This window comes from Rattus norvegicus, chromosome 2 (genome assembly GCF_036323735.1).
Source record: "Rattus norvegicus strain BN/NHsdMcwi chromosome 2, GRCr8, whole genome shotgun sequence".
Taxonomy (NCBI): Eukaryota; Metazoa; Chordata; class Mammalia; order Rodentia; family Muridae; genus Rattus; species Rattus norvegicus.
In genome coordinates, this window is record NC_086020.1 from 25907602 (window position 1) to 25971628 (window position 64027).

The 64027-nt window shown below is 44.1% G+C and overlaps 2 long non-coding RNA genes across 3 annotated transcripts; one reads left to right on the forward strand and one right to left on the reverse strand.

The window, feature by feature from the left end:
• Window positions 1-1463: 1463 nt before the first annotated feature.
• Window positions 1464-41762, reverse strand: LOC108349921 (uncharacterized). 2 transcript variants are annotated; one of them, XR_001836535.3, is made up of 5 exons: window positions 41470-41762; window positions 33520-36879; window positions 32266-32347; window positions 13249-13321; window positions 1464-12912 (listed from the first exon to the last, which is right to left on the reverse strand). It is a non-coding gene; the product is annotated as an uncharacterized LOC108349921 (long non-coding RNA). The 2 variants fall into 2 exon arrangements; XR_005500505.2 differs by having other exon boundaries at window positions 1464-13321.
• LOC134485816 (uncharacterized) lies at window positions 19504-23289 on the forward strand. The gene is made up of 3 exons (XR_010064035.1): window positions 19504-19563; window positions 20829-20945; window positions 23108-23289. It is a non-coding gene; the product is annotated as an uncharacterized LOC134485816 (long non-coding RNA).
• Window positions 41763-64027: the final 22265 nt, after the last annotated feature.

Here is a 64027-nt window from a genome sequence, read left to right on the forward strand (position 1 = left end):
CCCATAAGAGCAATGGTTTGTCTCTGGACTCTCGACGTCATCTCATTGCCTGTACACCTGCCCAGATGTATCTGGATGGAGTGTGTCCTAATGATCACTTTTACTTTGTAGGAATATTTGGTATTAGAAATTCTACAATCTCTAATTTTGGTTATGGTTTTTTGTTTGTTTTTTGTTTTGAGAATGTTTTCTTACTCTGGGTTGTATTTCTTTATAAATTTAGGAATCAGCTGGTCAACCTTTGGGGGAAAAAGATTATCTGAAACGTTTACATTAATTGTGTTGAATCTGTTGACCTTCCCCCTCCCCCCCATTTATTAAAAATCCCCAAAGAGCGTTGCTTGGGAGTCCTTTCTTTCCTTCCAATGCGGGTTTCACGATCCTTTAGTCATCTTCATTGCCAAGAATTTTATTATTTTTGGTGCAACTGACTTATAAAGCAGTTGGTTTGTTAACTTTGGTTTTGTTGTGTTCAGTGCCAGTGCACAGAAATACTATTCATTTTTATATACTGATCTTTTTTCTGATTTATTATTTCTAAACATTTGTGTGTGTGTGTGTGTGTGTGTGTGTGTGTGTGTGTGTGTGTGTGTGTGTGTGTGTGTGTGTGTGTGTGTTGTTTAGGATTTTCTTTGTAGAAATACAAATCTTGTCGTCTGGAAATAGGAAACTATTTTTTTCTTAGCTTATAATAGGCACACACAGACACAGACACACACACACAGACACATACACACACAGACACATACACACACACAGACACATACACACACACAGACACATACACACACAGATACATACACACACACAGACACACACACAGACACATACACACACAGACACATACACACACAGACACATACACACACAGACACACACACAGACACACCTACAGACACATACACACACACAGACACATACACACACATCTACACACACACACACACACACACACACACACACACACTCACACACAAATCCTGTTGGTTTTGTTTCTTTGAAGCACCATCCTACCAGACCAAATTTTGGCTGCTCGAATGGCACGGTATTTGCATATGACCAGTGCATACTCATCCATATACTTGACCTCATCCCTTGACAGCTTACGCCTCCTAACGCAGCACAATGCTATGGAAACGATGCTTTGGAAACGGCTATAATGGGAGAATCTTTGGGGAATGATGGCGAAAGTAAGTGTCTGTGTGTGCTCAGCGTGGACGAAGGTTGTTTTCCCCCTGAATGTTTTTGATCCACGGTTGACTGAATGACAGAGGAAAAGGTCACAGACACGGAAGGCCAGCTGCGCTCGTAATCTACCATAAAAAGGCACAGTAGGATTTTGAGGTTAACCTCAACTACCTCTTTTTATGAGGCTATGGTAAAGTTGTTGGGTGTGTGGTTAGGGGCAGACGGATTGCTCCATTTCGGGCTTCAGCAACTGTTGCCACTCCTGAGCCCTTGCCTTGTTTGTTTTTTTTTTTGTTTTTTTTGTTTTTTTTTTTTTTGGTTCTTTTTTTCGGAGCTGGGGACCGAACCCAGGGCCTTGCGCTTCCTAGGTAAGCGCTCTACCACTGAGCTAAATCCCCAGCCCCGAGCCCTTGCCTTGTGATTAGGGGTTTGCACCATGCTAAGGCGTTGCAACAGTAGATTTTTAAAAGTTTCTCTTGATATTTATTTATTTTCGTTTTATATGTATGTGTGAGTGCCTGAAAGTATGTGTGAGTGTCACTTGTGTGCTTTGTGCCTGAGGAGGCAAAAAAGTAGGGGTCAGATCCCCTGGGTCAGAATTCCAAGTAACCACATGGGCACTGGGATCCAACCATGGCTCTCAGGAAGTCAGTCTCTCCGGCCTCTCAACAGTAGATTTTTATATCACGTTCCTTACCATCATTAAAGCACATGCTCTCTCCTGTGTTTGGACTTTCTAAGGGTTCAGATTTATACTTTTAAAAGTCAATCTGAAATCAGCTCTTGTTCTGCCTGTGAAGCTAGAGGTCTGTATTTATGTGAAGATGTCCACTGTGAGAATCAAAGTCTCATCAGTCTTTCTCATGAGTGAAACAGCTGCCAATATTTGCCAGGTATCTGTCCCGGTTTTCCTTTCTGTGCATCCACACACAGAAACACAGTCACAGACATGCACAAAGTTAAGATGAGGAGATGTAAATGTACAATATAGCTTGTCACGCTTTTTTGTTAACCAATATGATACATCCACAAATCACAGGGAGCTATGTCTGAAGACGTCTCGTTTTGTTTTGTGAGAAGGGGCCTTCTTACATAACTCAGTCTGGCAGGCTCCAACTTGTATTTCTCCCGCCTCTATTTCCTTGATGCTAGGGTTACAGACACATGCTTTACACTCAGCTGCTGTCTTAACTCTTAATGGTTACACATCATTATGTATGAGGAGAATGAATCACTCTGTTTGACAACTATTAGTAGATACTGTATCTAGACTCATGTGTATCAAAACCTTACCCTACCACTGTCTTACACATTCCTAGAGGTGTGATTACTGAGCCAAAACAAAATCCATGTAATACTTTGATGCAGAACGCCAAGTCGGCATGAGAAAGGTACCAGTTCACACTCTGAACAGTGTTGATAGAAGAGCTGGCCTCCCTAGCACTGGCTATTGTTAAACTTCCTGATTTCCGGTGATTTAGGCCAAGAATGGTATCTTATTATTAAGTGCACTTGCGGGGGTGGGGAGGTTAGAAATTCTGAACACATCTTTCAGTGTATATTGGCCATGTGTTAGTTACTTTAATTTTGTCTATCATTGTGTTCAATTACCTTTCCAAAAAAGTGTTAGTCTCATGAAAGTCTCTTTCTATATAACACACAGAGGCCTTGTTTAGCTGCGGTTTCATGCACTTTGTCTAGAAATTCTTTTTTTTTTTTTTTTTTTTCTCTCTTCTCACCAGATCTGTGCATTTCTAGGCCACACTATTCAGGCTGCCTCATGATGTTTCTCCTTTGGCCTTTTGCTGTGGGAGGAAGTGTGCTCAGAACGACAAGGAGCAACTTCCGGTTTCATTACCATCTGAAAAGCTTTCGCGCCTCACCACAAGTGAGTGTGACGTCAGGACCCACCCTGCGTGGAGCTCTGCCATCCAATGGCTTTTGCATTTATCAAATGCACCTGCTCGCTCTTTCTAGTCTTACGCCTGGACTTTGCAAATTTCAGATTGTTCGGAAGTCCATGAAGGCCCAGACTCGGAAAGAACAGCTCACCCGGAGACCTGCCTCCCACCTGCCCCCGGTGCCCACCTCATACGATTCTTCTAGTTCTTTTGTCGTGGGCTAACTTCCCATGTTCTCCATGTTCATCCCGCTTTACCAGTGAAAATAGCCATCTTACTCCTTCTCTGAGTAATACTTCCTCAGAATTAGAACTTTAAAAACCCCGGCCCTGTCTGTGCAGACAAATTTAAGAAATTGCCAGAAAGGTTTTTTTTTTTTTTTTTAAATTACTATCCAGAAACACAAAAGTTGAAAGAAAAAGACTCCGTTGTAATTTCACTTCTTAGAGATAATTACTGCTGCTGAGATTTTCAGACCTTTTTATACCTGCATTCCTAGATACCTACACACATGGCACAAATACCTAGGTTTTCCTGAATGAAATGGGTCACACTGCAGTACTGTGCAGTGCGAACTGTCCATATTTGAATGTGAGGCTGAGGAGAGTAGTGTACCCAAGTATCCCTGAGTCATACCCTCAGCCTCGGGCACGCCTGTGTTTTGTTCCGCTGTCGCCTGTAAATAAATGTCCCTGTGGAGAATTTGGGGGCCATCCTGGTCTTTCTTTCTTTTGGGTGACTTTTTTTTTTCTGCACAGATGTTTAAAGAATCCTTCCATGTTAAGTAACTTAATGTCAGTATCTGTTGCTCTGTGTGTGTGTTTTTCGAGATACAGACACAGCCCTTCGGTGGCCACGTGTCTTTCACTTACAGCACGTTTTCTGCACCCTTTTTGACAGTCTTCATCCTGTCCTTCGCTTCCGGTCCATTGGGTCGTCTAGTTCGCCAGAACCGATTTCCTGTGCAGTGTTCCCTACTGTTCGGATCAGTAAATGCACCTGTTCCTGAATTGGTGGCTGTTACTTAGAAGCCTCAGAGTTTTCCTGATGCAGACTTTTACTCAGTATTGATCAGAGTGGCGCTGGGGTGTCATTTACTCAATATTGATCACATTGGTGCTGGGTGCTACCCTAGAGGTACTGAAAGACTGCGCTTGAACTTTCTGCAGTTTCTCTGTTAATACGGACCTCCATTTCTTGTCTGATTAATGATGGATGATTTGAAGGGGAATCTTTCTCCATTTTTTATGATAATTTAAAAAAACCATTTGAAGATACCAAGAAAATAGATTTTTTTTATTTCTCATTTGGTTTCTCTTAACCACCTTAACATAGATGGCATTTCATCATTTGGGATGGATGTACAATTATTTTACTTACAAATACCTTGCTGATGGACATATAAATAATTTCTTTATAATTACATAAAATAGCTGTGCAGACCTCATCCAGGCTTGGTGATTTGTCTCTGTGACCCCAGCCCTCGGGAGGGATGAGGTTCTAAGGTCAAATCGGACTGCACAGTGAGGGATTTTATTTCAAAAAGAAATATATACACATTGAAGGATACCAAGGGAAATGTTTAAATGGAAAAATATGTCATCTCTATAGATTTCAGGGAATGGTTACTTAACATGTCTATTATCCAAAGTTGACCCATAGAATATGGACACCCTGTGTTAGCAGGGTTTTTTTTTTTTGTTTGTTTGTTTGTTTTTTTTTTTTTTGTAGAAATTACCAAGATGCATATGTAAACAGGAATGGTGTGAAATAGCTAAAAATTATTCTGAAGAAGAACGAGCTTACACAGGGCATGGATGGGGTTTCAAGGCTTGCTTCAGAGTGGGTGCTGGGATATGCTGTGCTATTGGCAGAGAGTGGGTGTAGAGATCAGCAACACAGAAGAAAGCTCTTCGAATGTTGGTCAGCTTACTTTAAACCTTCTCTTGGACAAGTGTAAGCAAAGCCTGCCTTTTTAGTGCATAGTCCTGTGGGTTTCGACAAACATCCAGTGGCAGAAATATGGCTGTAATCTGTGGCTATAAAGCTCATATGGAGAGCACCGTCCTTCTCCGGAGGAGAGCCACATTCCTGTCAGCCACACTTCCCTGATGCTTGCTCGCTCTCTCTGGGCACCATTTCTTCTGGTTTGGGCTCTACTGGCAGTGAGTTCTCTCCGTTTTCCCCATTGTTTCTCTGGAGAATCCCCTCGTCAGTCTTCCCAAATTTTTCTTTTGAAAAATTATCATTGTCTCTTCTCTGAGCTGCTTTTAGGGGTTTTATCTTGGATTTTCTATGGTTTTGCTAGGATGTATCCAAGCATGGTTTCTTTATATTTGTTTTGGTCTTTGAAATGTATTTTATTTATTATTATTAATGTGTTCGTGGAAACGTGAAAACGTGTGTGTGTGTGTGTGTGTGTGTGTGTGCACGCACGCAGACACACTGATGTCTTTTCACTGCCGCTTTCCCCTGGTTGTCAAAAAGTTCCATTAAATTTGCTATAAATGCAGGTTTGGCCAGTGGTCCTTTGGAGTCTGAAGGGGCCATGGCATTTTTTCGTGTTCCAACTGGATGTAGTAAAGAGATGATATACACATGATGTCTTAGTGTTTAACTGCTGCAAACAGACACCATGTCCAAGGCAACTCTTATAAGGACAACTGTAGGTTGATGTCATTATGCAGGTAAAGGCAGGTACAGGATAGAATGAGACCTCTCATTGGACGAGAAGGAAGGATGGGCAGGAGAAAAGTTTTGGAGAGGAGAGGAGGCCCGAGCAGAGGAGAGAGCAGCCGAGAGAACATGGAGGCAGATGTTAAGATTCCTCTCTGTACATCTACAGGTTGTTATGACTATTCTTAAGGGACGGATGTGCACAGGATTTTGTGGGTCAAGATGTGTGTCTAGGTGGGCAGTTTATATCCTTATCAATTGGTTGTAAGTTAATTGTGTGGATGTATTGTACATTGAGTAATTAACATATAAATCTGGTTGTTGGGTTACAATTTGTTGAGTCATGATTTCACTGGGTTGTTGGGAGTGTGAGCACAGTCTGTGACAGGAAGACAGGCTAGGCTATAGAATGCTTTAGACTAGCATGGCGTGGGGCCATGATAGCACGGCTCGTGGAATGCAATGTATGTGTCAGGCATGTTAACAACCTGACAGAGAGACAGCGTGTGAAAGCAGCTGACAGAAGAACAACTAGAGTGCAGTGGTCCACAGTGTGGAAACTCACAGGAACCGGTTGTGTGCTTTTTTTTTTTTTTTTTTTTTTTTTTTTTGGTTCTTTTTTTTTTTTTTTCCGGAGCTGGGGACCGAACCCAGGGCCTTGCGCTTCCTAGGTAAGCGCTCTACCACTGAGCTAAATCCCCAGCCCCTGGTTGTGTGCTTTTTTAATTATATCACAACAGACATTTAACTGGGGCTGGCTCACAGTTTCAGAGGTTCAGTCCAGTATCATCAAGGTGGGAGCATGGCAGCATCCAGGCAGGCATGGTGCAGGAGGAGCTGAGAGTTCAACATCTTCATCTGAAGGCTGCTAGCAGAATGCTGACTTCCAGGCAGCTAGGGTGAGGCTCTTAAAGCCCAGGCCCACAGTGACACACCTACTCCAACAAAATCAAACCTACTCCAACAAGGCACTACACCTAATAGTGCCACTCCCTGGGCCAAACATAGACAAACCATGACACATGAGAAAGAACTCAGGGTCAGACATTCAAACACTTCAAAAGGGACTTGAGAGACAGAGGCCAACTTCTCTCCCCGTCTCACAGCTTATTAAAACAATAAAGCGTGTTAAGTGTTATCAGCCTGAGCCCTGCAAGTTGGGGCAAAGCCAAGCTGCTGATGTCCAGTGACTGGATTCCTCCTGGCTCTTTGTATACTGCCTTATTCAGAGTAGCTAGAAATAGCAATGACTGCCGCGGGCCCCAGCCTGAGGGTGGGATAGTTTGCCGACTTTCCAACGGCATTAGCCACAGTGTCTCCAACCTCATTGGTAACAGGGACAGATCTCAGCCAGACAGTGGTAAACATCAGGCTGTGGGCCTCAGTTTGGGGTACTGGAAGTTTCCTGACCTCTGGGCTATGCCTCTCACCTTTTTTCATCCAAACCAGTAGTGATGATAGTTTCCTGATTTTCCAGAACCGCAATTTACTTGTTTCTGAAATGGTTCTGTGTAGCACATAACCATAAATTTTAGCAGCAAACATATGTGTAAGTGTTTATTACTTGTCTGTCTGAGGTTGACTAAGTGATTCTAGCCTGCAGGCTGGCTGATCACCGCTATCTAAGCTGTTTTTCACTGTGGCAACTGGACTCTGTCCTCCTCCCAGGTGGCCATAAGCCTGTGAGAGGGAATGGGTGGAATCTGAGGGGCCTCGTAAGCCTGGCTTCAGCATAAGCTCATCGCTTCTGTCCCTTAAGTCGAGTAGAGTGGGGACATGTATTCATTGCACTCTCAGTGGAAGTAGTTCTAAGTCACAGGCCATGGGCTCTGAATAATAGCAGGCATAAGGCTGGGCACTGGGAGTGCTCTGGGCCTGCTCCACCAGGCCACGCCCCTCCCTGGTGGGTCCACCACCCCTTCCTGCAGTGCTCACACCAGTCTCATGCATTAAAGCTTTGTTTGAAGTATTCAGAGCGATCTCTCTTTTCCTGACTGGACATTATCTCGTCAGTTACATCTTGTACTTTCTGATTGGATGTCGTCTGAGTCAGTTACATCTTATATGTATTGCTGTGTTTCTTTGTCACCAGAAATCACCAAACTTTAGTAGTTTGAAAAAAAATCAGATTTATCTTACTCTTGTCTAGGTCAAGACTCTGATGGGATGGGCTGGCTTCTCTGGCAGATCTCCTAAGACTAAAGTCAAGGCCGTGTTTACACCTGCAGGCTCTGGGAAGTATGTGTCCTGACCATGCTGGTTATTGGCACAGAACTCCCTGGGTTGAAAGGACCAAGGCCTCTTGCTGCCATTCTTAGCTTCTGCATGTTGCTCATGTCCCTTGGCCATGGCTTCCTTCCTCTGTCTTCTAAGCTACCAACAATGGGGTCAGGTCCCTCTCATGATTCACATCTTCCCTGTCCTCTCCTCTACTTTCCTCGTCACCATGAGGTGCTGTTGACTTAGTTCTTCTCCTAATAACAGGGTCGGGTCACCACATCAGTGACACATCCACATGTTTGGGGATTAGGGTGTGATTCTTTCTTATTAACATGTATTATAGCATGGTTCATAATCTCACCTCTTGCTAGAAAAAAATGAGTCCCATGAAGGAGGAGATCCATGCTGAATTTGTGGAGACATCTCAGGCACCTAGAGCAGCACCAAACATAGACAGTGAGAAGCACCAAATACAGAAACAAAGCTTTTGAGTTAAGTTGCTGGCATTTGTTTTACCATTAATACACTTCTTCTTGTTTCTTCATATAAAAAATATAGTTGAGCACTTTTTCTGGAGCTTTTATATTGTTGAGGGTTACATTAGATAATTCATATGAAGAATATGAACAAAAAACATGGTTTTCTCTCTCTCTCTCTCTCTCACACACACACACACACACACACACACACATACACACACACACACACACACACACACACACACACACACCATTCAGCCAGAGATAACAATCTTTTCTATTCTTGTTCATTACAAATGATGGCCAATATCCTGGCAGTTATAGAATGCTTTTATATTCAAAGTGTGGCTTGGGACAGAAGAACAGAGCCTTTAGACTAAACATTGTTAAGAAGGAAAAAACTTCAAAATACTTTTCAGGAGCATGGCCCCAAGGACAGGGCCACAGTGTCTTTCCTGGATAGAGGGGCTCCCTTCCCACAATCATGACTGCACTGTGTGCCTTAGAACTTTGGGGGAGAAAGAGAAGATGCAGGTCATGGGAGACAAGAAAATGAAGTAAAAAGTTTATTCTTCCACTGTGAAGTGAATAGTTATAGTGGAGAGAGAGGCTGGAAGATGGAGGGGAAAAGGGGGAAGGGAGGAAGAAGGGGAAGGAAGAGGAGTCAAAGCAGGGTGGGAGTGAGGGTGGGGGACAAAGCTGGGGAAGTGAGACTGGGGTGAGTAGGAGCCTGATAACATGTTGCCCTGGGCATAGTTTGGTTGAAGCTGCCATGTTTCTAAAACACTGTCCTATAGAAATCTCATATGAATCATACGCATAACTAATTTTTCAACAGCTACATTTTAAAAGTTAAATAAAACAAATCATGCTTAGCTGTAATAGAGAATAGAGACTGTATATTTTAGCTTTGATGGCTTCTAAATGGAGCCGAGAAACCCGGAGGAAGTTAGGAAGGAACCAAACCTTAGATTAGCCATGTGCAGAGAGATCCGCCACTCCTTTACTAGGGAACCCAACTGTGACCAGACCTTGTTTTGCTTCCTCTTGTGGCCTTTATGTGTATTAGATTAGTCGACCTCAAAACTCCAGGATGCAGGCATATCCTAAGGGCACTTCCCTAATGAGGGTTAATTATAAGTCTACATAGGGAAATAGACAGGGAGCTGTCTCCAACCACATGGCCCGCCTCTGTGGAAGCTAGGGCATGGTCCAGGATGCAGCTGTGTCCCCACTGTCCTGCGGGGCTGTGTGTCTGGGATGATTGCTGTGGTTCCCAAGTACTGTTGGGAGTCCACGCTTTCCCCAGGGCATCTACACACCAGGAAGGGGAAGGTAGAGCCCTGGGTGGGGGTAGAGGAGACCTGGGTTGATTCTGGGTGACTGCTGAGAGTACAGAGGGGCTGGAGGAGAGAAGGCCTTCTCCAGGAGATTTTAGACACTGATCTTTACGATGAAGGACACCACCGCCCATCCCTTGCCCCACTCCGTCCTTGATGAAGAGACGGTCTTTGTTCTATCTTCTTCATTTGATGGCAGAAATGAATGCATACACCGTATTCAACGTGAACCTGGGATTAAACACCTTTTGCAGGAAGGGATGCCCGGGAAGGGACACTCACTGGCTGAACAACCAAGCTTAGCTATATACCTACCTCATTAGCATAGACAACTGCAGAGTTTTATGCTGCATGACTGATTGCCAGGGTCCTCTCACTGGGGTGTTGCGGTTACATGTTCCAGAACAGGTAGAGTTAGGCAGGGAGTGGTCCTACTCCTATAGTTCTCAATTCTGAGATTCACAGAGTCTGAGCTCTCTCCACCTTACCAGTTCTTCTGGCTGGTGGTCCACTTGCCCCACACTATCCCAGTCACTGATCTTGGTTACACTCAGGCAGGCATTGTAACAGAGATGGGCTCCAGGGAGAATTGCTGAAAATGGCTGGTCTATGATGTGGTTCTGGACCATCTGCTGAGCTGGGTCATGTTTGTATCTGCAATTGTTTTATTCTTTGTGGTTGTTCATCTTTCTATCTCTCTCCCTTTGTCCAAGACAATAGTTCTATTCATCCCTTTGACTACCCAGAATAACAAAACATCAAGACATGTAAGCAAAGAAAACCACTACCAACAAAATCCTAGTACAGGCTACAATAAACAAGCAAACAACAACAACAACAACAAAAAGACCCCAATTTCAGTAACGCTTTTTATTTAAAACCCAATACATCCCGGACTATTTCCTCACACAATCTATTGAAAACAAGGCATGTCATTCTTTTGCCTCGGCCCTGGAAACCTGATGTGTACTCGATTGCACAGCTCGATTGAAAATAAGTTCTTTTCTGGTTCACGATGAGGACCAGAAAGACAGCATGGAGGGTGGGGGTGCTTGCTGCACAAGCCTTAAAACCTGAGTTCAATCCTTACTAGCCACATAAAGGTAGAGAGACAAAGTTGTCCTCGGGTCTCACAGGTGCCCTAGTATCACACACCCATGACCACACTACTGATAACAACGATAAGTTCTACTATATAGGGAAACTTCTAGAATTTCTGCATGGCACATGCGGACTGTGTTCTGGATGATGCAACTGCAATAAAGGCTTCCCATGTGAATTCCATCTAAAATGGAAAGACAGCACTCTTCCCATGACGTGGGTATAGTATGTAGGGGTTCTAGAAGTTCCCCTGTGTTTAAGTAAGGAGGCAGAAGAAAGGTTTGCCGATTGAGTCTTAGAGTCAGGCTTGACAAACCCTGTGCCCATGGGCACCACTACTGATAATATGTATCAAGGACCATAGAACCCAGGGGCAGATCTCCCTACATCATCACAAAAGGCCTGACACCTCAATGGTTGCCTGTCTAAGAGCTAACCCAGAGCATTCACAGTGTGCCCAAAGCCAAAAGAATACAAATGCACTCTTGGACTCATATTCCCCTTATCTCTTCCTATACCCAGCTGTGTGTGTGGAAGGTGAACCCAAATAGGCAGAACCCAGACTACAGACCCTAAGGTGTAGATCTGGCTGTGAGGCCCACCCTGTGGAGAATGAAGCAGGAGGAAACCTGCACAGGCCCTGGAAGTGGGCAGGAGAAAGCAAGGGAAACTGCTCCAATGCTTTGGATAGCTGAAGTGAGGCACAGAAGTGAAGGTTTAGAATTCAGTGGGCAAATCTCCCAGCTCCCTGGACTTTTGGTCCTTTGGAGTGATTGTGGCTAGGACAGAGGATGCTACCTCAGGGCATGGTCCACTCTTGCTCAAGTCTCCAAGGATTTGAGTCCTCTATTCTGTCACTGCATAGAGGCTCTTGTTCTAACCCCAAATAAATGAACCAGAGGTAAAGGGGGAGGAGGGTTACTGCCAGTGTGCTCCAAACAGCCAGAGTCATAAGGGAATGTGTTTATTAAAAATGGCTCCGTATTGTAAGTTACCAAGCTCAGGTTCCATTCGTTTTTTTGTTTGTTTGTTTGTTTGTTTTTCCTCACACAATTCAATGGCTGAGAGCAAAAGTGGAGATTGTTAGATAAATAAAACCGATTGTATGGGCAACATTTTCTTTGCATATTTGAGTGTACTGTTTAAATCTGGTATGAGTTGTACTGCATATGTATAATGCCATAAGAACTCAAACTTAGGTAATAAGTCCATGGCATAGTGGGGAGCAAGTAGAGGCGACCATAGCCACGCGATCCCAACCCAACCCAAGTAGAATTCCCATAGACTCTGAAGTTTCTGGTCACCGTTCCAACAACCCTTCACCTGCCTCAGATGTTACCTCACAAGTGCCAGGAAGCCCCTTCCCTTGCACTTTCTTATAAACTGGATAATTTAGAAGTTCGTCCTAGGGCTGGAGAGATGGCTCAGCGGTTAAGAGCACTGACTGCTCTTCCAGAGGTCCTGAGTTCAAATCCCAGCAGCCACATGATGGCTCACCACCTTCTGTCACAGGGATGGATCCGATGTCCTCTTCTGGTGTTTCTGAAGACAGCTACAGTGTGCTCATATATAATAAATAAATAAATTTTTAAAAAAAGAAGTTCGTCCTACCTCCTCAGGCTCAGCAATCCCTTAGATGGCTCTGAAAACTCAAAGAACACAAACCAAGACCAACGGGGCATGGTCCGGAAGGGTTGCACACACAGGCAGAGTCTTTGTCCACCAGGCAACCATTAATGAGGAAGCCAAATCCAGTCTTCGGGTTGTTTAAATTCCACAGCACAATTGATTGATACGCTGTGTAATGTCATTAGACCCCAGATCCCAGAGGTTGGCCTACACCACACGCCCAAAGTGACAAACTTTGAATGGAGTGATTAATCTTTCTGCCATAGCCAACCTCCATCCTGAATCATCTCATCAGCATTCAGGCACAGTCCAAGGTGCCCACGATGAATGATACCCTCTTGTTCAGGAACCAGTGAGTGTGAGGCTATCTCTCAGGACCTACAGACAGAAGCCAACCATATTCATCACCCCACAATAGTGATGGTAGGAAAGATGACATCGATATCAATATTAGTGTATCTCTCTCCTCCCACTTCAGAGATACACTGCTTTGACCAGTTAAATGCCCATCTTTGAGAGAACACCTAAGATGTGGTTGTTATAGGCCATGCTCATGTATAGATCTGCCCGTAGATCCAGTTTTAGGAGAGAGAATGCTCAAGCCCCCGCCTCCCCCGCATGAACCAACCTGGTTGCTTGATTCTCCCCCCGTAAACATGCTGAAATCTCCTCAAACTCTTCATGTATGTTCCTGTAAATGCTTCTGTTGCTTACCAGTCCCTGGGCGTTTTTCCAGTAGAAAATGGAGTTGTTGGCTTTCCCTGGTTCCTGTTCACCATCCAATAGGCTAGAAGAGGAATAAATAATTACCATGGCCCATACTAGTGGAATACAGGAGAATTGAGAACAAGAGAATATAAAACTCATCAAAAGTCACTGAGATCAGCGAGGGGAGAGATGCAAAGACTGAAGTAGGAAGTCCCGGGCATCTAAACAGGAGCCGCCTTAATGAGAATGTGTCGCCCTGCAGCCAACCGCAAAGTCTGCAGATGGGATGCACCTGCCTCCTGAGAACCTCACAAAGTGAAATCAAGCACCAGAGCCCAGAATGGAAGCAGGAAAACCCAATCAGACTCCTCAGAGACACTTCAGTAAATGAACTCTCGGCTTGCAAAACAACAGGTGCGTCTCCAAAGAGACGAGGCCCCTGCCCCCACCCCCTACCACTGCATCCTGAGATTGCAGCGCTGCTCTGGGCTCTCTGATTAAGCCTCCTCCTTTGGTCACTCTTAAAGTGGTTGGTTTCCAGCACGACCCCTCACTCATCCACTGAAATTAAATCTGCTAGCTTTGGCTGATGTTTAAACAGCTTAAATCTCTGGGGTCTTTTTGGGGGAGAGGATAATTTTAACTCAGGTGATAAATCCACCAGAATTTGGGGGCGAGAGGAGATACCCGATGGAGCCTTTATCCAGCTGTTGAAGACGGGACCTGGGAACTCTCCGAACAAAACAATTAGGAGAGGAACTAGTTGGCATTTCACAACCAACAGATGAACCCAACTCAGCCCTCCGTACACAATGCAAATAGTTACTGAGATCTGCGATCTGAGGAGGCAACTGCCCTGTCAGCCTCAGAACCCCAGCTCCTCTCCCAGCATGTTAACCATCTCATTGTACAGAAGAACGATTTTGCAAGCTTCCATCCATAGGTGATGACCACACTCTTCATTTCCCCTGTAATAGAATTACCGACCCCAAGAATATGCACAGACATCATCAGGAAGATTATTCCAGAAATTTCCCACTTCTTTTTCCAGATGGTAGCGTTCCAGGGACCGGTTTCAGCTTTCTGCTCATCAGAACAGAAGCCAACAATGACTTAAGGAAAAAGGAAGCTGGAACACAGGGGTAAGCTATGACCCAACCCAGAGTGAAGCATGACAGCCGCGTTCCCACCCAGGACACACTAGGGGCCTCTGCTAAGATCTGTTATGGAGCGAAGGTTTGGCTCCCCCCACCTCTCTTCTGTCTCCACATCCTTCATCCTGCAAAGACGATGTACCACACTCACTCCCTGGGATCTTGTTGGTCCTCTGAGAGGCTTCAGAAACACTGCTAGGAGAAGCATGCTGTTCCTTGCCTGTTCACACTGCTGCTTAGTCACAAATATCCAGGCTGTGAGGTAACAAAAACCGAGCGGAGGTGGAAGGCGGGAGGCAGGCCTCAGACTGCTTATATCCCTGAGGGATTCTCAAAAGCAAGTGTGAAAAGGATGATAAGTCTTTTTTGTCTGTTTGTTTGGTTGGTTGTTTTTTTGTTTTGTTTTGTTTTGTTTTGTTTTTGTCCCCCAACCTCCATCTTTAAAAGCACCTGAAGGAGGGTCTCAGACCCAGGCTGAATCAACCCCTGAAAAGTGGAGGAAGGACACCAGACATCTACAGCTATAGCTCCCTTCTCTCTCCCCACCCATCCCTCCTCTCCCCATGCTCATTCTTTCTCTCATTTCCCCAGAATTATGCCACTGGGGAATTGTGTGAATGTCAGTGATTGATGTATTTCCCAAGCCCAGAAGTACCTAGAGCCACTCTTTTAACAACAGCAACACAACAACAACAACAACAGGCTTCCATTCTGTGCATTTGCAGTGCCCCCTGATCATCATGACAGATTCGGGGAAAGCTGTGGGATGAGAGACTACTTAGCTATTTGTTCATTCAAAAACTAGTTATCAACTACACATTACGCTCTGGACAATGATAGAGACAAGATGGAGGTCCCCATGTCTTGACTTGAGGTCAGACAACATCAATGAAGAGGCCATTTTCTCCCTCAGTTCCCTCTAGGGCAACAGTCACCACAGTGAACACACACTCCTTTACAAAGTCAACAGATCCTGTTCCTACTGAGGAAATTACTAAGGCTTTGAGAAACATTTTAATGTTCTTGGGCCAAATGCTATTACAAAGGTCCCTGTTCTGGTTGAGGATGACTATATATGAATCATTCACAGTTAGCTCAGATTGATGCGTTTGGATTGCTCATGCTCAGATGTCTTATGTGCACCTGTAGCCTTGTGGTGAATGTCAAACTCACTAGCTTCCTTAAAAACTGAGTCTCCTGTAGATACTCCACCTCAGTGAACAGCCTCACTCCTGCCTGGTAGGCAGAGCCAGCATCCTGGATATTGGTCCTGAATAGTTCTTGCTCTCTATGTTGGTTGTTTCCTTGATGTGATAAAATACTTGGCAAGAAGGAATCAAGGTTTTGTCCTGGCTAACAGTTCAAGGAATGTGTTCCACCACAGCAGGGAAGGCCTGGTACCCAGTAAAGTCAGACTCTAAAACTTCAAATCCTGCCTCTACTGGCCCACTGTCTCCACCTCCTGAAGGTTCCATGACCTTCCAAACAGTACCACAAACTAGGGATGACCAAGTTGTCCCCCTGAGCCTTTGGTGGCATTCCACATACAAATCACAATTCACATTTTCAGGCCAATCACCAAGTCTTGACTTTCCTGTAACATAGAAAAGCACACAGCTTTGCCACTTGTTCGGTTCAGAGTCAATCAAATGCTTTAATTCCAAGCATTTTGCAAGGGAAAAAGACTAGAATAAGCTGTCAGATGCTGTCTAATATAAAGTTCTGAGTGGTGGATTACTTAATGCAATTATAGCGTTCACCTACAATCTACACAGGTAAATCTGCTTTCCATACCAAACACGTTTATGATTTAAGTAAACAGCCTCTTCAGAGAACACGTTTTCTATCCTCTGGGATTACTAAAGGCCTTTAAAGCTCATGTTTTGAAAGATTAAATTACAGCTTTGCAAACAGTCGTATATGTTCACGAACCTTTTGTTCTTTCTCATTGTATTGTAACCGCAGAGAAAGAACCATAATTCATCATTCAGAACATGTACATTTTAATCTTACTTGACACCTTTGCCCCTGTCTGAATTAATTTTTCATTATATTCCTGTAGTAACTAGAATGCAAATATTCCATAAATTTTTGTTCCTCTGTTCTGCTGAGAAGGGTGATAAATAACACATTTAATTTCTTAAAGTGTTCATGTCAAGGGTATGATCTATTTTTCATAGAGATTCCCATAAAACATCACGGTGAATTGTGTTCGATTTTAACTGAGGTTAAAAGGCACTTGAGACTTGCAATTTTTATATTATTTTAATAACAATGGTTTTATACATTCCTTGAGAATTATATACAATTCATTCTGATTCCTCCCCCAACTCCTTCCAGATCTATCTACCCCCTTAATTCCAACCCCTGTCTAACTTGGTATCTTCTATTTATCTATTATATTCAACTAAATCAATACTCCTGTGGGAACATCAGTGCAGTGAGATCAACCTACCAGGGCCACACCCCTAATGAAAATCATAATCTTCTCATCACTCTTCAGTTAGAGGTAGTCTCATGGCTCATTCTGTATCCTTAAAGTTCCCTACTATACATTCTCCTCTAACATCTACACTGCCCTGGTATGGTTTGCCCAGAATACTGACCAACAGACTCCCTGACAGGTTCACCCTTCCAACCAAAGCTTTTGTTGCTCTTTCTCTTCCTCGTCTTCCTCCTCTTCTCTTCCCCTCCCTCCTCCTCCTCCTCCTTCTCCTCCACCTCCTTCCTCACTTTATTTTGCTCATAGATGACACAGACACATTTCAGAGTGGCATTAGAGCTGTGCCTCAAAGATCTGTCCTTTATACAGATGGAGACATAAAATGCCAACTATCTTTGACATGCTTAAATCTATGCGAAAAGACAAATGTTTCCTGCCATCTGCCTTGTCACTAAACTGGAACCTAAATAGAGTATCATCTTCCCCACCCCCACCCCCGTGTCCACTCTCTCCTAACAATAGCAATGTGTTGTTGTCAGAAGAGGGCATTGTGAACTGTTGTGTGTGGGTGCTGGGAACTGAACTGTGGTCTTCTGCAAGAGTAGCAAATGCTATAAATCAACAGGCTACTTACTCAGTCCTTGGTGAACTATCGCAACATCTTTGTAACTCTATGTCTCAGACTTAGTAAGTAACTAATTAGGAAAGACGTGTGGACAAGTGGAAAAGGATGAACCATGAACCTATCTCTGTGCCTAGAGGAACCCACCTGAAATCATTTTTTTGGCATTGGAACACGTTTGAAGACATTCAGGTTCCCTGGAATGGATGGTGACTCAGAGCTCTTAGCACGGACACCACCCCTATCTGTGAGATCCCTGTCAGGTAACACATTCCACAGTAGCCTACATGCAGCTGTGGGAACCCAAATAGGTGATAAAGACCCTGTTCTCCAAACACCAAAGCCTCTGTTCTGACTGTTGATTGTGATTCTGACTGTACATACACACACTCACTAACCTCCATTGACACTTTGAAAGGCTGATTCTTCTCATTAAAGCAGCTTTCAGGAGACTTAAAGGAATCATATCTTTCCCTGTGCCTTGCTGTGTGCCCCACCCCACCACAACTCTGTCTGTCTGTCTGTCTGTCTGTCTCTCCTCTCCGTCTCTCCCTTTCCCCTCCCTTCCCCCTCCCCTCTCTCAGTCTTCTTTCAGAAGCCAGAAACATCAGGACTTAGCAGCCATTCAGAAGCAATCCTATTTGTAAATGAATTTAGAAAGTCACCATGCATTCCAGGGAAGGGCTTGCTCAGGAAGGACTGGGGTAGACTCTAGGTTTGTATTTCAGTCTAATCCTGGATATCCGGCACTGATTTGAAGGAGGAGGAGGAGGAAGAGGAGGAAATTGGGAAAGACTGAAAAACAGAACTCTAGAGTTATAATATTGTAAGATTCAAAAGTCCCATTTTCAACCACAAAAATCATAAGACATAGAAACCAGAAATGATATCTTACTTAAGAAAAAACTCAACAGAAACTGTCTCTGAGAAAGACCAGATGGTGAATTTACTAGGCAAAACTTTTAAACAATTGTTGCAAACTATCCAAAGGACTAAAATAAGACAGAGTAAAAGTTTTTTTAGTGTGTAAACAAACAGAAATATCAACAAAATATGGAAAATAGAAACAGAAATGAAAAAAAAAACCTAGGGATAAAAATACACAAAATGAAATTAAAAAAAATCACTAGGGGGTTGAAAAGCAGATCTGAACAAACAGATGTGGGTCATGGAGTTTAAAGATGGCTCAACTGACTTGTCTTCTAATGAACATTAGTAGGAAGAATTATGGGGTCTGGCTGTCTTGGGAAGCATGTTGTGTATTTACCTAACTGTTTCCTATACTGCGCTTTTGTCTATTCCCTTAGTGTGCCCTATAAGTTGGAAGTTAAGTTTGATAGCTCAAATAGATTCAGGTCATAGTTTGGGACAATAAAACCTCATTGTTGATATCATAGATTATTACTGTCTCAGGGGAATAAAACTTGTCTCCAACTCATTTTTACAGTTTTTGTTTTGATGTAATTATAAACATACTCACTTTATAATTGTAAAAATTGTAACAATTATACAACTCTATACAATTATAAAATTGTAAGAATGATAGCAAGAACCTCTTAAATTCTTTACCTAGTTTCCCAGCAGATGCCTAATGTTACCATAATACAAAATCAAAACTAGGAAATTGGCTTTTGTATAATGCTGCCGATTGAACTACATACAGACTTTAATTTTTGCTGTGGTTACATGTGTGCATGTGTGTGAATACAAGCATGTGATCCTATTTCTATGCAATTTGATCATGTTTGAACTCACTTTTAATTCATAATGGAATCCCAGAGAGATCCCCTGGCAAGACAACTGCCTGGCCTTGTACTGAGTGAATGCAGTCTGAGCACATGAGGATTGTGCACATCCCTCGAGGGAAACTAGAAGAATTCAAATTTAGAAGAAAGCTGCTTTGGGTGAGGGGTTCACTGAACAGAACCTTCCCAGGAGCCCTTTGATTGTCTCAAGCCATAGAATAGAATAGAATAGAATAGAATAGAATAGAATAGAATAGAATAGAATAGAATAGAATAGAATAGAATAGAGGGGAGAAGGCAAGAAGGAGAAAGTGCATCCGTCGAGTTCTAATGGAGTTCTGAGATGGAGTCTTTGGGGTAAGTATGCCACTCAGAACTCATTATCCTCTAACAAGGAGCTTCCTCCTTATTTCTGAGAAAATCAGAATCAGGAGTCTGAACCCAGAGACTCGTGAGATGTTCCAAACAATGTCTGCTGGGAGAGGTTGTTTGGTAGCGAGAGACCATTTGAAGACTCTCTGTGAGGTGGAGAGCTGCTGTTTCCTAGAAGAACGATTTGGTATTGTGTTTTAAGTTGACCGTGTTTACCACTCTTCTGCTGCTTACCACTCTTCTGCTGCTTCCAAACTCCATTGGTATTTGTTACCACCATCACTACTTGGGGTTTGCTCTGCCTGGAGGAGTTAAGGAAGCCGTGTAGAGAGTCAATTTGGAGAAAATGCTGGAAGGCAGTAAGTGTGGTTCAAAGTCTGGACACCAATTAAAACGGGAAGCAGTAGGACTGCACCATGTTCAACCCTTTAACAGGAATAGGTTAAAATGAGAAAGGCAGTCCCCCAAATCCAGTACTCCATACGACGTCACCATTAAGTTGAAAGCTTTGAGGTGCTGTCTGAAGTAGGGAGACGGACTAGATGCTACCCCATATCTCTGTCAACTTTAGTCATTTAAGGGGCTTCTTCTGGCGCAATAACCCACAAGCTAAACTGCCAAACTCAAGTAGACACTTGAGTTTCTTATATTGCTCTCTTGACAGTACTTAATTCAATCAATAATTCCTTTAAAATTCTGTACGAGTCAAGACTAAATAAGAAAAAGAGAAACCACTTGATATTTTAAGCAAAAGGGACTTAGTCTTAGGAACCAAATGCTTATCAAAATGCTGGGAGGTGCTGAAATGCAGCTGAAACTCCAAGAATATCCATCGTAAGTGGACTTCAAGGGGCAGAACATCTCTATCCAAAGCAAGAAGATCTGGGAAGGACTCGGAGCAGCAGCAGTGTACTGTATGGCTACAGTCTCAGCATTAACAAACTGCCACTGTCACCATGACAACCAGCAGCCATGACGCTAGCTAGAAAACTGCGGTTGAAAAGTTCCACACCTTCACATTGTGCTTGCCTAGAGAAAACGCCCCCCCCCCCGCCCCGGCAGCAGGACTACACCTTGCCTCAGTCCCACCTTCTAAATGTTGAGTGGTACTTATTGGTGCAATGCCGTTTGCACCCTGCCCTGTGACTGTGTTGTTGTGAGCTATCCAGGAATTAAAATAGAAAGGGTAGAAGGTAGGAAAGTGCTCACCAACTGTCCCCAACTCAGCACTCTCTTGCCTTCTGTTACAGCGCAACATCCCCTCTCTACTTCCAACCCTGTACTATACGATCTGCCCTGGGTGCGCCATACATGTCCTTCCTCTGGACCATGCCTTACTGTAGTCTCTTTCTGGGAAATTGCATTCAGTAAGTATGCAACGTTTTCAAAATTACCATCTCCAGCCAGGCCTGTTTCCCCAGTTATATTCTCACCTATGGAATCTCTGTACCCAGAATGAACATGTCGTAAACCAGATGAATCAGTTCCCATCCCCAAAGGCATCTATCTAGACTTCTGATTTCCCTATGGTAATGGCAAGTGGTTAGATATAATCGATCTGATGTTCTACGCAGGAAACCTAGGAATCATCCCTAACTCTTCTTCTGCCTCACTGACCACATCTAATCAGTTGTAGTCATAGAAATTATATGCATCAAGTCTCATCTCCCTACCAGACTTCTGGAGGGGGCATCAAAGCTGGCTGCCTAACCTCCTGCCTGAACTTCCTTCATAAACTCTCAGTAAACCTTGGTAGAAGCACAGCTCAGACCTCCGAAGTCCCAGGGGCTCCATATCCCTTTAGGATGGAGTTCAGAACCACGAATATGACTTTCAAGGATAACATCCAACTTTGTGCTTCTCTGGACTATGTTGTTCAAACACTGGAATTCTTCCATACTTTGAAACTACCTTCCTACCTCCTATCAACTGAAGGATTAATACTGAGTCTTTTCTGATTAGCCAAAGCTTGTGCCAGTCAGATCCTTTAAAGTGTGGATGGCTGTACACTGCCATTGTTTTTATTATGAGAGAATTATCTCATGTCTGTGCCCTGTGTCTTGGAACTCTGCTCCTCTCCGCCCCTGGAGTATACTGCTTAGGATTATTACAGTGTTCGTCACTAATCAGACCAGCTCAAATACTCCAGCCATGTCCCCAATGAGGTCTCCTAAGGACAGTGCTCTTAAACTTCATGGTAAGGGGTAATTGTATTCTAGATAGAGGTGATGGTACCTACGGTTGTGATCAGCTATTCTAGGTCAGGGCTCTCTCAGTGTTTGCCTCGCCTGGCCACATGTGAACACTGGGGTTCTGTTGGACTGGTTCCTAGCGTGTACAGCAAACAGTGAGATGGTAGATGGACATGCTATGCTTGCTTTGTGCAGGAGCTGGTCGGGGGTACTTCAAGAGCAATCTGCACCCATAGAGGTGCCTGGGAGACCAGTGTAAAAGCCATCTCTATTAAATTTGTCAGTTCTTGCAAGGCTTGGCCAAAACCTACCTAGTGCTCATTTGGCCTGGGCATCCACAATATTAATTTAATTCCTGAAAGTGAGAGTTAATGGGCAGGGAGTACCAGCTAGTAATATACGTGAATTCAGTTGAGGACTATAGATATAAAGATCTCCATCTTCTAAATGAGAAAGCTGGGAGTGCATAGAGGTTAAGCTAAGTGGCTGAGCCAAAATTCCAAGCTCCCAGCTCAGCACTTAACTGCTAGCTAGAAACCCTCATCCAACCAAGGCGTTGTATTACCATATTCTAATGTGAAAATTTCATGATTTAGTCAATATAGCGATATTGAATAGATAAAAATCTAAGACAGTATTATAAGGGCTATGAAATTTTGCTAACACAATTGTTAGTTCAGCCAATGCTGAGAGACCGGCATCTCGAAAAGCACCGTTGAAGTCAGGTGAATTCTCTTCCTCCTGAGATGGCCTGTTATTTGATGCCTAGCAATTTAGTGGGAAAATCGTTGGGGCAGATTTATCAGAACTCAAGGGCATTGCTTATCTAGCTAGCTGCAGGTACATAATTGAGTGAAAATAGTCGAATCTAAGAAAAGTTTGTATGGTCCTGCAGCTCTCATAGGAAGAGGCTGAGTAATATCTATAATCGAGCCAGTTTAGAGGGTGAGATGGCATACACTTTAAAGTTTGGAGTTTATGTGTTTATGAACTCGTACTCATGTCTCAGCTGTTAAATTATTTTTTTTTTATTTTGTCTCTGTCTATCTCTGAAAATTTTTCTCACCGTTTTCCCATCCATTCTGTGTTCTAACAATTCTGGACTCTTCAGCCCTTAAAGGTCTCGGAGCCTCCAGATCCTGTTGTCTTGGAGCATCCTTGTCTCTGCCCCTCACAGTTTTAGCTTAGGAATCACTGCATTAGCTTACAAACAACTTCCTCCAGGAGATGATCCCTAAGCCCTGACTGTACACTAGCACAACCTCCTGGATGTCCCAAAGCAAAATCTTTGTGAGTCATTTTGGTGGTCACCGTTTGGGGCCTGTTCTTCTTTCCAGACCATGTGCCCCATAGTGGAGAGGTGGCCTCGGTACATATCCTGCTGAATCTGCAGGGCCCAGCAGAGAACCTTGAACATGTGGGCAGCTTCATAGCTCTCAGAGAAATGAACCAGAATCTACACGTAGCTCTTCAAATTACTTCACATTTGCTGTTAATAAAGTATGTCTGTATTTAAAATTGATCATTGACATTTTCCAGAAATTCAAGTGAAATGATTGTTTAAATGGATTAAAATTGGGATTTGCAAGCAAAGTTCATGTCTTCCAGGATTTTGCTTTATTGTTTTTTGAGACGGGGTCTTATTATCCCAGGCTGGCCCTGAACACCTTATTATTTTGAAGTTGACCTTGAACCTCTATTCTTCCAACCTCTACTTCCTGATGGCTGAGTATTAGCTTGCCGTTCTGTTTGGTTTGGGCTTCTTGGTTTTTGTTTTTGTTCTTTTGTTCTTTTTCTTCTCTAACATGCACATGTAGTGTTTGATTGATCTCTGGTTCAACATGTCTTGAAGTTTTCATTCCTCAGCTTGCTTAGTGATTTCACAATGTTTCCAACAGACTGTGTGTCATTCACAACCTAATGTTTCCAACAGACTGTGTGTCATTCACAACCTAAGGACTGCTAGGGAACCCAGCTTTCAAACGTGGTGCCCAGTGATTTCAGCCTGAAAGGTGATATGTCTGTTTTTCTAGAATCTCCTAGTCTCTGGAATGTGCCCTGGCAAGACTTCCAGTCCAGACTTCTTAGGATCTGACTCACTTGCCTCTGAGACGCAGTCAGAGACACTAAAATGGTAACAAGCCTCTTGGCTCCTTGACTTCAGACGCCTAGATGACTGCTCTGGAGACGAGCACGTATATTAGCCTAGCTAAGCAGACATCTGTCCAGAAGAAGAGGATTGTCCATGTGACACAGGCACCAAGCTCTGGAAAGCCCCTGAAGAACACTGCTCAAGCCCTAAGCAGTGTGACTGTTGGCCAATGGAGCTCAACACTTGTTCATCCATTCAGCATTCCGCTCAGGGAGCACAGGCTAGCTCCCGTGATGACCAAGGACCAGTGACCATGTCAACCAGTAAAGATGGCCGTCTTGTGTACACAAGTACACATGTCCTTGTAGACAAGTAGACATGGGAGTGTGCTTTGTAAAGAGGAAGCAGCAATCAGCCTTACTCTGAGAGCCAGGGAGGGCTTTTTAGAGGAGGGTCAGTTTGAATTGGCTTTGACTAAGGAAGGGTGGGAAGAGAAACTAAAAGCACAAGATACCAAAATCCCACAGAGAAAGGAGACTCTGTGTTCCCAGCACCCCAAGAAATATAATGTGAGTTTGATGGCTTCCTCTGGAGAGCTATGGAGAACTTTTCTGTAGGATCATGGTAACTTGTTTTTCATAGGTTGATCCTGATGACCAGTACAGCTAATATCCGTGACTCCTAGGGCCCTTGTTAATTCTTGTTAATTGTTGCCCCAGACACCATGGGGGGATGGGTTCCATTCAAAGACTCCAGGCTGTGTAAAGATCTACTGGCTTTCAGTATCCAAAAATACTCCCTCAAATAATCCCCCACAGGGTCCTTGTTTCTCTCTCGGTATCTGCAGTGCTCTGGCAATCCTACAGGAACCACACAGATAAAGAATGGATCTGAAAGACACCATTGAAATCCTGATAGGGCGGCCATACCCACCTAATGCCCCAACCTAATAGCCCCAATCCAACTTCACTTATCTTCACCCAACACCCACCAGCTCCACATTGCTTCCTTGTAACTCCTGTTCTCTCTGATGACCTCCCTTCGTGTTAATGCTATTCTTTTCTTTGTTTTAAAAATAAAACCAAAAAAATCAATTTATTAATGTGCAGTGAGAGCTCTGCTTGCCAAGGGGCTCGTGGCAACCAGAGCTGGATGTTCCCTGCAAACAGTCACAAGGGATCTGGCTCTAGGCTGCTAGTTAGAAGGATCTAGAAGCTGCACAGCATCAGAGAACCCACAGTGCTCATTTCCACACAAGCATGCCGTATTCTTGGTCCAGCCTGGAGTCTGACTAGGCTTCTAGTCAGGAGTTGGTCCTACCAACATGAGACAGTAGAATCTTCTTCCACCACCATAACGGCAAAAATTATTAGGGGAAGGAAAACTAAATCTTGTAGGGAAAATAAAATTAAAAAAAAATATTCTACAAACAACTTCCTTAGGCCCAGAATCCTTTGGAGTTATGTCCTGAAATGCCATGCTTCCTATCAAAAATGGTTTGGAACTTTTAAAGGAAGGGCTTTGAAGGTTGGACATTTCTTCCTCCTGGAGGAAGAGGAGAATGTGAAAGTCTGCTCTGAGTCCCTGCCCCTTCCTGCTGTGGTTTGCTCTGGAGTTATCTGCACTTTGATGCTAATTCCACTGCTCCAAGGACAGCTGCCTAGTCACTACTCAGGAATCAGGTGACGTCACCGGAAACAGGGCAGGTACAGGATAGAAAGAGGCCTGTCATTGGAGGAGAAGGAAGGATGGGCGGGAGAGAAGTTTGAAGGAAGAGGAGGAGACTGGAACAGAAAGGAAGAGACAGGCAGGGAGGGAGGGAGGGAGAGAGAGAGAGAGAGAGAGAGAGAGAGAGAGAGAGAGAGAGAGAGAGAGGAAGAAGAAGAAGAAGAAGAAGAAGAAGAAGAAGAAGAAGAAGAAGAAGAAGAAGAAGAAGAAGAAGAAGAAGAAGAAGAAGAAGAAGAAGAAGAAGAAGAAGAGCCGGGCTTTGTATGTTTAAGTGGGCAATTATATCTTATCAATTGGGTCAAAGATTATTTTTTGTGTTGTGTGTTCTTTTATGTGACAGTTTGAGTGTAAGAAAGTGTGCAGGGGCAGGAGACAATGGGCCACTGCAGAGTTGGGGTGTGTTTCCACCAAGATATCTATCAGATATCTTGGGACACGGAGGCGCAGAACTAGTGGGGTAAAAGACAACTATACCGTTTTTTATTTTTATATTTTCACAACAACACTTTCCTTCGTCCTTGTTTCTTGGCTCTTGTCAGGTAATTCTCTCACCACCTCTGAGTGATGTCATCCAGGCCCATAGCACATAAGAGAACAGAGCAGGCTGGCTCCAGGGTAGAGGAACGTGGGAAACGGTTGGGCAGAAGCGTCTTAGCGCATGCAGCAATAGAGAGTGGGTCAGCAAGACTGCTGAGGTACTTTTCGTCAAAGGTGGTCACCAGAGAAGCATGTCCCCAAGGAAAAGGCTGCCTTTGCATCCTAGTCACATCCAGTGGTTCCTAGCCACCGGAAGCATGACCCTACGGAGGTGGTAATGGATCGTGGAGCACAGTAGCTGGGCCTTTCGTCAATTAAGTTCCTTGTTCACAAAACTTATAGGTACTTGGTCCCTGAAAGACAGATTTCAATAAACCTTCCCCGAATGAAAATGAACGAATAAATGAGTGAACAAATGAACGACTACTGGTACTGGTATGACTACTGAAATAGCACGGCAATCTCAGTTTCAAGCCTTCAGAAACAAGCCTTTGAAACAGATCATTCTGGAAATATGCTTTATTTTCAAGTTTATACTTTCAGGCTGAGTTTTTTGGACCCTTGGAGGGAGGTGTTTCAAGTTAGGGCAATGTTCCCGAGTCATAGTGGCTATAAGTTGAGTAGCGTAAGAGATGTGGGCACAGAGGGATCCTGTGCTCTAGTCCTGGGCACATGCCATGCATGCATGCTATTGGCTATTTCTCCAAGTCAACCCAACCGCGGACTGTCTCGTGATTGCCTATGGGTGACGGAAGGAGATGAGAGGACTAGTGAGTGAAGATACAGATGTGGGAGCAGATGTGCTTTAGCAAGTAGACAGAGGTCCAGAGAAGGCAGTTAGTGAAAGCATATCAGAGATATCCAGTGATTAGGGAAGGGATATAAACCATGGGGTCTCATCCGCGTGACTTCTCATCAAGTGTTCAGTGAACACAGCCAGACTCTGAAGTGACCAGTCAGTCCAGCTACTTCACTGGGGAAAACGCAGGCAGCTTTGCAGTTTGAAGTACAGTGTCCCAACAGAATCTATCAATCTACTCAGGACGCTCAGAACCATGGCCCTCAAGATGTCTGAAATGCCTGAGCCAAGTTGGCCAAGGCCTTAGGAAACATTGCACGCAGCTGAGAACAATGCGTGTTGGCAGAACCTGTTGGTTGTATTGTGTGTACGGCCCAGTTCAGTCGCAGAGAACCACAGACAAGCTGTCTGGAAACGAGAGAACTATCGAGAGCACTCAGGAATGAGTGTGTCATCCTGAATCCCTGAAGTTTCATCTAGTCACATTGGACTGAGTACCAATATCAAAAGACTCAAGAAGACCTGGGTTCAAAGCCAGATTCATCAAGTCAGCTCATGGCCTTGAGCTGTTCAATGAACTATGACCTTTCCATCTGTAAAATGACCTTGGGAAGCTTTCTCTCTGCTTGTTATTAAGATTTCAGGCATCACACTCCAAAGAGCCCAATATTAGGCATACAGGTATTCAACCAATAACACCTATTATGACAAAGACTATTTTTATGTTATCATTATTATTGTTCACAGATGATGTAAACTAGACTTGGTTTTGACATTTACTATTTTGTGTTAGCCAGATTATCTAGCCTCTGTGGACCTCATTTTTCTTATATTGAAATTAGAGAAAATATTACTTAACCTGGCATGGTATTATACGAATCAGAGTTAATCTCAGAAAGCGCCTAATTATGGGCCTGGATCAAAGTAGTCCTCAGTAAAGGCCGTCTATGATCAAAGCAAGCAAGAAAAGTTATTGATGTTGGTTCCTATAAATCAATTATTTCTAAGCATCATGAGCCCCCTGAATTATTCCGTGGAAGATAAATTCTCTTTTAAATCTAGTTGCTCTTTTCTGAGGAACCTGTGGGCTGAGGCTGAGGCTGGCCGGAGCCTCCTTCACACTCCCCTTCCCTGGGATCCTCCTCCCTCTGTGCACTTTCCAGGGAGACATTTCCCAGCCAGCCCCAGGTCCCCTGAGGAGAGCTGGAGCAACAGGCCACTGTTCTTAAAACTGCTGCTGAATTTTCAGACCATGAGAGTCCCATCTCGCTTCATTCTGGGCTGGCCCATCCCCAAGAGGAACTCGTGCCAGGAGGTGGAGGAGGTTATAAAACCATTTTGTATCCATCCTGTTTTTAATTGATTTCACAGCAGGGGAAGAAAAATCGAAATCTTTCCTTGTAACCTTTCCATGAGGGAGGCCTCCTCTGGTCAGGAAACCCAGCTGGGGAGAGCTGGGCTCCAAATGTGTGCTCTCAGTTTTCTTCCCCAGTCTGGAAACCCCTCTCTGCCAGTGTCCTATGCGTGCCAATGATTTCTACGGGTTCTCTGGGGAACCGCTTTGCACACTAGCTCCTGGCAGAGGAAGCCCTGCCTCTGTCCACACCTGAGCCAATCTGGTCTCCATCTAAGGTTTATCCACAGGTCTGCTGGAGCACTAAGTGCCTTAGCTCTGGATTCTGTTCCTGTTGGCTCAAACCCACAGTGAATGCCTGTAGGAACCCAAAGTCTCTGGAGGCTTTTGTGGATTTTTGGGTGGGGGCAGAGATAATTACCTTTGGTCTCAAATTTTCTGCATCTTGGGGCAGGAACTTGGCCCACAAAATGATGTGTGGAGTCTTTTGTGTGGAGTAAGAGGTTGGAAAGAGTCACCACGTGACTCGCCACAAAGAAAACAATGGAAACATGTGTGCTTGATTCTGTTCTTAAAAGATGGTTCCACCATGCAGCCTTGAGTGAGGGAATGGGTGGTTTCCCTGCATTTGCTAACTACATGCTAATATTACCATTACCTCTAGAGAAAAAGTTAGGTTATGGGGGACCCAGGGTACACAGACTGACTGTGTATCACCCAATCCTCTTGAATCTTGCACTGTTTTTACACATATATTACATTACACTTATGTCCAATATATTGCCATATCCTATATACTATCTCCTTTAATTTGTCTAAAATGGCTTCTCGAACACTTTTACTGCTTAGCCCATCCTTGAGGGCTAATTTCAAAATGCCTTAGCTACTTGGAAGGTTGAGAGACTAGGTGACCTTTTCACCTGAGCCCAGAGGTTTAGACTAGCATGGGCAACACAGCACAAATTCTGTCTCTAAAAGAAAAATTAATAATAATAATTAACTATTATTGTTGTTTTGTCTTCTTTTTCCTAATTACTCGAGCCTCAACAGTCCCCTTTGCCCTATGTAAGCTCTGACAGGATTTCCAGTCAGTCTTGCTATGGTTGGGCACGCTCACAAAGAGTATCCAGCATTTGTTGCTTCCTCATGGGTGAAGACTCACAGCATGTGGCCCAGTCAGAGAATGAGGTATAAGGGCACCTGAGACAAGTCTAGGGAAAGGTGCAGCTATCACAAAATGTCCTTTAGAATTGAGTCAAGCCCCTCCCATCACTCTCATTGCTCCGTGACCAGTGGGAATTTCAGCTGTAAGAAGCTGCTTGTCAGTGAGCCCATTACTGTCTTGCCTCTTGCCTCCGTTGCTGAGAGAGCTTTTCCTGGAGATGCATGTCAGACCATTAGATATGATAGGAACATGTAACTCTGGACCACTGTGCATTAGGTGTCTGAGCAAGACTTGAACAGCTCATTTTCTTCACTTAAAGCACAGTAAGAAAAAAAAAAAAAAAACAAAGCTTGAGGTGCATATTCTTGCCCAAACTTTGAAGACATTTGAGGAAGCAAATAGGAGGAAACCTTCAAGGAGGCAGTGTTGGCACAGAAGGAAAGGGTGAGGCTCCTGACAGCAAAAGGCCCTCATTAAGAAGTCGTCTCCAGTCTCCCGGGGTTGGGGATTTAGCTCAGCGGTAGAGCGCTTGCCTAGAGAGCCCAGGACACTCCTCCCATCTTTCTTTGACAACGAAACCCCCAAAGAGTACCCTGTTCTGCCACTGAGGTACTCCACCATATGCCTTGGGAGGGACTGGGAGGTCTTAGTTCCAGAAGACCCTCTAGAGCAGTGGTCTTAGCTTTCCTAGTGCTGTGGTACTTTAATACAGCTCCTCAGGTCGTGGTGACCCCAACCACAAAATCATTTTTGTTGCTATTTCATAACTGTAATTTTGCTACTGTTCCAAATCATACTGTAAATATCTGTGTTTTCTGATGATCTTAGGTGACCCCTGTGAAAGAATTGTTCAACCTCCAAAGGGTTCCAATGTAGGAAGTCTATCTCCAAGGGACAAAGATTCTAGTTTTGTAGACAGACTCTTTTGCCACCAGTCCTCATTCTGGGAGCTCTGCCTTTCTTCCAACCAAAACCTAGATATCTGTGTCCCCCAGACTAAAATGAAGTTGCCTTTCTTTGTTGTTCAAACTCCCACTTGTCTGGATTGGTGGGACAACTAGTCTACCAGCCAGCGTCTTCCTCTACTACTCCCAGGAGTCTCTGAGGCACTAGCCCAAGTGGGCACTTGTATTTTTCCATTGTTCTCATAGCCTCAAATTCAATTCTAACTCATTTCTCCAGGATGTGATTTGCCCATCCACACAGTCGCTGAATGGGGAAGTCACTAGAAGCCTAAGGAGGCTAGGAGGTAATGCTTTCTGAGCATTCTAGAAGAATATTCATTGTTACCTGGGGTTTGGAGATCCTCAAAGTCCAACCTCTCTGGCTGCCCCTACCTCAGTAGAAATCCTTATTATAGGTCAGCTATCATAGAGTCTAGTCCATTGTGGTTTGAGTAGGATGTTATCCACTCCCAACGCCCCATGCCCCACCTCCAAACCCACAAAAGCTCATGTATTGAAAGCTTGTCTTCCAGCTGGTGGCCACCATACTCTAAGCACAACTGCTGGTCACTGTGTCTGTACCTTCTGAGTACTGGGATTACAGGTGTTAGCCACTGTTCTTAGTTTGCCTTTCTCCATCTTGTTTTTAAGGTTTGAGCCAGATCTCATTACCAACTCAAGCAACTCCAGATCTCAAAATCTCCTGCCTTAGCTTTCGGCTTCCTGTGTAGTGGGCTTAGAAGCATGTTACAACACCTAGAATTTGTAAAAGCAGAGGACCAAGGCAAAAGAAGCACTCAGAAAAGGACATGGGATGGTGGGAGATAGGTCAGGTAGATACTACACAGCCAGCTTTGAAGGGACAACAGGCCAAGGAATCTGAGTAGCCTTAGAAATGGAGAAAACCATCTTTAGCGTACCTTAACTATAACCTTGTGAGAGCCATATTAAAGGTCTGACCTGCATCGCTACATGGATACAGTCATGATTATCCAGAGAGTCCCTGTTACTTCATTGCAGCAGCAAATAGATAACTAATACCGGGATACCAATGGTCCAGGGTGAGTCTTAGCTTGAGAGGCTCTTCCTGTCTCACTCTGCCTCTGCCATGTCACTCACACACCGCAGCTGCCACACTCTGGTGTACCATGTCACCATTTTATTCTAAGACCAAGTTGTGTTATTTTGGTGTAACCATATTGTTTATCCTGGTGACTTACTAGTAGGCAAGACACTCTCCGTCCCAGAATGAAAGTGCCCATCTCTGGAAACCTAAATGACAGCTCTCTTTGCCAAGAACCCCAACTACAGCCCTAGCTCCCTTGGCTAAAATAACACATACTTGGTATCCTCTCATGATGGTGCCTCTCAAGAGGGCACTTGATGCCCTGAAAGGCACCTCAGTTGTGGATGCTTCTCCACTCCACCTTCTCTGTATTCCAGTCACCATTATGAAGGAGAAGACCAGGCCCCCACTTGCTCCACTGACACCTATCTCACCTCCAGTCCAGGTTTCAGAACTAGGGTTGGAGGAAGGATCTTTCTAGAGCCTAGTCACCCTCCTCCTGCTTATAAGTATTCAATGGCCCCCACTGCTGTTCAGATAAAATACAAAACCCTTACAAGGTCTCCAACCAAGGCCCCTGATTCACCAAGTGCCCAAACCTCTGGCTCGTTTCCCACATGGAGAACCAGTGCCCAGGTAGTTCTGGCAAAAGGATATATGTAAAGTCTTGGAGGTGTGGTGCAGTGGGATGGGCTATGCAAAGCAGATCCTCTTGGTTCTGTGGCATCAAGTAGGTAGGATATAGTCGAGGCTGTCCTGGATCAAATTGTGTTACTCCAGCCCAGCAAAGGTCATATGTTAAAATCTTACCCAGTCTATGCACGTATGACCTCCATTGGGAGTGTTCTGGCCGATCGTGAGTGCATTGGGGCCCAACGCAGTCATCGGGATTCTTAAAAGTAGGAGTGAAGAGCAGATGTAATCAGTTAGATGATGTCATTCTGGAGAAGAGTGAGCTACTAATATAATGTGACTGGTGTCCTTATAAAAGAGAAACGTGGATACAGGCACACATACTAGGAGTGTGCCACATGCAGACTGAGTTTACAGTATACAAGCCAAGAACTAGCAGAGCTAGGAGAGAGGCCAGATACATGCGCCCCACCCCCACCCCAGCACACCCCACCCTACCAGCACCCCACCTACAGAGGGAGTGCGCCACAGCCACCCTGAGTCTCAGAACTGCAGGGCAGTATGTTTCCGTTGCACTAAGGTGTTTGATTACTGGCCTGTTGTTATAGCAACACAAGTAAACAAACAGTGGCCTCACTACTTTCTCATTGGCTTCAGCTTCTCTACGTTTTGATACTAGTAGAGGCATAGAGTTCTATGGGTATAAATGTATATGTCAAAGTGTCGATCTGTGTGAGCAGCAGTCCATAGAGATTATTAAGTAACAATTGAGAGTACCAAAGTGGGCTGCTACAAACTCATTCAGAATGGCACACTAGCCAGCATGCCCCCACGGGCTGCTTTTGTTATCCTCCCCTTCAGACATGACGATGAGGGCTCCAGAACTCAATATCCTCTAAACATTAAGCTTCCCAATGAGAACAAAGCACAGCTTTAATCTCGTTGCTTGAATGTCTTTCTCCCACCATTTATTCAAGCTCTGTGTTCTTTTAATTAAAACCAAAATGGGCTAGACTCCTTGCAACTAGTTAAAGAGAGATGAAGCCAGCCTTAGCACGGCAAATCCTTGCTTGAGAAAAGAGTTTTCCAGAGACCCCAGGCAGTCACCCATAACTCCCTAGCCAAGTGAGCTCTTTCCAGCTGGGGAGGCAGCAGGCTCATCCCTGGCTGAGTTTTCAGGGTTGAGCTCCTGGGCTCCAACTGAAGTTCCTTTTTAGATGGGCAAGGGCACAGCATAGAAAGCTAACTCGAGGGCTAGAGATAGGCTTGCTTCCAGAGTCCCAAGCCCTCAGGGGAAGCCACAGGCCCTGTGACACTCAAGGATGTGTGCTGGCTTTGTGTGAAGACCCAGCAGGGGAGATGGAGAGGAAATTGGAGCCGGAGGAACTAAAAGGAACTAGAAAGAAATCAAAAAGGTAGAAGGGAGCATACCAGAGGATGGAAAGAGGCATCAGCTTTCAGATCCTGTGTCCTCTGATCAGGCAAGAGAGACTGTCTTTAGGATCCTCAAAGTAGACTTTGCTGACACATTCACCCACCCACAGGTGGCTTGTATTTCAGTAAGGTGAGATTTCCACATGGAAGGATCTAGAAGTGCCATGTAAGGGCTTGGGTGATTGTCAATCCACCTCTTTGGGAAAGCTCACCGTGTATCTGTTGGCTTAATCTGTGCAGTAGCATTGAGACGTGTATGCAAGGTTATTGTTATCTCTCTATTTTAGAAGAGGAAACCGAGCCACAGAACAGCCGTGTAATCTGTTCACTGTCCTAAAGCTGGTAAACGGGAGAGAAAGAGTTTGAACCCAATCTGTCTGACTCAGAGACCACATTTTTCCATTGTGTACCACCCCAGCTTCTGAAATGAAAACCAGTACAGTGCAAACTTTACCACCGTGGCTGCCTCAGCCATGCACAGCTCTCTAATTGGGGATTTTAGGCTGAGCGTTTGTTTTGAAGATAATTAATGAGAAACATTCAGAACCTTGGCCTCTGAGCACCTCCCAGTGTCCTCCAGTTGGGCTTAGTAACAATTACTCTTGATGCACTGTGCCTTCCCAACCCAACATACACACACACACACACACACACACACACACACACACAAGCCTGAGGTGGCACGCAAGTCAATAAGGTAGATTCTGCCTCCTGCAATTCAGCCTCCTTACTTTAATACAACCTTTCAAAGCAGGTCCTCTAACTAACTGGTGGTGCCGTTCATCAACTATCATTATTTAACCACAACTACAATACGATAGATAGGAAATCTAGCCTGCTTTGTCATTTGAATTTGCAGACCCCTTTCTTCCAGGAAAATACTATCTAAGCTTCTAAAAAAAAAAATCAGTGAAGTTACATAATGGTGTTAGTAACAAAAACAACCATGGCAACTGCTTCAAAAGCAACCAGTCTTCTCTCAGGCAGTTGTTATGGGTTGGAACCGAAGACTACCTCTGCAAATTGCCTGCTTCCTGTTATGTCGAGAACACCATGACACAAGAGGGATAGGGGTCGGATTGTTATTGTAAAGTCAAAGTGTCTTTGCCCCGCCATTGCTATCGTCATCATCTCAAACTCGGCAAGCAAGGAAAGTTCCCAAACACCAAAGAAGACAATAGAAAAGCAAACCTATAACACGGAGCAGATGCTTCAAACGACTGGTTCACAGGGATGTGGCGGGCATAGGTGCAGAGCCTTAAGATCCCAAGGCTGTGCCTTGGGCTGCAAGGTAGAGGAACCAGAACTGATCTTGGTGAATAAAGCTACAAGGCAGGTGGGGCTGTCCCCTCCATAGAAAGACGGCAGATGGGGCTGTCCCCTCCATGCAAAGACCAGCAAATAAGGACCAGAAGAACTCTGTCCACTGGTGGAAGGCGGTGGCAGGAAGTTGACTGTCTGCCTGATGCCGTGGGTGGCAGAAGAGGAGACCTCCAGAAATCAAACTCCCAAAATTGTGCCATGTGTGGGAGTTCGACAAAGTTCCCTCTAACCGTAACTGAAGAAAGTTATAGTCAAAAAATAAACATTAAAATTATCTAAGAATGGAGCCAGCAGAAAGAGTGAAAACCAAGTCACGAAGACAGGCCCGTGGGACTCTGCAGGAAGTGGTTCCTACTGCAGATGCGCCCAAGATGAAATCCTTCTCACCACATGGAAATACAGTCAAAGAGGACGAATCAGTAGCGTGTACTGTCCATAAACTATACCTAGTGTAACAGTGTGAAGGGGTTTCCAATAGGGATCGTTAAAACATTCGAAACCAGAGGGGAAGAAAGGCGTTATCAGAACAGTAGGAAAAAGGCATTCGAATGCAAGAACACACAACCACCACAAGGTACAGTTGAAAAGACATCAGCAAATGAGTGGGGAATGTAAGTACGGTGCAGTGGTTGGGACAAAACTAATGGAGAGGAACAAATTTCCTACACAAAAGCAGCTTCACAAAAATATGAAGAACCTCCGAATATAGTAAGAAATGTTTAAGACGTGTTTGAGAGGAAATTGTCTGAATGCTACTTAGAAATGCAAAGGGACAGTTGAAGCAAAGGTGAAAATACAAGCTTACTTCATGTACAGGTAGGTATGGGATCAGAAAAAGATTAAATCACCCCCGAGGGAGCCTGTACATGGAATTTTAAAAATTATCAACAGAAGGTCCTTTTAATTGAACAAGACTTTTAACTTACTGCAGGAAAGATAGAGAAAACAATTAAGGAGAACTCGCCATACTAGACATTAATTTACAATAAGTCACAATCATTAAAGGAAGTTACTCAAAGCAAAACACTATTAATCTGGAATCTGCACCCAGCACCTGGCAAATAAGCCAGGCGGAGTTGTCTCTAGGCAGTTTTTCAAGGGAAGAAATGAAAGGAAACAACCTTTAAAAACAGACGCAAACTGTAGCAGACAGGATCTGGGTCTGTCCATAGTGGTAAAGTTGGGCAGTAAATGTGTGAAATACAGAATCTGTAAGTTAAGCTTAAAAAAAAAAAGGTCTTTGGACCATCTAAACTTCTTGGCAACAACGTGTGTTACATGCATGTATCATGTGTGGCAATAATTCACGCAAGGTTTATGTGTATGTGTCACATGTGACAAGGGTAGCATGAAGGGAGGAAGAAGTAGTAATACACAGGCTGTGGGGGGGGAATATATTTTCTGAAGATAACGTTTCTGACAAGTTAAACTTTCTTATTATGGCAACCACTACAAAAATAAGTTTAAAAGGGAAAAAGTTATGACCAATAAGCTAAGAGGGGAGAAAGTGTCAACGAGGGGTGCAGAGGGTACCTGTAAGAGAATGGAGGACAAGGGATGTGAAGAAGGACGCCAAGAGTCTGATCAAGGCGACAATTTTATTTTTCCCCAAGGCTGAATTTATACCATAACAGGGGTAACAGAGGGAGGAGGGAAGTGTGAAACATTTATGCAGGCCAAGGACACGGTATTCGTGTGGTCAGAGAATCAGCTGATGTTGACAGGATGTCAGAAAGGTCACAGGTTTGCCATATCTAATAGCAGGATGTTGGTTTCTCAGAAAGGTGACAGGTCATCACATTGGGTATCTTGACGTCAGATGTACTTCTCAGCAAGAGAACTTTATCATATTATTATTTATCTTGACCACCAGATTTGTATTAGTCTTCTGCAGCTGGCTGGGGATTTTCCATGAACCCAGTCATACTTAATTCTAACCATAATAATATCATTAATAATGGAGGGTTTCAAGGGCATCGCTCCCAACAAGAAAGAGTAGAACATGTTTTTCGGTCAATGAATCCAAAATCGGACCTTAAAAATCAAAGAGAGAACGAAGACCGATTGGAGCCATTAGAAAGCAAATAGCACGCTATTGTGTTTTAACCTGATTATGTCAATAATCTTATTAACTGTAAATGACCAAACTCTGGAAAGACAGACACTGCGGAAAAGTTAAGGAAGGTGTGCTGAAAAAGCAGTAATTGTAGGAAAACCACTGGGGCTGTATCCATCACCGTCAGGTGGAAGGGCTTTAAGATGATGGTTTTCACTAAAGACAAAGGAAACATTTCACTACGGGGCGGTCAACTGGCCACAAAGAGGACAATCCTGCCAGCGTACACAGTTGTCCACCGGTGTCTGTGGGCACTGTTTCTAGTGTCTCCCTGTGACACCGAAGTGTGGCTGTTCAAAGCCCCCTGTAGAATACGAGCTATACTTAAGCCTGTGTGCTCTAGATTACCTCTAGGTTCATTGTAATTGCCAACTCGACACAGCCAGGAAAACAACCTTGCCTGTTCTGTGCAGATGTAGTTTTTCAGACATTTCTGATCTGTGGTTGGGTGAACGCACAGATGTATAACAACCCTTGGATTCTGAGGGCTGTTTACCCGAAGTCAGAACTTTAAAAAGAGACCAGTGAGGATCTGAGGCCATGACTCTGCGGTAGAGCGTTTCTGGCATGGGTGAGGCCCTGTGTGCAATCTCCAGTACTGGGAAGGGAAGAGTGAAACAAAAACAAAGAGGAGAGAGGAAACGCAAAACTCTGACACTTGCTCAGTGATTTACAGGACAAATGGAAAACCAGGGGCAACACCAAGTGCTGACCACACCTAACTTAACACATGGCTTCCTACTGACTAAACACTAGGATGCCAATCGTACTCGTCATAAACCAAGCCTCAATATATACACTGTTTAACAGAAACAATATAAGAACTGTTTAACAGAAACAGTTCTTATTGCATTTCTTAATAAATAATAAACAATGAATAAAGGAATAAATCAGAATTCAGCAATCAAAACCACATATCTGTAGAAGGTCTACATATTTAGAAATTGGAGGGCTAGGGCGATGGCTCTGTGCTTAAGATCACTGGCTGCTCATTCGGGAGATCTAGGTTAGATTATAGCACCTATAGGCGTGGATCACAGCCATTGCAACTCCATTTCCAGGAAATTCAATGCTCTCTTGGTCTCCATGGGCACCAAGCATGCATATGATTCATGGACACGATGCAGACAAAACACCCATACACATGAATAAAATCAAATCTTTATATAAGTAAGTCTTTAGATATCAAGAAGAACACTTTAGGGGCTGGAGAGATGGCTCAGTGGTTAAGAGCACCAATTGCTCTTCCAGAGGTCCTGAGTTCAAATCCCAGCAACCACATGGTGGCTCAAAACCATCTGTAGGGGTTGGGGATTTAGCTCAGTGGTAAAGCGCTTGCCTAGCAAGCGCAAGGCCCTGGGTTCGGTCCCCAGCTCCGAAAAAAAGAAAAGAAAAAAAAAAACATCTGTAATGAGATCTGATGCCCTCTTCTGGTGTGTCAGAAGACAGTGACAGTATACTCACATACATGAAATAAATAAATAAATCTTTTTTAAAAAAGTTTTTAAATGTTTACCTGAGAAAAGAAAAATAGGGGGGAACTCTCAAATAGAAAGCCCAAACTTCCATTTCAAGAAGTTGCTGGGTTGGGGGGTAAACACGGAAGAAACAAACTTTAACCAAAATAGAGTAAATCTATACATTGATTATAATTAAAATTACTGGACAAGGGGAAGAATAACTAAAATTTCTGGAAGAAGACACAATGTCTATAAAACCTACAGAAATCAGTCTCTGGGGTGGTCTCCCCTCCCACTTTTCAGGAACATATTTTATTCATTGACAATTTTCATACATATATACACTGTATCATTATTCTATACAGCTCAGTTTTCTCAGGACACACTTGTAGCTTATAGTTTTTGCTACCCCTTAAGTTCCGGGCAGACCACGATCTCAGCCCAGACCCACCCAGGTTCCCTGGGATTGAGGATGAAACACACACACACACACACACACACACACACACACTCACACACACATTCACACACATACTCTCACACACACACACTCACACACATACACACACTCTCACACACATTCACACACATACTCTCACACACACTCACACACTCACACACATACACACACTCTCACACACATACACACACACTCTCACACACACTCTCACACACACACTCACACACACTCACACACATACACACACTCACACACATTCACACACATACTCTCACACACACACACTCACACACACACTCTCACACACATTCACACACATACTCTCACACACACACACTCACATACACACTCACACACATACACACACACTCTCACACACACTCACACACATATACACACACTCACACACATTCACACACACACACACACACACACACACACACACACACACACACACACTAGCTTATTTTCATATGCTTTAGCTCAATGGCTGGGCTCTTCTAAACCATCCTCAGCTATTGCACCTTCTTTTCCAGCTAAGCACCTTAAATCTGCCCTCAGGATACCCCCAGGCCCAGTCTGGGAAGTGGCTAATGGCCACTTCAGCCAAGATCTCACATGGCTAGTGACTCTTTCTCTCTCCAAAGCATGTTGAATTCTTTCTCTCCTCCCTTGTGTTTGCTAGCCTGCCTGCGGGAAAACTGGAAGGTACCAGGCACACATATGTGGTAGCCATACACACAAGCATGCAAAAACTCATACAAATATAATAAAGGTTAAAGATGATCTTTTTGTTTTTCAATACAGACTTTCTCTGTATATCCATTGCTGTCCTGGAACTCACTCTATAGACCAGGCTGGCCTCAGACTTATCGAGATCCACTTGCCTCTGCATCCTGAGTGCTGGGATTAAAGGTACACACCATCACTGTCTGGCAAAGCTTCTCTGGCAACAGCCCTAATTTACAGGAATAACCGTGTGTGTGTGTATCTGTGTGGGTGGGTGGGTGGAGAGGCAACTACTTTGACAACATATCCATTTCATAATAGTAGTAGGTTTATCTGCTTAGCGGTTATGACCCTCTCAGCTATGGGCGTTTGGACACATTTACAGTGCAGGGATAAATTTCCTCCTGTAGAATGACAAAGCCAGTTCAGTCAGTCAACAGGGTCTCAAGGGAGGGACTGAGGATTAAAGAGAGAGAGAAAGAAAGAAAAAAACATTATATAGTATGACCGCAGCGAATACTGAAGCAGGCTTATTTCTTTCCAGTCTGCTTTTATATCACTCTAACATGTGAAGAGTAGGGTCAGTTCTAGGTCAAAGACAAAGTAGTGGAAGAGCAGAGAAGGCATAAACAAAGGTCCCAGGATTGCTGAACTCAGGGACTTAACAAGATGATTAAGATACGAAGAACACATTCCTCAGCTGTATCATCTTGAGCCTTGTCCTAGCCCAATGTCAAATTCTTGCCAATATCCTTGAAGTGGCACCAAGAGAAGGCCTAAAATACAAACTTTTAAAAAGTCTGTTGGTTACCCCAATAACAGTCCTGCCACCATTGCTCTGGTATATACATTTTGATGAGAAGGTCAGTATTATAGTATACAGAGTTCAGTTTTGGGTGAAACCATTCATGATCTCTGACACCTTCTTAACCAATAACTCATAAGGACATATCCCATGGTGGGCACTAGAATTTTCATCTAAGCCCTGTCTTCTAGGGAAAGGCATATCAATACATGGCATTTCCTTTCAAAATTCTTTTTTAAAGTATTCTCTAAAATTAGTTTGCCAATTAGGGAACTTATTAAACTGTTCATTTCTGTTCATGATTAGTAGGGTCTAATCATGGTCACGATGGTAGCCTATGCCATGAAAGAAAAACAAAAGAATTTCTTGTCAACACACCTCCTCGAAAAGAATTGCTGCTGCTAATCTTTGGGTGGAAGAGAAATGACATTAGAGGGAGGTTTGAGATGTAACGGCAGAAGGAAACACATATCTATGTTAGTGGAAACAATCCCTCATCAGATTTTAAAGCATCCGTGGCTATTGAAAATAAAAAAAACCCATAAACTATATAGTGGATATGAAGGAAGGCAAATGGACGGATAGAATTCGAAGGGGCTTGTATTTCACTTGAAGTGGTGGAATTGCACCTATTGATAGAGTGTGATGGTTTAGGGATGCACATTGCAACCCCGAGGGCAGCACTGAGCGTTAACAGATAAACTGAAATGAAACACTAACTATCCAAAGATGGGTTAATCAAGCGTCATGCTGAATAGTCACATAATCCAAAAAAAAAAGTAGAAAGTAGAGGAATAAAAGTTGGAACGGAAAACAGAACTCAGGAAATCTACTTTTAACGTAAGGACAAAAGATAAGGCATATACCCTGAGCTGAAAGGGCCATGCTACCAAAGTGGGGTTCAGAGAGGGGAATATTTCAGAGATAGTGAGGGGCATTTCGTAATTCGGGGTTCATTTCAACAAGAAGACACAGCATATTAAAAACACATTCATGAAAAATGCGTGAAAATGGAGGCAAAGGGACCTAAAGAGGAAGTGGACAAATCTCTTACCACAGAGCAGACTGCAACACCCTCAGTTGTTAAAAGGGAAAACAGAGGACTGGAAAGACAGCTCTGTTCCACTCACAAACACCATTCGAAGATGGCAATGGCCGTTCCATCCAGAAGAAACCGGGTGGCTCTGCCAATCGGCCCGAGTACACAGAGGCAAGAAGCTGAGGGGATATCACAAGAAGTTTCTTTCGTGCGTTTCTCCCTGTGAAGTCTGAGGAAGGCAAACACCACAGTGTTGTCAACAAAGACCAACATCAGCAAAGAGTGCCAAGGTGAGCCAATCCCAGAGCACTGAGGGGTATTTATATCCTTTCCAACATCATGTGTCCTCTCAAGTGTCCGCTCCAACAGAACATTGCCTTTCCTAGGCAGCTTCCAGAAAAACACCACATGTCTGTTCTCAGCAAAACATCCTCTCATAAGGCAGTTTCCAGAAAAACACCACATGACACATCTGAGTGTCCAAAGAAACCAGACATTTCTACTTCGCGGGTTCAGTTCTCAGGATCTACCTGGTGGCTCTCAGCCCTCTGTGACTCCAGTAACTCCAGTTCTAGGGGATCCAATGCCCTCTCTTGGTCTCAGCTGGCACCAGGCACACGCACAGTGCACACACATACATAAAAACAAAATACTCATACATAAAATGAAAATAAGTAATTTGAAAGAAAAGAAGAACAGGCAGAAAATTAGCAAAGATTTGGAAGGCCTGAACTCTGTCAGCCATGTTGACTTGAGGGTTTACCTAGAACACTTCCTCAGTCCTAGCACAACAAGCATTCTTGCCAGATGCACAGGAAGCAGTCACAGAGATAGACCACATCTAAATATACTACCACCAAAGCACAGCAATGAATGGTGAAATCACTGGAAAGCTGTTCAGGAACTTTTCAGAGGGTCAAATTCATGCACTAAGTCAAACAGACCAAACCGAACAGACTCAAAACAGACGCTGAGCCTTGCTAAACACAGGAGACCTCGTAGCCAGCCCATGGACAGGTTGATTGATGAGGCTGTAATCAATTAAGTTGTTTTCTATTTCTCACCTTTGTTTTTCTTATAAATGCCACCTGGTCACGTGGCTGGCTGTAGTTCTCGGAACACACTGGGGTTGGAGGTGGGGAGGGGGTGGAAGGATGGGGGAATCAAGTTAGATAGAAGCAAGAAACAGTGCAGTGGCTGAGGGTAACAGCAAGGGCTGTGTACTCAAAACAGCTGGGAAAGGAGGAAATTGAGGACAGGTATGCTTAATATAAAACATTATATGCAAGTCCCAGATCCAGGTGCGATAGTACACACCTTTAACCTGGGACACACCTTCTTCTGGAGACCTACATAAGGACATTGGAAGAAGAAAGAGTCTCTTCTTCACCTGTCTGCCTTTTGGGATTGAGCAACTGCTAGATCCTTGGACTTCCACTCACAGCTGCTGCTGACCATTGTTGGGGGCTACAGACTTTAAGTCACCAACAAATTCCCTTACTATATAAAGACTACCCATAAGTTCTATGACTCTAAAGAACCCAGACTAAGACAAATGTGTACATTTATGGAAATATCATTGGAAATATGGAAATACCTTTAGTATTTTATGTATTGGTTAAAAATATTTAAAGTCCTACACATACACACATACCACAAAACATTCTTTGTTTACAAGAGCTGCCTAATTTGTAAATCCTTCTTGTTTGCTTTGCTCAAAGAAATTCCATGAAATTCAATTAATATAGAAATGTTCCTTTCAGCAAACCAAGGGATAATCTCCAAACGTCATGGGGTTCGTTTGGAAATCAATAACGTAAAGGCTACTGTGTTAAATCATGTGCGAGGTGTCTCCCATCTATCGCTTTTCTTTTCATAGGACTATTTTACAATAAAAAAGAAAACTTGAACTATTTTAAGGTGACCCAAAATGAGAATTTGGTGATATTAGTGGTGACAGTCCCTTCTCATTGATAAAGACCCAGATGAATAGGGCTTCCCACAACTCTGGAAGGACAAGCTTGTCACAACCAACTACAAGACAGAATGAAAGAAACCCTCGTGTGTGCACATTGTGAGACATGAGTCAGGGTTCTGTGTGCTCTGTGACATTTGATCACAGCAATCAAGGATTCAGTTCCACTTCGGGGGATGTAGCAACATTAAAAGAAGATGAGGAAAACCTTTAAGACCCCTGACTTTTCTCCAGCAGCCCCTTCTTGGCATTACTCTTCATTACTCCCTTCTTTTTCAACCCTGCCCATTCCCTCGATTTCAGAATCTCTGACAGAGACTGGACCAAAGGTTATCAGGTACAATGACCAGTGCTGGCTTGGGCCATGGTGCTGTAGGACCTGGTTCTCCTCACAGCCCTGCCCACTTTGGTCAAGCATCACCTAAGATTATTAACAGCCTCCATTACGTGGCCAGAGTAAAACCCCTGACCCAGCTTTGAGAATACGGGCAGAGCAGTCTGAATGCTCAGCCTTATTCCCCTTACCTGTGAAGTATGGGTGATTATCTGCTTCACAGAGGGTGTGAGGTTTTCATAAGATGGACGATACAGAAGGTCCTCATCGGCAACAGAAGAATCTCACAGATGACTCAGTGCTGAAGGGCCTCTAGGGTAGCTGATCCGGAGAGCAGTCTCATACTAGAGGGATGGTGGAGATGGGCAGGGCGCCATCAGAATTTCTGTTCTCCCCTCCATGGGGTGGACTTGGTACCCATAACCTAAGTGCAGAGGACATGGAAACAGGGGGCCCCTGGGGCTGACTGACTATCCCTCAAAGCTTAACTGGTCAAACTCCAGGCCAGTAGGTAAGAGAACCTGCCTTTAGAAGTATTAGGAAGGTGGGTTGTGCCTGAGAAATGACTCTCGCACACACACCCCCTCCCCCTTCCCCGTCCATCCTTCCTCCCTCTCCCCTTCTCCCTCTCTCCCCCTCCCTCCTTTCCTCCCCCCTTCATATGTCACCTATACAAACATATAAAAACTAATGTATTACAGAGGGCACCAATGGATACATATTCAATTCATGTCGATCACTGCTGTTACCTTCATGGAATTCTCAGACATTATTTGAAAGTTAATTAGTTCTAGGAAAGTATTCCATGGCTATAGCTCATCTCCAAGTGACTTGTGAGGATTACATGAACATCAAAGTGCAAAACAATGAGGCCTTTTTCAATCCCTCAAGGGTTTTCAGAGAACGCCTGTCTTATTAGAACAGTCAACTAGAAAGTTTATAAACCAAAGCTGCAGGATCAGTTCCTTCATAAAGCCGCACTAACTCCAAGCCCAAATCACCAGTTGTCACTACCATTCAGCTGCAGGTCTAGCTGTGGCCAGCAGAGGGCAGTGTTGCACACAGACTTTGCCATTTCTTTGGAAGCTCCACTGTCCATAGTTTGGGGTATCCTCCCCCCCCCCTATTTTTTAATCTCCAAACTCTGAAAGAAAAGCCATGGCATTTCAGAGGCGACTGCTTTCCCCCACAGGATCTCATCTGCTTGTGCTGCATTTTGATACCCTGCCTGTTTCTGCTGGCTGCAACAGGCTCGGGTGATGTGGGAAGGCATTCTAAACTAGGAGGGTGGAGATGGGCCTTGCAATACGTGTACCCTGGAAAGTGGGGGCGCCCCCAAGCCCCCACCTCTCCCTAGAATCTGCTTGTGCGGCCACCTACTCTCCTGGTCTTTTCTTGGGTCTCTTTTCACCCACCTTGTTTCTGACGCTGACTCCACGCACTTCTCTCCCACACCATAGCAACCCTGGGACTCCAGTGACCTCCAGTGGTGCCTAATTGAGAGGTGCTTGTGAACATTTTCAGAAGCCCGTGTGTGAGACTCTGGGACACGCCCTGTAAGGAAATGTGTGGCTCTTTCGTGTCTCTCATCTCTTCATAACTCCAGCACCGCCTTCTTTGAAAAGCCTCTCTGGACGGAAAGGGAGAGTCTTGGTGTCCGTGCTCCCCGCGTGGGGTAGCCTGTCTCACCCAGTGACTGGCAGGCTGCATCGGGCCCAGAAAGTTGTTCTTTCCTTCCCCGAAGACTTCTATAGACAACAGCCCCTGGCCTCTGTTTCTGAAACTCCCACTCACCCTCGCATCCACTAGCCATCTGTCTCCCTCCCATATTTCTGACCTTTCAGAGAACAGATGAGTCAGACACCCTGTCTAGAGTCCACAGACATTCGCTTCGTCTTCAGCCTCTCCAGATCATGTGCGCTGGTGACTACATCTAACTTTCTCCTTGAACTTCCTGCCTCGTTTTCTCCAGTGGCCTTGTCTTCAGCCCCACTTCCTCCTTGGAGCAGCATGGCAGTCCTCCTGTGGGCAGCACTGCCCTGGATGTCCCCAGTCCTCCCAGGGGCATCCGGGTCTGTCCTGTTTTAAGCTCCTGGGGTCGTTTTCTCTCCTTGTGACACAAGATGAGTGTGGACCTGGTTCTCAGCATCGGCGCAGAATGACATTTTGACCACAGAGATAAGCTTAGAGGTAGACAGTGAGGGCAGCCATACCATCAGCCAGCTGCAGAGCCAGTGGAATTGGGAGAGAAATTCTCCTTCCTGTTGGAGGAGCTAGAACAGGGGATATTGGTATACAGAAAAGGATGAAAGGAAGAGAGCGTAGACAATAAGTCAAGCCTGGCCTCAGGGTTTTCAATGACACGAATTTATATATTCCTCCCCCACCCCCCCACCCCCCACCCCCACCCCCTGCCCCCCACCCCCACCCCCCACCCTCCCATCCCCCCACCCCGTTTAAAAACCAATTAGAGCTTCCTTATCCAGCTTGCCTGCACCTAGACCTGTTTCCTGTTCAGGGCGGTTGTAGGAGCCGCTGGTAATCCTGTTGTCTCAGGCAGACTGTCGGTGTGGTGTCTCCTGTAGGCGATCAGAGCGATCACTCTGTTCACCGTTGTGCTTACTGTTCTTAGCAATGCCGAAGCTCCGATGGAACCAAAGGCTGCTGCTGTGGTGTTGGAAATTACGGCAACGTAAGGCAGCCGGTTACAAAGGGCCACAAAACTCAGCGGTTTTGGAGGTCCTTTCTGAAGTTCTCTCCTCAGGAACAGCCCACCTCCTTCCCGCTTCTGTCGGTTTGGTGCATCTCATAAGAAGAGCCCCCGAGTCCTGGGCCTCCTTCCCACCACCCGGATTAGAGTGTGACCACTCTCAGTAAATGTCTGCTGTGGAGTTTTGATTTTAGCAATCTGCTTTTCCTCCGGTACACGGGTACACACTGGCCAATGCCAGCATTCAGGAGGCTGAGGCAGGAGGATCTGGAGTTTGTGGCCAACTTTGCGAGACTAATGCCAGCCTTAGAAAGCTCCAAACCAAACATATAACCATCTCAGAGGCGGGCTCTGGCCTAGTATAAACAGGGCCCTGAGTTTGATGTCGAGATAAAACCACACACCCTATTTTCATAGTGTTCTGAGCACTTGATTGTGAAGCTTTCTCTGCCCTCTCAAATTATGAATTATAACTTATCTTTCCGTGTGCTAGTTTTAAAATCCAAGTGATCTATTAAAAACAAAACACCTATGGCTAGCAGTGCTGTTAGCCACAAGGCTTACACAGGAAGTCTTCATCCTAAACTCTAGTTTCTCTGTCTCATGAATTGTTCAGCCCTCTGTTTTGGGAAGGGAGGGGCATTTTATTAGTTTCTCTAATAAACATTTTAAACAGAGTGCTCAGACTGCAGGTCCTTGGATCTTAATAGTGTATCAGGAGATAATGGCAGAGGATGCTCCCAGAATTAGTCAGACAAGTGGTACTGTGGTCTGCCCTCCCTAGAGACAACTTAGCAACTAGGAGAGCCCTCCCCAGCAGGTCACAGAGGACAGGGACCTGCCAGGAAGAAGCTTTCTGTCTTTATTACATGTTCTACCAAAATAAAGACACCACCACCCTAATTCCCCATCAGACAAGGGCCTTTCAGTATCTGGACAGGTTTTTGTTTTTTTTGTTTTTTGTTTTGTTTTCTGTCTAGACATGCTTTAAGCAAGTAGAAGTGTAATCATGGTTCCAGCTGGCCAAGATTTTTCTTAGAAGGCCTCTACATTGCAACCCATTTAAAGTAGCCATCACTGCCCCGAGAGAACGCAGGGGCCTGAGGGAAGGATGTATCAAGCACTCACATTTGAATATCTCTCTGACCCTGCACTGTTTGTGCTCTGTCAAACTGTGGGGACAGATGCCCAGATGTGAAGCACTGCCCCGGGAGCTCACACAGTGAGACAAGAGATGGGACACACGCCCACACAGAATCTTCCTTCCAGCTGGAAGCCTCGGAAGGGAGGGGGTATGCTAATAACCACAGAAACCGAGAAACAGTATCAGAACCTGAGCCTCGCCCTGGGCGGCTAAAGGAGAAGCAGCTAAGAGGAGGGCTCTGGCATTTATAGTTCTAATCATTGCCTGGGATACAATAGCAAGGTGTCATCTGAGCTGAGCCATTTTGGTTGAAATCCAGCTTGCCTTCCTTGGCTCCCTCAGTCAGCAGTAATTAATGTCATTGATCGATCCTCAAGTTCCTAGAGCTTCCATCAAAAAATTGACAGTAAACCTCTCCAAGTCGTTCGTCCCCGAGGAAGACAACACATGGGGTAGTCAACCCTCTGCACCCCCAGCTCACACTTAGCACGCTTTTTCACTCAACACCGGAGGCCCAGGAGCCCTCGGTGAGGCCCTGGAGATGGGAGAATGTTTTGAAAGCCATGATCAATCCAACTACAGCTCAACGCTGGAACTCTCCGTGCCGCTCTTGGCAGCAATCTGAGGGTATCTATCTGCATAACTCAGGGTTCAGTACTAATCTGTATCCAGATGAGAAGTACATCTCGTGTCACGAAGTTGCTGTGGTCCTGACTGGAGGGGCCAGTTCAGTGGCATGAGGCTCTGGCCATGTACCTCGAAATAAAAACAAACTCACAGCTGAAATCTTTGGGACTCGACAAGGATGACCTAGATTGTCCTTCCAGACCTGGATCTGTGGAGCACACTGCTGTCCAGTGCAGGTGCAGGGTGGCTTCTCGAGAGGCAAGCAGGACCATGGGGGCCCAGGGCAGACATTCTTAGTCACTGACTCAGCTGCCTGGCTGGGGAAATGAGGCTCAGTTTTGATGAAAGCTGTCTTATTTCCCTGTGTCTGAATGGTTCTGTTCAGCCAACACTAACTCACTTGTCCAAAAGATCCTAGTCTAATCACCGGCACTCACGGTGGCCAGAGCCACTAATGCCCTCACCCTCCTCTCTAATTGTCCTGACCAATATGTCTGCCTCTTCTCACTGACAGCTTGGGCTCCGAGCTCCCTCCCCACCTCCCGTCCCCTGCCCCCAAATGTGATTAATTGTGAACATCGGGGGGGGGGGGTGCCGACTGGAAATTTTTATACATTAGCAGCAGAAAAAGTACAACTCTGGGGGGAGGAGGTGCAAGCTTCCAAGTCATTGTTCCTGAGTGTCTGGGCGAACATTTGTCCAGACAAGGCAAGTGTTCCAGAGCTTCCAGGAAGCTCTGAAGGCTTACTCAGGGCCTACTGATCAGGAAACAAGAATTTTCTCATCAGTGAAAAAAAAATCCTATCCTCAGGCCCAATTTCAAAGAGAGACAAGCCTTCCGGAGCAAATCTCAGCATCACAGACCTTTCTCCCGGACTTCAGATAAGGTTTTTTATGAGTATTGGTGACATGTGGTGCTGTGGTCCCCCCACACTGCTGACTGAGCTTCCCCGGGCTGAGAAGTAAGCTCAGATCATGTGGCCACCTCTGTTCTCAGGTCTCCTGCCCTGCATCCCCAAAAGGTTTCATTTCAAATTGCACTTCTAGAACCTTTTAGATCTGTCACCAGTCAAAGTCGATACTCTCCTTTCTCAGCAGACACTTGATGTATACTTATGGCAAATATTGGCATCTGCAGGGTGTATCCGAGGGGTGTACACGGGCTGTGGTAGGGTAGGTTACCTTAGGGGACATCTGAGACAAGCGTGATGAGCAGGTCTCCAGGTTACCCCACCACCTCAGCAACAGCCTGGTATGCCAGGCCTTTGTGGTGAGTTCCACACTACAGTAACTACAGTTCGTTTCTCCAGTCATTTGTCTATCAGCGCTGAGCTGAAGGGCATTGTGACTGAATCTGTGCTGAGCCAAGTGTAAGATTCTGGGTAACAAAGGTTCACATCCACAGGAAGTGCAGTTTGACCTAGTTTAATAAGGTTACACTTTAAGAAACGGTGATTTATCCTTTCTAACTACATTCTAAACATCTGTTCTTAAACTCACAGAGAAGTGTGGTCCTCACCCCTTAACAAGAAAACTTCTCCTTGTAACAGACATAGACTATTAAAAAAAAAAAACTACAACAATCACACTGTAGAGTTATGAAGCCCTGACCCAGTGGATACAACTACAAAGTAGCCATTGCAGCTAAGGCTCAGGAAACATTGTGGAAGAGGAGGTAGAAAGATTGAAAGAACCCGGAGATCGGGAAGTTTACTGTGAGATTGTGTCTCCTAGAAATGTCAGAAGCTACAATCACAAAGTCTTACCAACATGATTTCCTAAACACGAGCTGAACAATCTAGATGCCAAAGTGGACGGGGAAAGACCAGGAGGTCTCAACTATGATAGAGAACTATAGGCAACTAAGAATTCAGGGCACAGGAGAAATAGTTTTCCCCAGGGAAGAGCATATCAATTGGTTATCTAAAGCCAACTGGTCTACCCTGAAAACATATATACAAGTGACATAATGCAAACTGAGCAGATTCTATTCATTATATAGAAATCTGTATATATATAGTTATATCATAATATACCATGGATTATATTAATATTATAATTATAGCATAATATAGAAATATTGTAAACATATTATACTATAATTTTTTAAAGGAAAAAAGATATGTTGGATAAAAAGTAGCTCACCTCAAGGGCTATAAGGTCAAATACATCCCTAGTCATAGCCCTGATTCAGCCTGCTCTCATGCGGGCTTCAACAGTGCTGGCGTTCCTTACCTACAGTCTCAGATAAGTCTTACTTGCTGTTTATTATGGTTTAATCTGAAATATCCTCCCTTTCCCCCTCCCCCCGCTTGAGTTTTAAACTTTTACTCTCTAGCTTGTAGAACTGTTTTGGGAGATTCTGAAATCTTGGGGCAGTAAGATCTCCTTGTCAGAAGTGAATCACTGGGTTAGGCCTTTGGATGTTCCTGTTGCACTGTTTGCTGATCCACCAGCCTGTGAACAACTTCATATGTGTGATGTGCTCCTGCCAGTAAGAACGGAGATGTGACATTGTGTCCTCCACGTCATGACGGACTGAAATCCATTAGACAATGAGCCAAAAGAACTAGCCCATCAGCTGTTCCTATGAAATACCATTGTCATAGAGACTCAAATGTAAATAGCTAGCAAAAGAACTCATAGGTGAGTTTTGTTCTTCTTTACCTCCATTTTGAATAAGGTCGGGAGAAGAGGAGAGAGGCCTCCTCGGAACCTGTGCTTACAGAGAGCATCCCCATTTACACTGTCATAACTAGAAGAGCTGGGAAACACTCTTCTAGGGCATGTGGGGAATTCAGCCTTCCAAAGGACACTAGCTACATTCATTGGTAGAACATTCATTCTAACACCTTAGGTTGATTTTATTTTTGTAATATGTGTATATGTAATTAGACAATTTTGTATATGTAATGTGTATATGTAATTAGACAATTTTGAAATATAATTTGCATCTATTGACTCCTCCTTAATAAGTCATTTTTATATCTTCATTTGATTTTGTAAAGCATAGATCAGTCACAGAACAATGAGCTCTGTAGTAACATTTTCGTACATGCATATCACGGGTCAGTTATTACTGCAGGAGATGCCGGGCTGCACTTTCAGGGAGGGAATGTTGAATAAGCTCAGCTTTATGACCGTCAGACTGTGCTGATGACTTGTGGCCTAATGTCCATCAGCATTGATCTAAAAAGAAAGAACAAACAAACAAACAAACAAACCACGGGGCTACATTCAGACTACAACAGCAACAACACCATCACCATCACCAAGAACAAGAACACCTCACCTAGACTCACAGAATTAGTACAGGACACTGACCTGGGTTTTATTTCCATCACACAGTATCTCAGAGGGAGGCCCCTCCACCACTCTTTTGCCACCAACTTGCTTTAGTCTTGGGGCTGTGCTGGCAGAGAAGGACCAGCTGAGGGATCCTGCATAAATGTGTTCCGTCGTCATCGGGTGAGAATCCTTCCTTCCCAGGTGCTCTAAGGTGGAAAAAGGTCAAAAGGAGACAACGAAAGGCTGAACACCCTCCTTCAGCTCCCAAACCTTTCATTAGAAAGTAAGGAAAGGAGACACCGCCGGAACCTGAAGGAAACAGACCAGATAAACAGTTCTCTGCACCCAAATCCCGTGGGAGGGAGAGCTAAACCTTCAGAGAGGCAGACAAGCCTGGGAAACCAGAAGAGACTGCTCTCTGCACACACATCTCGGACGCCAGAGGAAAAAGCCAAAGACCATCTGGAACCCTGGTGCACTGAAGCTCCCGGAAGGGGCGGCACAGGTCTTCCTGGTTGCTGCCGCTGCAGAGAGCCCGTGGGCAGCACCCCACGAGCGAACTTGAGCCTCGGGACCACAGGTAAGACCGACTTTTCTGCTGCAAGAAAGCTGCCTGGTGAACTCAAGACACAGGCCCACAGGAACAGCTGAAGACCGGTAGAGAGGAAAAACTACACGCCCGAAAGCAGAACACTCTGTCCCCATAACTGACTGAAAGAGAGGAAAACAGGTCTACAGCACTCCTGACACACAGGCTTATAGGACAGTCTAGCCACTGTCAGAAATAGCAGAACAAAGTAACACTAGAGATAATCTGATGGCGAGAGGCAAGCGCAGGAACCCAAGCAACAGAAACCAAGACTACTTGGCATCATCGGAGCCCAATTCTCTCACCAAAACAAACATGGAATATCCAAACACACCAGAAAAGCAAGATCTAGTTTCAAAATCATATTTGATCATGATGCTGGAGGACTTCAAGAAAGACGTGAAGAACTCCCTTAGGGAAACACAGGAAAACATTAATAAACAAGTAGAAGCCTACAGAGAGGAATCGCAAAAATCCCTGAAAGAATTCCAGGAAAACACAATCAAACAGTTGAAGGAATTAAAAATGGAAATAGAAGCAATCAAGAAAGAACACATGGAAACAACCCTGGATATAGAAAACCAAAAGAAGAGACAAGGAGCTGTGGATACAAGCTTCACCAACAGAATACAAGAGATGGAAGAGAGAATCTCAGGAGCAGAAGATTCCATAGAAATCATTGACTCAACTGTCAAAGATAATGTAAAGTGGAAAAAGCTACTGGTCCAAAACATACAGGAAATCCAGGACTCAATGAGAAGGTCAAACCTAAGGATAATAGGTATAGAAGAGAGTGAAGACTCCCAGCTCAAAGGACCAGTAAATATCTTCAACAAAATCATAGAAGAAAACTTCCCTAATCTAAAAAAAGAGATACCCATAGGCATACAAGAAGCCTACAGGACTCCAAATAGATTGGACCAGAAAAGAAACACCTCCCGTCACATAATAGTCAAAACACCAAACGCACAAAATAAAGAAAGAATATTAAAAGCAGTAAGGGAAAAAGGTCAAGTAACATATAAAGGCAGACCTATCAGAATCACACCAGACTTCTCGCCAGAAACTATGAAGGCCAGAAGATCCTGGACTGATGTCATACAGACCCTAAGAGAACACAAATGCCAGCCCAGGTTACTGTATCCTGCAAAACTCTCAATTAACATAGATGGAGAAACCAAGATATTCCATGACAAAACCAAATTTACACAATATCTTTCTACAAATCCAGCACTACAAAGGATAATAAATGGTAAAGCCCAACATAAGGAGGCAAGCTATAACCTAGAAGAAGCAAGAAACTAATCGTCTTGGCAACAAAACAAAGAGAATGAAAGCACACAAACATAACCTCACATCCAAATATGAATATAACGGGAAGCAATAATCACTATTCCTTAATATCTCTCAACATCAATGGCCTCAACTCCCCAATAAAAAGACATAGATTAACAAACTGGATACACAACGAGGACCCTGCATTCTGCTGCCTACAGGAAACACACCTCAGAGACAAAGACAGACATTACCTCAGAGTGAAAGGCTGGAAAACAATTTTCCAAGCAAATGGTCAGAAGAAGCAAGCTGGAGTAGCCATTCTAATATCAAATAAAATCAATTTTCAATTAAAAGTCATCAAAGGACATCAAAGTCATAAGGAAGGACACTTCATATTCATCAAAGAAAAATCCACCAAGATGAACTCTCAATCCTAAATATCTATGCCCCAAATACAAGGGCACCTACATATGTAAAAGAAACCTTACTAAAGCTCAAAACACACATTGCACCTCACACAATAATAGTGGGAGATTTCAACACCCCACTCTCATCAATGGACAGATCATGGAAACAGAAATTGAACAGAGATGTAGACAGACTAAGAGAAGTCATGAGCCAAATGGACTTAACGGATATTTATAGAACATTCTATCCTAAAGCAAAAGGATATACCTTCTTCTCAGCTCCTCATGGTACTTTCTCCAAAATTGACCATATAATTAGTCAAAAAACGGGCCTCAACAGGTACAGAAAGATAGAAATAATCCCATGCGTGCTATCGGACCACCACGGCCTAAAACTGGTCTTCAATAACAATCAAGGAAGAATGCCCACATATACTTGGAAATTGAACAATGCTCTACTCAATGATAACCTGGTCAAGGAAGAAATAAAGAAAGAAATTAAAAACTTTTTAGAATTTAATGAAAATGAAGGTACAACATACCCAAACTTATGGGACACAATTAAAGCTGTGCTAAGAGGAAAACTCATAGCGCTGAGTGCCTGCAGAAAGGAACAGGAAAGAGCATATGTCAGCAGCTTGACAGCACACCTAAAAGCTCTAGAACAAAAAGAAGCAAATACACCCAGGAGGAGTAGAAGGCAGGAAATAATCAAACTCAGAGCGGAAATCAACCAAGTAGAAACAAAAAGGACCATAGAAAGAATCAACAGAACCAAAAGTTGGTTCTTTGAGAAAATCAACAAGATAGATAAACCCTTAGCCAGACTAACGAGAGGACACAGAGAGTGCGTCCAAATTAACAAAATCAGAAATGAAAAGGGAGACATAACAACAGATTCAGAGGAAATTCAAAAAATCATCAGATCTTACTATAAAAACCTATATTCAACAAAACTTGAAAATCTTCAGGAAATGGACAATTTCCTAGACAGATACCAGGTACCAAAGTTAAATCAGGAACAGATAAACCAGTTAAACAACCCCATAACTCCTAAGGAAATAGAAGCAGTCATTAAAGGTCTCCCAACCAAAAAGAGCCCAGGTCCAGACGGGTTTAGTGCAGAATTCTACCAAACCTTCAGAGAAGACCTCATACCAATATTATCCAAACTATTCCACAAAATTGAAACAGATGGATCACTACCGAATTCCTTCTACGAAGCCACAATTACTCTTATACCTAAACCACACAAAGACACAACAAAGAAAGAGAACTTCAGACCAATTTCCCTTATGAATATCGACGCAAAAATACTCAATAAAATTCTGGCAAACCGAATCCAAGAGCACATCAAAACAATCATCCACCATGACCAAGTAGGCTTCATCCCAGGCATGCAGGGATGGTTTAATATACGGAAAACCATCAACGTGATCCATTATATAAACAAACTGAAAGAACAAAACCACATGATCATTCCATTAGACGCTGAGAAAGCATTTGACAAAATTCAACACCCCTTCATGATAAAAGTCCTGGAAAGAATAGGAATTCAAGGCCCATACCTGAACATAGTAAAAGCCATATACAGCAAACCAGTTGCTAACATTAAACTAAATGGAGAGAAACTCGAAGCAATCCCACTAAAATCAGGGACTAGACAAGGCTGCCCACTCTCTCCCTACTTATTCAATATAGTTCTTGAAGTTCTAGCCAGAGCAATCAGACAACAAAAGGAGGTCAAGGGGATACAGATCGGAAAATAAGAAGTCAAAATATCACTGTTTGCAGATGATATGATAGTATATTTAAGTGATCCCAAAAGTTCCACCAGAGAACTACTAAAGCTGATAAACAACTTCAGCAAAGTGGCTGGGTATAAAATTAACTCAAATAAATCAGTAGCCTTCCTCTACACAAAAGAGAAACAAGCCGAGAAAGAAATTAGGGAAACGACACCCTTCATAATAGACCCAAATAATATAAAGTACATTGGTGTGACTTTAACCAAGCAAGTAAAAGATCTGTACAATAAGAACTTCAAGATACTGAAGAAGGAAATTGAAGAAGACCTCAGAAGATGGAAAGATCTCCCATGCTCATGGATTGGCAGGATTAATATAGTAAAAATGGCCATTTTACCAAAAGCAATCTACAGATTCAATGCAATCCCCATCAAAATACCAATCCAATTCTTCAAAGAGTTAGACAGAACAATTTGCAAATTCATCTGGAATAACAAAAAAACCCAGGATAGCTAAAGCTATCCTCAACAATAAAAGGACTTCATGGGGAATCACTATCCCTGAACTCAAGCAGTATTACAGAGCAATAGTGATAAAAACTGCATGGTATTGGTACAGAGACAGACAGATAGACCAATGGAATAGAATTGAAGACCCAGAAATGAACTCACACACCTATGGTCACTTGATTTTTGACAAAGGAGCCAAAACCATCCAATGGAAAAAAGATAGCATTGTCAGCAAATGGTGCTGGTTCAATTGGAGGGCAACATGTAGAAGAATGCAGATCGATCCATCCTTATCACCCTGTACAAAGCTTAAGTCCAAGTGGATCAAGGACCTCCACATCAAACCAGACACACTCAAACTAATAGAAAAAAAAACTAGGGAAGCATCTGGAACACATGGACACTGGAAAAAATTTCCTGAACAAAACACCAATGGCTTATGCTCTAAGATCAAGAATCGACAAATGGGATCTCATAAAACTGCAAAGCTTCTGTAAGGCAAAGGACACTGTGGTTAGGACAAAACGGCAACCAACAGATTGGGAAAAGATCTTTACCAATCCTACAACAGATAGAGGCCTTATATCCAAAATATACAAAGAACTCAAGAAGTTAGACCGCAGGGAAACAAATAACCCTATTAAAAAATGGGGTTCAGAGCTAAACAAACAATTCACAGCTGAGGAATGCCGAATGGCTGAGAAACACCTAAAGAAATGTTCAACATCTTTAGTCATAAGGGAAATGCAAATCAAAACAACCCTGAGATTTCACCTCACACCAGTGAGAATGGCTAAGATCAAAAACTCAGGTGACAGCAGATGCTGGCGAGGATGTGGAGAAAGAGGAACACTCCTCCATTGTTGGTGGGATTGCAGACTGGTAAAACCATTCTGGAAATCAGTCTGGAGGTTCCTCAGAAAATTGGACATTGAACTGCCTGAGGATCCAGCTATACCTCTCTTGGGCATATACCCAAAAGATGCCTCAACATATAAAAGAGACACGTGCTCCACTATGTTCATCACAGCCTTATTTATAATAGCCAGAAACTGGAAAGAACCCAGATGCCCTTCAACAGAGGAATGGATACAGAAAATGTGGTACATCTACACAATGGAATATTACTCAGCTATCAAAAACAACGGCTTTATGAAACTCTTAGGCAAATGGTTGGAACTGGAAAATATCATCCTGAGTGAGCTAACCCAATCACAGAAAGACATACATGGTATGCACTCATTGATAAGTGGCTATTAGCCCAAATGCTTGAATTACCCTAGATCCCTAGAACAAACGAAACTCAAGACGGATGATCAAAATGTGAATGCTTCACTCCTTCTTTAAATGAGGAAAAAGAATACCCTTGGCAGGGAAGGGAGAGGCAAAGATTAAAACAGAGACTGAAGTAATACCCATTCAGAGCCTGCCCCACATGTGGCCCATACATATACAGCCACCCAATTAGACAAGATGGATGAAGCAAAGAAGTGCAGACCGACAGGAGCCGGATGTAGATCGCTCCTGAGAGACACAGCCAGAATACAGCAAATACAGAGGTGAATGCCAGCAGCAAACCACTGAACTGAGAATAGGTCCCCCGTTGAAGGAATCAGAGAAAGAACTGGAAGAGCTTGAAGGGGCTCGAGACCCCAAAAGTACAACAATGTCAAGCAACCAGAGCTTCCAGGGACTAAGCCACTACCTAAAGACTATACATGGACTGACCCTGGACTCTGACCCCATAGGTAGCAATGAATATCCTAGTAAGAGCACCAGTGGAAGGGGAAGCCCTGGGTCCTGCTAAGACTGAACCCCCAGTGAACTAGACTATGGGGGGAGGGCAGCAATGGGGGGAGGGTTGGGAGGGGAACACACATAAGGAAGGGGAGGGGGGAGGGGGATGTTTGCCCGGAAACCGGGAAAGGGAATAACACTTGAAATGTATATAAGAAATACTCAAGTTAATAAAAAAAAAAAAAAAAAGAAAGTAAGGAAAGTTGGCCAGACAAAGGGGCAGAGCAGCCAGGGGAGGGGGAGTTGTCTAGTGTGTACAAGGTCCTGGCTTTGAGCTCTGAAACCACCAAACACAAAAAGAACCCTTCTAAAACAGTAAGTTATGGTTGGGGATTTAGCTCAGTGGTAGAGCGCTTGCCTAGCAAGTACAAGGCCCTGGGTTCAGTCCCCAGCTCCGAAAAAAAAAAACGAAAAAAGAAAAAAAAAACCAGTAAGTTATATGTTGCGGCACACACCTGAGACTGAGCAGAAAAGTCATGTGTTCAAGGCCAGCCTGGACTGTATATGGGAGCCTATCTCAGAAAAAAAAAAAAAAAAAAAAAAAAAAAGCAAGTGTTCTTATAGTCATCTTTCCACTAAAGTTCCTTGACACTCCTACACACACACACACACACACACACACACACACACACACACACAGCCTGTGTGCACACATACACATGCATGTGAGCATGCACACGGGTGCACACACACATAATTTTGCCCAGGACACTCAGGCTAATACTGGTTATCCTCGGCTTCCATAGTTGGCCATTCTACAATTTGGCTTCAGCATTTGTTCAATGAACCTTCTCTTTGTCAGTCAGTCTTCTTGGGCAAAGCTCTTAAAATGAGTCTTTGGCCTTGATTATCCATAACGACAATAAAACAAGCAACCTCCCCCCCCCCAAAAAAACCTCCAATTATATTATTAAAAAATAACTACAGTAATTTTTCATGTTATTTGTGATTTTGACACTCTTGTTCTTCTAAAGATCTTTTTCTTTGGAAGCAAAAGAGATGAATTGTTATTTAAGTGGCCTGTATCCAGATAGCAAAGGCAGGGCAAGGCGAGACAACAGTGACTCAGAGGCCTGGACCATGCAATCACTCAATAATCAAGGGCCTGTGACATAAGTCATCAATGTCCCCTTTGCACTCTCTCAGTTATAGGACGGAAGACAGTGTTTGCAAGACTCCATGACCTAGCTCCAAAGGTTATTGTGAATGCCTCATGATTCATTGTTTGTGACTGTAACATGACATGGGGTTACATGTTTGATACTTTTAACCAGGTGAGTTTGAGGGTCTCCAGGAGAGAGAACCTCCCCCCTACTTTTCTGGTTTATCATTGGGATTGCTTTGGAAACTCGCTTGCATCCGTGGGGGTGTGCTCTCATTGGCCTACCGGAAGTTCTGCTTTTGACAAGGATGTTCTGCAGGGTGTGAGGTTGCTGAGTAGAGGAAGCTCTACTTCAGGAGGAAGCCTGGTGAGCTTCCATCTCGACATCTGCAAATCACATCCACAGGGAAAATGTGACTCACCCAAATTACTGTGTCAAGTCTTCATGGATATTATTCAGAGAGTGGGTGTCGTCTCAGAGCCAAATCACTTGAAATCAGAATGACATCAGTCCTGTTGCTAAAAAACTGACTATATACCCACAGGAATCAGGGAGGCGGTGGGAGAGGGGACTCCAGGAGACTCCTGTAAAAAGCCACTGTCCTGGCCATCTGGGGTATTAGAGCTGATGTAGTCAAAGAGTGAGGCAGAATGCTCAGGTGGGGCAAGAGAGCCACAAAAGTAGACCAGCAGACCAGAAACAGTACTTTTATAAATAACCAGACCCAAAATATAAGTAATATGACTCAAGTCCTTCTGGAAGGAAAAATGCAAACAAACCATAGGTTAAAACGCATAGACAGGAAGGATATTACATATCTGCTCCACATTACATATCTGCTCCACATTACATATCTGCTCCACATTACATATCTGCTCCACATTACATATCTGTTCCACATTACATATCTGCTCCACATTACATATCTGTTCCACATTACATACCTGCTCCACATTACTATCTGTTCCACATTACATATCTGCTCCACATTACTATCTGTTCCACATTACATATCTGCTCCACATTACATATCTGTTCCACATTACATATCTATTCCACATTACATATCTGTTCCACATTACATATCTGTTCCACATTACATAGCTGCTCCACATTACATATCTGTTCCACATTACATAGCTGCTCCACATTACATATCTGCTCCACATTACATATCTGCTCCACATTACATATCTGCTCCACATTACATATCTGCTCCACATTACATATATGTTCCACATTACATAGCTGTTCCACATTACATACCTGATCCACATTACATATCTGCTCCACATTACATATCTGCTCCACATTACATATCTGCTCCACATTACATATATGTTCCACATTACATAGCTGCTCCACATTACATACCTGATCCACATTACATATCTGCTCCACATTACATAGCTGCTCCCTTCGCCTTAGTAGGGCCCATCTGATGGATTATTGAATGGTTTCCAGGTGACTTTAGCTGCATTTCAGATTCTTCTTGACGAGGCTTAAGCAGCTCCTATCAACCAATCTGAGATACCAACACTCGTGAAACTGTCAGACACCCATTGTACACTGGGAACCTAACCAATACAGACATGACCCTCGCTCACTCAAATCACATCATTGTGACCAGTGGATTTCCCCTCCTGGCACTCAGCCTGGATGCCATTTTACATGTCGCTATAACACATATTGGAGCTATTTTTATTGAGAGACACTTCAACTTTGATTAAACTCTGCCAAGATTGAAGAATCCTTTCATTCTGTGCTTTGGGGAGTCACTTTCAGTGGCTAAGCCTGTCTCCTACAGACTTCAGCATAACTTTTTCCATTACTGTCCCCTAATGCCACTCAAACCCACACATGTTTCAAAAACAAAAAAAATAACGAAAAAACAAAGAAACAAAGAAAAAAGAAGGAAGGAGGGAAGGAAGGAAGAAAGGAAAGCAGAGAGGAGGGAGGAGAGAAGCTGTGTCCACTGTTTTAGTTCAGGCTTCTCTCCTATCATGACACTATGATAGCACAAACCTACTTCTGACTTTTAATGAATCTGTGAACCCATAAGACTAGGTCACACCAAAGTAGACTCTAGGCAGGGAATACCTGATAGAAGTTCTATAATAAATTGCAAAGGAACACAGCCAAAGAGAGGAGTCGAGGTAAGCTGCCTGCAGAGATGGGGGTGGGGGGGCATAGTCAACAGCAGAGATCAGTATCATCTGGTTTCTTTGGGGCCCTTTGGTGAAGTAACTTGGAAGTGTCAGAGCCAGCATCTATGCATGCAGATGAATAGTCTGCTAAGGGACTTCCTGGCCCTTGGGAAAACAGAGAGACCACTCTCAGCTCCTACAAAGATGGGATCTTCCAAGGCAGCTGAGCAGGTCCTAAGTAATGCAGCACAGTTAGTCACCTGACTTCCTAAAGCTGCTCCAGAGCAGAGAAAGACATTCATCTGCTCACAGCAAGGCTTCTCCAGGGAGAAAACCAGATGAGAATGCGCTTACATGTAGGTATAAGGTAGGTAAGTGTAGGACAAGGGATATCTTAAAACTGGGAGGGAGGGAAGGAGGGAGGGAGGGAGGAAGAAAGGAAGGAAATAGGATAAAAATAGGAAAAAAGTCTGAGCTGAATGCCACCCTAAATTGAATAAATAAAAGATATACCTCATGAGATTGATTGTGATTATCAATCAATTACTATTGATTAATCAATTATTACTGATTATGAGCCATAACTTCCTCTTGCTCCTGCACTAGGTCTTACAAAGGAACAGTGAGCCCAGGCCAAAGTTCTTGATTCTCCAGCAACAGAGACTACTATGCTGCTGTGAGCACACTTACCAGAGAGCATCCTGTCTAGTTCTCCTGGACAACCATGCAGATATGAGCTGAGCCCCAAGAAGCACTGTGCATGTGTGTATATTGTGTGTGCATTATGTGTGCATGTGTGTGCATTGATGTACGTATCCATGGCAGGCAATTGGTCCAAGCTAAACTGAAGGCACGCCACAAGACTCAAGGGGGCGGGGAGGCAGGGTTACCCTAATTTCAAGAGTAGCATGAAAAAAAAACCATTCAAGGCACAAACCATGAGCAGGGTACCAGCTCTCAAGGCTTGCCTGAATGGTAGCAAGGAACTCAGAGCTAGAAATTTCAATTTAAAGAATATGACTCCCATTCCTAGCTTCTATAGGCCCAGCATTCTCAAACTGGAAAAAATCAGGACTTGAAGTGAAACCGGGCCATTGTCATGATCTGTCATGTGACCCAGTCAAGATCCTGATTTCCATTTGCATGCTGGAGGCAAGGTACCACAGAAAGGGTGACGATGCAGGGAAGGTTTCCTTACATCTGAACAAAGGCCATTTGGGTCAGCATCAACTCTGCTTCCTCAGGCTAGCCCAGCCAAGGCATCCTCTCCCCAGCATTAACGGCCTCATGGTCAGTTTCCACAAACCTCTGACTGATAAAGGATGCCATAGCACTCCACAAAGGGAGTACTAAGGGCTCCCACACTTTAGGAAAGCATTTGTCTTGGTTTCCTGGAATAGGACTGGGTGAGTTAGATGACTCTGAATGAATCTTCTGATTCTAAAGGTCTTAGATATCACTTCCTGAAGGAAGAATTCTAACTGAACCTCCTCCCCTCTCCTGTCCTCCCCTCTCTTCCCCTCTCTCCTCTCCTCCCCTCTCTTCCCCTCTCTCCTCTCCTCCCTCTCCTCCTCCCCCCTCCTCTCCCCTCTCCTCCTCTCTTCTCTTCCCTCACAGTTTTGCTCCCTCCCTCCTCCCCCTCCTCCCTCCTTCTCATCTTCCGGTGGAGGTGTGAGCCTTTCCTGGGAACTCCATGGTGGCTTGCCCACTGCATACTCATCATTAGATGTGGGGATGCTGAGTTGAAGCTTGCTCCTGAGGTCTTTCCAAGGTCCAGCTCCAGGCAAAGCTCATGCCACAGTTCATTAGATGTTTCTGTACGGGAAGAGGGTATCAAATGGGCAGCTCAGTCGGACTTATTCAGACATTCTCTGGTTTTATCACTGACAGAACTGTGTCTCAGAGCTTGAGCCAAACAAGCCAATCAGCCACCTTAGCAAGGAGAGGGGCGAAGGAGGAAAGAGAATTCAGTGAAGTCGACGTGGCTTCAGGGCAGATGCTCCTATCCTCTGACTTGGTGGCTGAGTGACAGATGAGTTATTGGGACCATGGGGAGATTTGATGGGCTCATTCCAATGTAGGAGCAAAGGGGCGTTGAGCCAGACTTTATCCAGTCATAACTGAAGCCTGAAAATAGAATCGTGGTATTCATCTGGAGAGCATCTGTGGAGAAGGTACCCTTCCTTGGATTCTACACTGGATACTGAGTGTATAGAAGCGATCAGAACAGGCTCTGTCTCCTGGGACTCTGGAGGAAGCATGCTAAGGAAGTGTGCCGCATGCTGCCTGTGGTGTGCCTGCGGGTGAAAGTCTGTCGGTAAAGCACGGAAAGCAGTCGGTACCCAGGATCGACATACTCACTACCCTAGGAATCCTGACAAGTCTTCTGGGGGTATCCCTGCATGTTAGTGAGAGGCCTGTTGCCTTCTGTGTTTCAAAGGCACACATAGCCTTTAGCTTAAATTAGACTTGATATACTGGGCAGGTGGACACAAGGAGCCACTGGGTCAGCAGACACTGGTGGGAGGCCCAGAGAAGAGGAGGGCTTAAGAAGTTTCCACTAAGCTCAGGGCAGATGAAACAGATATCCCTCAGATGAGAGCCTTACCAGCTTCTTCCTGGGCCGCCCATTTTCTAATGCTCCCAGGGCCAGGGGCCAGGCAGCTGTCCCCTAGCCCACAGACATAGAGCAATAGGCCTGAGGGGTGGGTCACGGCCGAGTAAAAATGGTTTTGCTAACTTTCTGTCATAAGCCACCAACTAGAGACCATCTAACGTTGAATGGACTAGACCATTGACCTCTTAGTTGGTCTTGACCTTACCCATGAGTCTGGCTTCCACAAGTCTGACATGGTATGTACTGAGTTTCATTAACTATTGACAAGTTTTCTTTCCTAAATCTTGATGGCTTCCCTTT